At 34.8% G+C, this 72,089-nt stretch overlaps 2 protein-coding genes across 3 annotated transcripts; one reads left to right on the plus strand and one right to left on the minus strand.

Annotated features, from left to right (window-relative positions):
• Nucleotides 1-19,567: 19,567 nt before the first annotated feature.
• Nucleotides 19,568-34,535, plus strand: NUP1 (nuclear pore complex protein). Of its 2 annotated transcripts, none has more exons than XM_086445819.1 (9): nucleotides 19,568-19,900; nucleotides 23,684-23,733; nucleotides 28,939-29,057; nucleotides 29,915-30,101; nucleotides 30,200-30,511; nucleotides 30,596-30,685; nucleotides 30,796-31,518; nucleotides 31,715-32,211; nucleotides 32,588-34,535. In XM_086445819.1, the coding sequence occupies exons 1-9, from the start codon at nucleotides 19,657-19,659 to the stop codon at nucleotides 34,053-34,055; spliced, it is 3,690 nt and encodes a 1,229-aa protein (XP_086301945.1). In that variant the 5' UTR covers nucleotides 19,568-19,656; the 3' UTR covers nucleotides 34,056-34,535. The 2 variants fall into 2 exon arrangements, with proteins under 2 accessions (XP_086301945.1, XP_086301946.1); XM_086445820.1 differs by having other exon boundaries at nucleotides 30,802-31,518.
• Nucleotides 34,536-43,653: 9,118 nt separating this feature from the next.
• On the minus strand, nucleotides 43,654-59,555 carry LOC147400209 (ubiquitin carboxyl-terminal hydrolase). The gene is given in 5 exon segments (XM_086445821.1): nucleotides 43,654-44,045; nucleotides 44,048-44,132; nucleotides 45,421-45,668; nucleotides 50,922-51,193; nucleotides 59,403-59,555. Coding segments are annotated over 4 exon segments (867 nt in total). The 5' UTR covers nucleotides 51,190-51,193; nucleotides 59,403-59,555; the 3' UTR covers nucleotides 43,654-43,779.
• Nucleotides 59,556-72,089: the final 12,534 nt, after the last annotated feature.

Below are 72,089 nucleotides of genomic sequence, written 5' to 3' on the forward strand. Positions count from 1 at the left end.
TAATAGAGGGTGAATTATATTGGATATCTTCGAATGTTATTATTCAGATGTCTAACCTTCATTGAAGTATAAACCATTCTGTAGGAAGTACACAATGGTATCTATGGGAATCATTTAGGAGGAAGGTATTTAACATTTAAGGTGTTGTTTTAAAATTTTTTTACCCCACATGCAAAAAGACGTTAAGAGATATGTGCAACATTGCAAAAGTAATCAACGGTACACAAAGATAATTTATCAATTTGCCAAGCAATTGCATCTGATGATCAATCATTCACGATTTGGAGATTGGATATTATAAGGCCTTTATGTCGGGGTTCTAGAAAAAGGAAGTACATTATGATGACTATTGACTATTTTACAAAGTAGAACGAGGTAGTCCCACTTTTTAAAATGAGAGAATAAGAGGTGAATCTCAGTTTCTCAGATGAGATAATAAGATGTGATTAAGTTCTTATGAGAACAAATCATTAACTGAAGCACCCAAAAGGAAATTGGCAAGCTGAAGCCTCCAACAAGAAGATACTAGAAAATTTAAAAATAAGGCTTTTTAATACTTTAAAGTGTTTAGTTTCTCATTGTTTTATAAATAACTTAATCGTATTTTCTAATCTAAGAGCTGCGATTTCTTCATAAAATCATGTATAATAGTTAATTCATCATAAGCTATATTTTATTAGTTAAATTACATGTATTTTCATGAATTTTGAATATTTAATTATATTTCTATTTCTTATATGTAAAAAAATATGAATTAAAGAATCAAAAAATAAAAAAACTGTTAAAGTCAAAATCAAAGTACGGTCCAAGAAATTCAATGATTTCAAATAGACAGAATCAAGTTTTGAATAAATTTTCACGCACTTAAATAAATAAGACAAGATTAGAAGGTTAGAAAATCAATTCATATTAGAATAAATTCGTATTTCACGAAAGCAAAACTAATTCGGACTTCAAATTGGTTAAAATTACGTAAAAATTCAGAGACTCCAAGTCTATCACGTTTCACTATTTTGGATGTAACTTTAATTCGATTATCAAAACAGAGTAAGGTCTGTAGGGTTAAAAATGAAAATTGAGAAAAGAGAAGAGAGAAAAAAAAAAATAGAAAATGGGAAAGAGATATATATAGCTCTAGTCCGGTCTTTATTTATAGAGCTAGTTTTCTCAAGTCAAATGTTTTCGTGTAAGTTACGAAAATCCAACCCTAATACATTGCATGTGAAATTGTGATTTTAACGATAACATTAATTTAGAGATAAGATCCATTAACTTCACCATACCATCATTGTAAAACCCCGAGTTTTCGATCCGTATCTCGAGGAAAAATAAATAATATATTTTTGAGAAAATCCTGAAAATAGGATTTAAGGGTAAAACTTTATGATGTTTCTGATTATTTTTAATAAAATCTAACCTTACCATTAGATTCAAAATGTTCGAAAAATATACTTTAACTTGTAAGCATGCTCAAATGCAAGTTCGAACAAAAAAGGTATAACATCTTCAATTAGACCAAGTTAAAATAATGACTTTTTAATAAAACAAGAACTGTTAAGATTCGATCATACCATTGGGTTCGTAACAAAAAGTTATAGAAAATTGACTATTTACTTATCAATTTCGGAGTCGAATTATCATCAAAAACGAAAATGACGCCAATTTTAAGGTCCTATCGAGTCAAAAAATGTAAATTTTTGTGAGAAATTTTTTTTATAGAAATTAACCACATTATTAGATCAAGAATGAAAAATTATACAAAATAGAGTATTTACTCATTATTTTTAAAGTCAAAACGGTTAAGTTATCGTCAAACAAAACAATAGATAAAATATCAATTTCATCTCGCATTTATATAAATAATTTTTTTTTATTAAAAACACTATTTTTCATCTTTATAAATCATTAAAAACCAATCGGATTTTTTTAACGAATTTTTTTTATTTTTCTTTTTTATTTTCAAACTTCGATTCGTTGCGAACGGGCCGTCGTTGACTTCCGCCGCAGAAGGGAAAAAGGTCCGCAGCCTCGACATCTACAAAATCCACCCGATATCTCTTCGTTTCATCTTCTCTTTCACCTCGTATCATAAAAAATCAGTCATACAGATATACAGAGATTTTGTAACTTCGACCTCGAATTTCGCTTGTTTCGAGGTCAAACCGTCCTCCGTTGCAGAAGGGAGAAAGGACGACGACGTTGAGATCTTCAAAATTACCAAGTCAAATTCAAAAATCAACGTCTAATCCACCATGATTTCTACACCAATCATCTCGATTTCTGTACACGCACTTTAATCATTTCGCACAGAGATTGTAAGGAACTTTCAATTTCTATTAGTAATCATAGATTGTGAAAATTGCATTTAGGATTTTATTAAAAATTTGTGATTTATTTCAAAAAATGTAAAATTCAATTGGTTATTTTAAATTCACGCTAGAACTTATATATTTGATATATTTAATTGTATTTTATAACAAATTATACGTGGGTAAGATATTTCACTAGATTATTTTCGTTAATTGGATCTTGTGCACCGTTCAGACCCCGTTTTGATCTAAATTTTATACTTTTTCAATGTTATTGATAAAAATAAATTTCATAGTTGGAAAAATGATTTAATATTCAATGAACTCATATTGAGTTGATGAATATCAGATGGTGGATATTTTGTTTACGAAATTGAAAACTGTAAAAATCAGATAAAAGGGAAAAAGGGTATGAAACGGTAAAATGTTAGAATCACATCCGATAGGTGATGTCTGCATTTTACATTGTTGTGTTATGTGTAGGTTGGTGAACGAATATCTAGGGATAATGTTACGGGTTGCATGTTTATTTACTTTCTGTTAGCACGATGTGCTATTTACGTTTTCGTTCCATTATTTATTTTAGGCCGGGTAGTCACAATTGCATGATAGGAAATTAAATAACCATTATCAAGCTTATATTATTAATTTCTTTTTCTTTAAAGATTCTGTGAATACCTGAAGGGATAGTGCGTCATATCATCTGAAGTGGTGTACTATCCTGGGATGTACGGTAAGGACCACCAAACTCATACGTGGTATAAGACGCGTATTACAGTGGAGTCACAACAGAAATTTAGGTTTATTCATTTCTATCTTTATTAGTGAACTTATAATGTAAAGGTGGTCGTATACGAATGATTTGAATATTTAGGAATCACATGCACGCTTGATAGGCATAGACGAATATGATTAGTCAGTGACCACTAATAATCTATAGTAGTCGAATATTTTGACACATCGAAAAGAGACTCATCGCTTACGATCACGTCAAACGACCAATCTGAATAAGATAAATGGTCAACCAAGTGTCGTAAGTGCAGCGACCGACCACAAAATCAGGAATTAAAAGCCAACAAAGAATATGAAACATCATGTCCCGACTGAGAACGATCCAGTCGTGAATCCTAACTCTCTAATTCCACTATTCCACCATTGTGTATTATATATCTGTTGCCTTATTTTAATATATAAAATGAAATGCATGTTTAATGTTTCCATTTGGTTAATTAGATTTGTATAAAAAGAAAATGTTATAGTGAGTACTGCTGATGATGTAATGTGAGTTTTAAAATGTTTAATCGCTCATCCCTAACTATATGTACCAGTTAATCGTAGTTTCTTTTGTAAAACTTTGCATATGTTAAAATGATTTAGTATATTTATTCATTCATGCTAGGAGAGGTTATTGACAAAAATTGTTTGTTTCACTACTGGATAATCATTGTTACTCATCATTTTCTTCTCAAATTTTTTAGTTTCAGATCTGGAGCTTGGCGAAATAGGTGTAGAACACGAGTGGGAACTATTTGATAGGTCAGATAGACGATTAGAATCCGTTACCTGGTGAGTATTGGGGTTATACCCCTAGTGGTGTCAGTTCATCCAGGTAGTCTTATGAATTTTGTCCTGAACGTTAGGACTTTTGTTAAAGTAAGGAGTTTCGTATAATCATGTATATTAATTCCTTCTTCCGCACTCTGATCTATCATACGTTATTAGATGTATGTAGGCTTTCGCGAGTATTATATTTTGTATGCATATATGGAAGATAATGTATGTCTTTATCAGGTGCATGTTGATCATCTTGGAATGCTAACATAAACAGAGACGACCATGCCGAAATTTCGAGGTGTCACCTTATGCCTTGAGATCTGATATGGGACTTTGTGTTAGCGTTTGATGGGGCGCCATAGTCATGACCCATGTAGCCTTTATAGGCTAAAAGGCATTGAATTTTGGTTTAATTCTTTCTTCTAGGCTTTGAATGTAATGAACCTTCATGGTTTTCTCTTATCTATCCCTTTTCGTGTCATACTCTTGATCTGTCATTAAATAGATAACTTTATTAGATTCAAATCAAAATAAATACAAAAATATTGATAAAAATGAGACTATGCAATCATCATGTTAATTTAATAAAATAATCATAAATTTATCCTTAGTTTCAATGTAAATCAACCGTTATAATCAACTTTCTAGGCCTTGATCATCGGGCATGATCCATTACTATTTGAGAGAATCCAACATATTATATGCTTGTTGTGATGTAGGATCATTGGACGATACAAATTTTGAAATGAAGAAAATCTTAGTCAATTCTAAGATTTATAAAAAATGAGCTTTTACTGTTAAACTTTACGAAACAAGAATGTTTGTTGGCTTTTTTATTTGAATTATCAAAACCAAACTTGAAAATAATTTGATTTAAATTAATTATCCTTGGTAGATCCAATCTCCTCAAATATTTTCTAATTCAAAAAAATTTAGTTAATTTAATTATTTTTTATAAAATTTAATTTTTCTTCAAAATCACACATTTTTTCCTTTGATTTTCTAAAATCTGGAATATTAATCATCAATCCTCAGTAGAACAACCTTACTAGCTAATCTAAAATAGAATTTTAATTTTAATTCTATATATAGTTCTTGTCATTTGTAGAGACACCTTACACAACGAACAAAGCTCAATGAACATAAAAGGAGATGGGTATAAGAATTGCACAACGCCCTTTGAACATATCGAAAAATCTCCAAGAAGGCAACTAGATTCACACTATTTGTATTGGCATATAGGATCGAAACCGTAACTCCACCAGATGTCCAAGTTCATACCACTCGATTCATTATCGCTGAGACAGGGATTAACAAAGAGTTTGTGGTGCCCCGCCGAACACTAACACAAATCCCCATGTCAGATTTCAAGGTACGAGGTGATACCTCGAAATTTCGGCATGGTCTCCTCTGTTTATGTTAGCATTCGAAGACGATTCAACCTGCACCTGATAAACGACATACAATCCTGCATATAACAAACAAAATATAATACTAGCGGAAGCCTATATACATCTAATAATGTTCGATATATCAGAGTGCGGAAGAAGAAAAATTATATATAGGATTATACAAAATTCCTCACTCTAATAGAATTCCTAACACTCAAGACAGAATCCATAAGACTACTTGGAGAAACTGACACCACTAGGGGGTATAGTCCTAGTACTTACCAGGTGACGGACTCTAGTTGTCTATCTGACCAACTAGATGATCCTCATTCGTTTTCTACACTTGTTTCGCCCAGCTTCAGATCTGAAACTAAAAATGGAGAAGGAAAGGGTGAGTAACAATGGTTACCCAGTAGGGAAACAAACAATTTCTGCCAATAACCCCTCCTAACATGAACGAATAAGCATACTGAATCATTTTAAAATAATCAAAGTTTTACAGAAGAAATTACGATTAATTGGTACATATAGCCAGGGATGAGCAACTAAACGTTTTAAAACTCACATTACATCAATCAGTATTACTCACTATAACATTTTCTTTTTATACAAATCTAATTGATCAAATGGAACATTAAACGTGCATTTCATTTTATATATCAAAATAAGCAACAGATACATAATACACAATGGTGGAGTATTGGAATTAGAGAGTTGGGATTCACGACTGGATCACTCTGATTTTTAGTTCCTGATTTTGTGGTTGGTCGCTGCACTTACCACGTTTGGTTGACCATTTATCCGGCTCAGGCTGGCCGTTTGACGTGACCGTAAGCAATGGGTCTCTTTTCGATGTGTCAGAACGTTCGACTACTATAGATTGTTAGTGATCACTGACTAATCATCTTCGTCTATGCCTATCAGGCGTGCATGTGATTCCCAAATATACAAACCATTCGTATACGACCACCTTTACATTACAAGTTCACTAGTAAAGATAGAGAGGAATATCCCGGATTCTAGTTGTGACTCCACTCTCATACGCATCTCATACCACGTATGAGTTTGGTGATCCCTACCGTACATCCCAGGATAGTACATCACTCCGGATGATATAACGCACTATCCCTTCAGGCATTCACAAACTCTTTAACAGCTCACAAAATAGCTACATATATATATAATTTTCATTTGAATACAAAAGAGAAATTAACAATACAAGGTTGAGAATAGATATCCAGTTTCCTACAATGCAAGTGTGGCCACGCGGCCTAAAATAAATAATATGACGGAAACGTAAACAGCACCTCGCGCTAACAGAAAGGAAATAAACATGCAACCAATAATATTATCCCTAAATATCTGTTCACCAACCTACACACAACACAACAACGTAAAATGCAGACATCACCCCTCGGATGTGACTCTGACATTTTACCGTTTCATACCCTTTTTTCTCTTTTTTTTCGATTTTTACAATTTTCAATCTCTTCAATAAAACATCCATTTTCTGATATTCATCAACTCAATATGAGTTCATTGAATATTAAATCACATTTTCCAACTAAAGAATTTATTTTTATCAACAATATTGAAAAAGAATACAAATTTTATATCAAAACGTGGTGTGAGGAGTGCATAAGACCCAATTGATGGAAATAACCCGTTAAAATATCCTACCCACGTATAATTTGTTCAAAAATACAATGAAACATATCAAACATGCAATTTCTGGCGTGAATTTTGAAATAAACAAAGAATTCTATATTTTTGAAATACATCAAAATTTTTCGATAAAATCCTAAATGCAATTTTCACAATCTACGATTACTAATAGAAATTGAGAGTTCCTTACAATGTCTAGGCGAAATGATCAAAATGTGTGCACGGAAATCAAGACGATCGACACGGAAATCGAGACGAATCGAATTTCGAAGCGACTGATTTTCGAAATTGACCCGATGATTTCGAAGATCTTGATGTGCTCGTCTCTTCTCCCTTCTACGGCGAAAGACGGTTTGACCCCGAAACCGATGAAAATCGAGGTCGAAGTTATGAAATCTCCGTATAAAAATACGGCTGATTTTTGACTATACGAGGTGAAAAAGACGAGAAAACGAAAGGAATTTGGGTGAGTTATTTAGAGAATGAGACTGCGGACGTTTCTCCCTTCTGCGTCGAAAGACGGTTTGACCCCGAAACAGACGAAATCCGAGGTCAAAGTTTCAAAATTTCCGTATCCAAATAAGGCTGATTTTTTTACGATATCGGTTGAAATAGAAAGTGAAACGAAGAAAGGTTTGGTGGGTTTTGTAGATGTCGAAGCTGCGGACATTTCTCTCTTCTGCATCGGTCGTCGACGGCGAGCCGTTTGCACGAGATCTGAGATGGAAGTTTGTAGAAAAAATAATTTTTTTTTCCGTTTCGTATGTCTCGGCTGTATGACGAGTTGGGGAAGATGATATATTAAAAAAAATTTAAAATATTATTTAAATTAAATTTGAGACGAATTTGGTATTTCGCTTATTGTTTTAATCGATGATAACTTGATCATCCGAACTCCAAAACTGACAAATGAATACTCTATTTCGCCTAATTTTTCGTTCCGGGTCTAATGGTATAGTCAATTTCTACAAATTATGTATCCATCAAAAATTTACATTTTTGGCCTGAGGTGACTCCTAAACTTGATGTCGTTTTCGTTTTTGACGATAATTCGACTTCCTGGTCTCCAAAAATGACAAATAAATAGTCCATGTTTAATAATTTTTCGTTATGAACCCAATGGTATGATTGAATTTTAAAAATTATTGCTCTAACAAAAAGTCACTATTTTAGCCTAGTCTGACCCGGTAATCGAGGATTTTGCAACTTTTATATTTGGACTCGCATTTGAACGTGCTTACAGGTTAAACTATGTTTTTCGATCATATTAAATCTAATGGTGAGGTCAGATTCCATTAAAAATGATCAGAAACATTCTAAAATTTTACCCCTAAGTCCCACTTTCAAGATTTTATTAAAATTTCACTATTTATTTTTCCTCGAGATACGAATTAAAGATTTGGGGTGTTACAGAGTTGATAGCTCAAAATCTATATTGGCTTAATGAAACTCAAAAAAGTGTTTTGGAGAGATTAGGAAGATATCAACTGGAATTGACAAATTCGTATGCTCGTAAAGTCTAAAAAAATGTATTTAAACCAGGAGATTGCGTCATGAAAAAAATATTTCAAAATACCTGAGAATTAAATAACAAAAAACTCATAGCAAATTGGGAATGATCAAACCTCGTCGATCTAGTTGAGAAGGCATGAACTTAATCTTTAAAAATCATGCTTGGAAATGTAGTCGAATCTCCATGGAGTGTTTTAACCTATGAAGATACTATATAATATATGTTAAATTAAACTATTTTTATCATATTGAATAATTTTATTTTATTCGAAATGAAGTCTGACTTAATATGTGCTTGATGCATGTAGATACCTCATTTTTGCATCCGCCTAATCCAATAATATGTCACTCGGTTGTTGTGGATTCTTAATAATGAATATAAAATATGCAAAAAAATTGAGAACTTGTGAGATATCCTCCTTTGATTATCTCTTAATTTTTTTCTTATATTCCTTATTCTTTTTTTGACACGTTTAATGTAGAAATTATGCATGCTTAGGATCGTCGTATTTTACATCAGATTTAGCAAGCACGTACACTTAGGTTCACTGCGTGTTTCGACAATCTAGAAACTTTACAACGCTATAAAAATAGAACCTTGAAACTTAGAAATAATCACACCATAACACAAACAAGTCAATCATAGAAATTTATAAAAATTAATAAAATGACAAAAATACCCCTGACAATTAATCCATACTTAGAAATGTCACATCGCTAAGAAAATGCCCTTGGAATTTTGAACATATCTGGAAATCCCCACGTTTAAGAAAATGAAAAATTTAACATGAAATGATAAATTTTTGTATAAAATGATGGAATTTTTTTCCACATAAAATGAAGATTTTTGCCACGTGAAATGACACCAAGCATCACATGGGACAACCCTTATTGATCATGATGAGATGATATAATTAAAATCAGAATTTTAATTAAGGAATTAGATATTATATCTTTATTGATAAAATTTAATTTTTTTTTACTCAATAGACCCTAATGAGAAAATGGAAAGTAAAATCAAATTAAAGTAGGGTGCCAATAATATTAAAATTTAAAGGCCAACCAATTAATTTAAAAAAAAAATCGACACATCAATACAACCTGTAAATCATATTAGGAATTTTAAATCAATCAATAGATTAATTTCTAATCTCCAATTAAAATTGTTATTTACCAAAAGGAATTAAAAAACTATTAACAATTTTTTTCAAACAAATCGATAACCAAAATCTTGATAAAATTTAACAACCTACACAAAGTATGGGATCTCTCCCCTTCCATTCTCCTCACTCACGTGATGTAAGAAAACATAGAAAAAAAAAAACAAAATCTTTTTCAAATGATGATTCGGTTAATAAGGATTGAAGGCAAAGAAAATAAAGCAAAAAATGAAATGAATTAGATAACCTTCCATAGTGGATTCAACTAGTAAATAGAAAAGAAAAATAAAAAATTTGAAACAAAAAGTCTATAAAAAGTTATCTATTCCTTCAATGCATGAATCTTTTTAAACTCTCCCACCTACGTAAGAACTCCCTCTTAGATTCTCACTCGAACGCCTTCACTCCCAAACTCTTTATTTCATTTTGAACAAAAAGAAGAAAAATGAAGTCATCTGGTTAGTCTTCCCCAGCAACACCATCGGATCCCTTCACCTCTTTTGTCTACGCCCAGCTGATACTGAACACTCATTTCTTGTGTCGATACCCAACCAATAACCGAACACCTCTACCTTATTCTTTTAACGCATAATCCGACAATAACTAACCTCTTTTTTCTCACAACACCAACGAACCACCTCCACTCCCTTTCTTTTTAATGTCTGATAATAGTTGAACCTACTCCATCATTTACATTTGCAATAATCTCACTTCTGATAGTTATGTTAACGTCTTCTTTTAACCTCATAGTCTCAATTTCTCTTCGTTTTCATTTTTTTGATGTCTTCTCAAAAGTTATTAGACGATTCTAAAGGATTTCACAGCAACCACGATCATGTTCCTTAAAGTGAGTTTTATTTTTATCATTTTTTTATTTTTTGTTCTTATCGACAAGTTTATATCATTATACAATTCTTTCTCCTCTCTTTATTCATGATTTTATGTAGGCATGTCAAACTTACCTTTGTATGATCTTCATATTTTAATTTATATTTATTTTTTTCTTTTTCAAGTCTTTTCATTGGTTTTATAATATCCATATTTAGATGATTTATTCAATTTGATAATGTTCATATTTGCAATGACCTCGTTGATTTAATAATATTCGTGCTTATGTGATTTGATTGATTCGATATTATTTGTGTTTACGATGGTTTGATCAATTTAATAATATTTTTATTCAAATTTAATCAATTCGATAATATTTATGCCTATGATGATTTGTTTGATTTGATAATATTCATATTTATAACGATATTTGATTTATCTGGTAATTATGTGTACTCATTGTTAGGATTCTAACTAATTTAATGATTATTTATGCATGTGATGTCTTTTTGAATTTTGATAATTTATTTTTGAACATGGATTGTTGACTGATTTAAAAATTTTATGCATGTGATATGTTCACCAATTTGATAATTATTTATGAATATAAATTGTATACTAATTTGGAAATCATTTTATACATGTGATTTTTTACCAATTTGTAAATTATTTTATACATGTAAATTTTTAATGATTTGGAAATCATTGATACATGTGAATCCTCACAATTTTGGAAAATATTTATGCATGAGGTATTTGTACCAATTTAGAAATTCTACTCGTGTGATTTTTTTTATCAATTTGAAAATTCTTTTCATATGATGATAAGTTTATTGATTTGGAGATTGATTATGTACATCATGTGATAATGTTTTTACCGAGTTGAAATTTTTTTATGTGATAACATGTTTACTGAATTGAAAATTATTCAATACCGATTTGAGAATTATTTATTTGTATGCGATGAAATTTGTTAATTTGAAAATTTATTTATGCATGTGATATTTATTGAATTCATCATGCATATAATTTTTTATTGATTTTTTTTTTTAATTTTTTTATAAAACTTACCACTTAATAATTTAAGTTTTTTCAAAAAATTTAATCCCCTTCATGCACGAAATTTGAGGAATTATGTGATCTTTGAAAAGATCTTAGCCTTATGGTTTATTTAGCCAACTTGCATAAAATGATGATGATTTGACCTTTGACCCTATCCTTGAGATTTGACCTTTGACCCTATCTTTGAGCTTAGTCTTCTTATCTTAACCTTAGGATTCTCTTGAATCGTAATAGAGATCAATTACCTCAATTGGGCAAATTCGGTGCTTAACACTTTCCAGAATTCGTAATTTAACCCCTTGCTCATATTTCTTACCCGTGGACCATTATATATATATATATATTTGGGATTATTTTCGTTGCCTGACCTAAACTAGGTGATGACTCTCTAATATCATAAAATCCCCAATTTAGTTTACTAGATATTTTTTATTTCAAGGTGAAAAGTGTCGAAAATTTTTAATGCCTAAAAAAGAAAATCTTAGCTTATTTGAAGCTAAATCTAACCTAATATGAGGTCAATACCTTAGAAGAAAAGTCTTAACTTATTCGAAGCCAAGTCTGACGTACTACGTGGTCATTGTCAAAGAAGGAAAACCTTAGCTTATTCAAAGTTAAGTTCATTATAATACGTGGTCGATGCTTAAAAAGGAAAACCCTAACTTATTCGAAGGTAAGTCCAATCTAATATGTGGTTGGTACGTATGAAGAGAAAATCTTAGCTTATTCAAGCTAAGTTTGACCAAATACATAGTTGGAGTGAAAAAAAAATTCAATTTATTTGAAACTAAGTTTGATTTAATAACAAAAACTTAGCTTGTTCAATATTAAGACCGACATGTTAGATAAACAATACATGAGAAAAGTAGACATGATTTCATAAGGATCAAAATTTCAATATGTTACATGGTCAAAAGAAACCTCAAGAAATTGAAGAAAACAAAACTTAAAGGGATCCATATATATAGGGTAATGCTAACGTCCAAGACCTCATGGGAACGTTAGCATTGTTCAACACTTTTTTTTTCAATAATATCCCTCATTGTTTTATCTTTTAATGAAAAAGACAAGGATATGTTAGTCTTCTATACAATAATTACATTTATTATATTGGCATTGATTGCCAAAGCATTTACTACAATAAAGACTTTTAATTCAAAATACTTAAATGTTTATAACATTTATTATGTAAAAGACAAACATATCATTGTCTTTTAAAAGACAAAACGATGAGTGGTGTTATTGAAAAAAAAATGTTGGACAATGCTAATGTCCTCATAAAGTATTGGATGTTAGCATTCACTATATATATATATATATATATATATATATGTAGCAATCAGATTTTCGAAATTGAATCGATTGGCCACTTAAATTGTAGTTGTCACAATTCATTAAGTTAATTGGGTGTGAATGACAACCCAATTTAATTTTGATTTTAAAACTATTATTTTCTGGTGAGTTGACTCCATGAGAATAATCTACAAATCAAGGATCCGTGTTAGGAAGTTCAAGTATGACTCGGGGAAGGTGTTAGTGTAATGTCTTAGAAATCCATTACGTATCTCGAGGGATTTTAATTGATGGTTACGTTTGGGCACTAAAAAATAATTTCTTTTTAAAAAATGATTCTTGAAAATCCGAGAATACCATTAGGTTTGTATCGAAATTTAGATTTTCCTTCGAAGACTTATGCATATTTGTCTTATGTTTAACTATTTCTTTTTATTGTATTTTTCCCTTATATATATATATATGTGTGTGTGTGTGTGTTCGATTCACAATTTTATTCTTACAAAAGTCTCACAACATGTTTTGTCCTATGTGGCCTAAAGATTCAAATTGGACTGATTTTTTGTGAGGAATATCTCTTTGGAGAGGAGATCATCATCGCTAGAAATCAGTCGAATCTCAAACTTTTAAGCCATCAAAAGGGGTTTACAAATTTTTGGTAAACAATTAGAGGTTCACAATTCTACAACCCCTTTTGATGGATTTACAAGTTTTAGATTCAATTGATTTTTGGTGAGAATGATCTCTTTACCATAGATATCATCCTCATAAAAAATTATGCCACACAAGACAAACGTGTTGTGAGATTTTTATGAGAATAAGGTTGTGAGTCGAACATCCACTATATATATATGTTGCCAAAGTAAAACAGTTTACAAATATAAAACTCCTTAATAGACTCCCAAATTCTATAGGAGAAATACACCAAAAATAAATAGTTAAACATAAAGGCAAATACGCCTAAGCTTTCGAAGGAAAATCTAAATTTTTGACAGAAGCAGAGGGATCATCCACTTGGAGGTGATCAGGGTTCGAGACATCAAACGAAACACTAACCTTGGTAGTAGGGTTGTTAGGAGTTGAAGTAACAACATTTCGAGAAAACTTGAATCGCACGACCTTATTTTTCAGAGTATTATAAGCCCATTCCCACGCAACTAAGGTTTTTTCTATTTCAAACTTGGCTATGATGAGTTGTTCATTGAAAGCATTCTCTTTGTTTACCTCAGCACTTTCCAGTCGTTTCTCAAGTTCAACAATCTTCTTCTTTAAACATTCTGAATTTTCTTCATTTGTTTGTCTAATTACCTTGGAGGTTTTAAGCATGTTGTCCACAACTTTGAGCTAACGATCAACGTTTGTTAGAACAACATCTTTGCAAGCCAAAGATTCTCCCAAATTTTGTTGAGTATGAATAGTCTTTGCCTGGCTCCGAGCTAAATTGACCATAAAATGTTGCACCTACAAAGGGAAATAATAAGGGTATTCTAAGAAGTATGAAGAAGAAATATTGAAAAAGAAATGATTGGGGAAAGTACTTACCACGACTAGACCCCTTAAACCGTCTTCATACAATGCTTCCAAGTTAGCATTGTAAGACAAATGTAATGCCCTCTGAAAAATGATGAGCCAAATTTGTTTCTTTGTAGTACTCGATACCAATGCTCCCTGGGATGTCTTACTCTTTCCTAAATCTTTATATATAAGGCTTAGAAGGGGGATGGTATCTCATTTTGGCCATGGACTTAGGGGCAAAAGAAAGATTCTAACAGGAAACAAAGAAGAAAAATAATGTAAATGGGAAAAGGGACGAACCTGTTGAGGAAAATTTCGTCACGGGAGAAAAGTTGGGGATCAGATTAACTAAGTCTAGAGAAAAGATGAACGAACAAGAGGAACACCAACAACCACAAAATCATATAGCAAAAATTGGAGAAGAAAATAAGTGTATAAATGAATAAGAAAAATGTAGAAATACATAAACCTTTTTTTCCTTCTAAATTAATGGGAATTATTAACTGCAAAGTAAAGGTAATCATTAAAGTTGTGGCACATAAATTGGATGCAAAACACAGAGCAACTTCTGATGGTGCACCAATAATCAAACCAATGTATTGTAACCATGTGTACGGTGCCACCTCAAAATACCAAACAACGCAAAGTGAGAAGATACAAAGAACCTTGTTCTTCCCAACTGAAAGCGCCCTTGATTCGCGGGTGCGCGGATCTACTTTTTACCTTTGAGGTTTGGGAGTCGCCACCTAGTTATTACAGTCTAGGAAACGAACTTTGACTCTAAAAGGCAAATAAATTAATCTACGAAAGAAAAATACGGGTCCAGGGATTACTTTACGGGATTGGAAGGTGTTAGGCACCAACCCCGCCCGACAAACGTCGGTCTCTACTAATTCTCAAATAAAACTACATTGCTACCAAGACCTAAATAATAATAAAAAAAATAAAAATACTCACATTTTTTGAACGCAATGATTTTGTTCCCTCAGATCTGATAGAATAGCTCCTTGTATAGTATTCCTTGCTTTGTTCTATCTCCGGATCTGATATCTGAGCTCCAAGATAAGGTATCTCTTTTTTAGATCTGGATTCTTCGGATTTGTTTATGGATTTCTGAGTGTTTTTGAAGGGCTTCTAGGTATTTTTTGAGCTAAAGTTGAGGTAGGGGTGTTAGGTAAGGAGTTAGGACTTCAAAATTAGGGTTTATGAGAGGCTAGGGAAGCTTTTTAACTTACTTTTCTTAGGATTTATTTTTGGATAAGAAAATAGGTATGGAAGTTCTTATTTATAAACTTTTTTAATTGCCTTTTAGATAGAGTTAATGTTTAATTATAATTCTTTTAGATAGAGTTATTGTTTAGTTAGAATTCTATTAAATAGAGTTATTATTTAATTATAATTGTTTTAGATAGAATTATTATTTAATTAGAACTCTATTAAATAGAGTTATTATTTAATTAGAACTCTATTAGAGTTTTGACTTTTAGTCTAACTTAATTGACTTAACGATTTTGACTTTAGTCTTACTTGATTGACTTTAATTTTGATTTTAGTCTTACTTGATTGACTTTAATTTTTTGGAGAACCCCCTTTATTATATCTTTAATTCTTTGGGCCCCTAGATGGAGGGGTCCTTGAATAAATATCTTGGCAACCATCAACAATTTTGCCTGAGAGCCTGATTGATCGATTTTTTTGGTTCAAAATTTTAAATTAATTTTATTAATGTTTCACTTTACATTATTTAATATTTTATTTATTAATTTTAAAATTTTTAATTATTAAAATTGTAAAATTACCGTTTTACCCTCGGAGAGGACTTTTTGTGTTTCAAGTCGATTTTTGATGTTCTAGGATGTTTTAGAATCGATTTTTTGTAAGGAATTCAATGGAAATATTGGTTTGTGTCATTTATAAAATTTTTTTATGCGGAATGGTCGTGAACTTTATGAGGGGCATTTTTGTAATTTTATTAAATTTTGTGAAAATTGGCGAAATAATTTATTTAGTTTCGATTTGTTATTTTATGTGTTTAAATGAGTTTTCCTAAGCATAACGTAGGCTCTAGGGATATTTTAAGGTTAGGGGTATTTTGATAATTTGGTCATTTTTTAGCGATTTTTATTGTGAAGCTTCTTTTTGTCTGAAAAATGATGATTTCTAAGCTTTTATGATTATATTTTCCTAGCGTAGCGTGATTTCTATAATTTTGTCAGTTTGAGATACCTTATCCGGATTTCTGAAACATATTTAGTAACAAAATAAAGCATTGAAATAATCATTCATCATTGGGAACTGTTACAATCGGATTGACGAATTGATTAATTAGGCGAGTGCGAAAATGAGGTATCTACACAAACGTAGAACAAATAATAAGTACAGAGAGCAGTAACTAAGCCCGAACTTATAAGGACATGTAGCATGTTGTAGAAGCTCGGATAATTCACACGAACTTCTAAGAGGGGCAATTGTGGAGGATAAAATACCAAACTAATAAAAAAATAGCCACATGTCTTATTGAATAATTAAGAACAGTAAAAGTAGAAAGGTGGAAAATTAGTTAGAGAAAAAGAATTGCCAATGGATTCGGGGAGTACATTGAAATGCTTGGAATATATTCTTCCCCTAAATTAAAGGCCAGTATCAAGGGATGAATAAATGAATCTAAGAATCCTAAAAGCCTATATAAAGAGCGGATATCAACTAGAAAATGTACGCCTTTTAGGATCTAACTTTTTTTTTAGAGAAAAGATAACATTCATATTTACATCGTGTTTTTTGGGCTAACTTGATCGTAGGAGTAGTTGCTTTGCAGGTCCCCTCCCTTTTTTTTTCGAGAGCCAAAAGAAGAACTTATTCTAGGGTATTCCAACAAAGCTTTGGTATCCTCGGGTAAAGCAATTTTGTGCTTCTACAACAATGATTATGGAGACAAAGGACAAAGATGTATGGTGCACGTAAGATATATGAGAAATTAAAGTGGAAGACCATAAAAAGTTTGCATTTACTAGAGGTGAAGGTTTTGACAACACGTACGCCAATAGGATAATATATACAAGTATATAGGAGAGGACCGCTAAGAGTCTCAAGGAGGTACTGTGTTAAGGATGAGATTAAAAATACCCTACATTGAGTTGGGTGAGGGATTGAAGACCCAAAAAAAAGTAGCTCAAGGAAACAATGGATGATGACATACAACAAATGCGTTTGCACAATCAAGTGCGAGAATGTTGTCACGACGTGCAACCTAAGGTTTCTGTGCGGTCAGAATCCGATCGATGACTCTGATGGATTCCTCATGCACTAATCTCGAAGTAACTCCCGATGTCCCTTTCTTCGTGACAACCTGGTACCTGTCATAGACACTCCGACGCTCAAGTTAGAGAGACAGAGGAACAATAATTGATACTCCTAGTCCTCGATTCTTCTAGCCCTCCCTTTACAATACTGCTTACTATGCTATTTAACCCCTACTTCCCTAGGGTTTCCCCTTTTATAAGCTGCAGCATAGGCCGTAATCATGGGATTTCTACTAAGTTAGAGGGGTTGTTTATCTAATCAGGGTATCCTGGAATGATCGAATTTATCTGTTATGATTGCATTTGGGATTTGTGGAACTGACGTGCATACAACAGTATTGTAGCTCTCTCGAGGTTTGGTCTACCCTGCTTGACAGGACTAGTTCTACTTAATACTGTGTTGTCCTGCTAACCAGACTAGGGAGGCCTCTGCTCTGACCTGCCTTGTTTGCTGGGCAACACCTTGTAAACTGATCTGTGTTAGGTACCTTTTGACCGACTTGAACACGTGTACGACTAAGATTAATGTGTAATTATTTCCTTTTACAATTTTTCATCTAGAATGTCGAAGAATATTATGGAGGGATCCAAAAACCACAAACTACTATAGAGACTTGTGAAAGAACTTTAAAAGATTCAAAAGGTTTATTTGCACCAATTTGGCACTTTAGGAATGATAACTTTAAAAAAAAAATCATATCAAAGTTAAAGAGAAATTTTCTAAAATCTCCCTTGTCAATATAAACAATGGGGAATATGTATTATCTCTATTAATTGCTTGCGCAAGTGCTTAGTAGAATCCAAGACTAGCTTAAGTGCCGTACGAACCATATGTAACAAGGAGCTACTCTTACTTTGTGACACAAAATCATGCAAAGTATTTTTGCATTTTGTGTTTGAGTTGGTGGCCTTTTTGTTCATTTTAGGGGGACCTATCCTGCTCAGTATGTAGGAAAAGGTCTCATCATCAATAAGTAGCTAAACCCCACCATCCTTCCGCCACGTGAGCCCACGTTATTTTGTCTCACACGCCTTCCCCACTTTTTATTTTTTTAGTTCAAGAACTAGTTCCTGTACTCTCGGGAGCTGATTTGCAACCTCACTCTCTATCTCATTTGTCTGCCACTTTCCTCACTATTTTATTATTAATGAAGCTGTGGACATTAAGCTTACACTCCCTAGTAGATAACAAACCATGATTGGTTTTTTGACTAGGAATCGACAAATAGAAACCACCAATCATAGTAGTTTTTAGTGTAAAAAAAAAAAATGCTTCGTGGCAGGAATATAAATAAGGGGTAGGATTATAAACCGACTTCCGGAACTACAGGGTATCATAACTTTCTTTTTCCCCTCACGTTTTACGAAAGACTGAACGCCCAATATTTTTTGGCCCCAAACCCGCTAAAGTTTCAAAAAATTTCGTTACGCGCTAGTTACCGACTTAGCCACGTGTTCAAATACACTTATAAAGATCCTATACAGTAGAGAACAGGATAGTTATTCGACTTCAGGTTTTTCTAGGCAGCCACGTAGGACACCAATCCGGCTCACTGATCTCATTAATGTTCGTCCCACAATGTACTACTATTATTACACGTGGCGAAAAAACAGACTTATAGTTCAGTGGTAACAGAACTTGAAGGAGTATGAAATAAACACATGAAAAATACTAGAATGCAAATAACTAGAAATACCTATAATTTACTTACGGGGTACAAAATACGTATGTGATACCTAAAGCGTATCGTATTTTTAGAGCTCTTCTAACCTAAAACTACAATTGATGCAAAAAATGAGGCTTACGGCTTCGGCTTCAAATGAGACGTTAGTCCTAGAGATTGTCTTTGAAATGCAGACTATTCCCTAGAGATTCGAAGAATTTAAGAATTCCACCAATCTCAGCCTTATGTTTGACGTAGGGGTGTCAAACGCCGTTGAAACTATAATTTTTAATTTTAATTTTTTATTTTTAAAATAATTTTCTTCTCTCCTCTCTTTCTGGGTCGAGTGGAAACCCTAGTAGTCTTTCTCTCTCTTTCTCTCTGAGTTTCGAAGTTAAGCTTTAATGGCGACTGCGGAAGGGTCTTACGAAGGAGGAGTAGGTGGGAAGCTTCGAAGGAAGCCTGTTCGAAGAGCTGCGACACCTTACGACCGGCCTTCGAACGCTATTAGAAACCCTATCGAAGCATCGAGGAATGGATGGCTTTCGAAGCTGGTTGATCCAGCTTCAAGAATCATAACCAGAGGTGCTCATAGATTCTTCTCTTCGATGTTTCGGAAGAATCTCCCTGCTCCCCCGATAGTTTCAGGTTTGATTCGCTTAGCTTTATTTTAATCTCTAATCTGTTCTAATTTTTTTACTTTTTGTCTTAGTGGGATTAGGGTTTGATGTTTTTTGTTTATAGGGTTTTGCGTTAACGGGATTGGGTTCCAATTCGGCAGAAATTCCTCTTTTAAAATATATATATATATATATATATATATATATATATATATATATATATTTATAAGTAAATATTTTTTAGGTTATAAGGTTGGAGACTGATAACTTGAATACTATAGCAAGTGAATTGCCCGTTCTAAATTTGGAGAATTTCTTTGGAATTATAAAATAAAAATAAAAAGAAAACAAAAACCAACTTTGATTCCATGGGGAGGGTTAAGGTGAGTTAGGTCAATTTTAATTTTAGACATTTGATGATTTTTTTTTTTTTTTTTGAAGGTTTGAAAATGTGTGATTGTTCTAAATGATTAAGTGAACATTATGAACATTATGTCAGTGGTATTAAAAAAAGGACCTTGTAACTTAAATTCAATTTGGAGTAATTTTTTTTTTCTTTGGGAATAGCTTGTAATTACAGTTTTTCTCATAAACTTGGACCCTCATATCAATCAAACTGAGTTTTGCCCTATCAACTGGTTTACAAAATCGTCTTTCTAAAGAAATGAAGAGAAAAGAAGCTTCATGAGATTGTTAGTATTGCTCTGCTGTTTTGTTAAAAAAATGTGATTTTTTTATTTTCTTTTTAGAAGTTACATTGCTACCATCAGAAGTTTTAATGTTGTTATGAACCATAATAACTGCATTTTAGTTAAGACTAGAGTTTGCCCATGCCTATGGCATGCGCATCCTCTTTGGGGTTAAGGGAGTAAAAGAGGAAAAATAATGAAGTTCGATGGGTATTATTAAAAAAATCTTTGGGGTTAATGGGGTAAAAGCGGAAAAATAATAAAGTTGGAGAGGTATTATTAAATTTTTTTGGGGTTAAGGGGGTAAAAGAGGAAAAATAATAAAGTTGGATAGTTATTATAAAGAGGGGGGGGGGAGGAAAAACAATAAAGTTGGAGGGAAATATTTGAAAAGGATAGAAGAAGAAAGATAATAAAGTTAGGGGTAGTTTTGGAAAGAAGAAGAAGACAAAAGTTAAAATTTGTCCTCTAGATATGTTGTTTACCATTGTGTTTTATTATACAGATGTTGAATCTTTTGATGCTTATTAGGTGATCTTCAATGAACGCCCCTCTAAAGAACGAGAGAAATATTCGAAAAGGGTAGAATAAGAAAGAGAATAAAGTTAGGGGTATTTTTGGAAAGAAGAAGAAGACAAAAGTTAAAATTTGTCCTTTAAATACGTTGTTTACCATTGTGTTTTATTATATAAATGTTGAATCTTTTGATGCTTACTAGGAGATCTTCAATGAATGCCCCGCTAAATTCTTTATCTCAAAGTTGAAATATTTATCTCATGCAACGACTGCTCCTCATCTTAAAAAGTATGGTTAGTTATCTCCTTTTAGATGGCTCAACATAGAACAAAAGGAGTTACAATCTACAATATTCTTTTGTCATTTTCAAAAGGAGTAGGCAAGCACTCACTGATACCAAATAAAGAAAGGAAGTGTGACCAAATACCATGAGCAAGGTCACAATGGATTAGGATTTGGTTTGCAAATTCTCCATTCCTCTTGCATAAGAAACATAAATTTGGTGCCAGAAAACCTCTCTTAATGATCTGATCTAATGTAGTAATCTTCCCCAATGCTGCCAATTAGATAGAGAAAGACACCTTTCAAGCCCAAATAGCTGTTGCTGGAAAGCTTGAGGTAGCTGGATAAGCCAATGAGCGGTAAAAAGATCTAACTGAAAAAACTCTGTTTCTCGAGTCTTGAGCCCCCAAACTCCCCCTCCCCCCCCCACCCCCCCCCCCCCCCCCCCCCCCAAAAAAAAAAAAAAAAGCATTCCTATGATCAACATCAAAATGGACCTTCTTCCTATAGCAAGGAAGAATCTCAAGCACACCTTTCCACACTCCACACTCATAAGGTCTTGAAGCATCCCTACTCTCCCACACGTGATTTTGCATCCCAAATTTTCCCACAATGACCTTCCAAATACTTTCCTTCATCCCAAATCTCCAAAGCCACTTACCTAGAACAACTAAGTTCATTCTCCACACCTTAAAGGGATGAAAAATGGACTTCCAATTCATCAAATGGGATTTTCTCATACCATCCTTATTGTTTTCACAACAAATCTCTTACATCTTATCCAACCTGTGTTTCACACTCTTTGGAATGGAAGAGAAAGATAAGTAGTAAACAAACATGCTAGGTAATAAACTGTTAATTAGAATCATCCTTCATCCCTTGGATAAAAATTTCCACTTCCACGTAACCAGTCGCCTCCCCATCCTCTCAATCACTAGATCCCAAATAGTTTTGTTATTATATGAAGCCCCAAATAAGATCTGTGTAGGGAGCCAACCATGATTTTTAAACTTGTCTGAGACCAAGACGTATCGCCCGAGTTAACTCGGTATCGGAGCTGAACGAGACCAACTCACAAAGTCATTTTTTTGACCGAGTTTTACGTCTCATGTACAATTTTTCGAGTTATCTCACGAGACGTCTCAAACGTATCGGAAAACTCGTCCGAGATGACTCGGTATCGGAGTTGAACGAGACGAGACACGATACCGAGTTTAAAAACCATGGAGCCAACCTCATCCAAAAGCCTCAACAAGAGTCCAAAGCAGATGGACTACCAACCCTTAGCAATTTAGTTTTAGAATGTTGATGGACAAGCTTGACATCACTTTAAAAAGAACAAAGCGGACCTCCTAGGAATCTAATTTGATCAAGAGACTCATCCATGAAGATTAAAGTATCTCCAACGAGTTGCAAATGAGACATTGAAGTCCACATTCATTCTAAAACTTGATAGTTCCAATTGAAACCACTCTGGAGATAGACCTTCCAAAGACTTCAACCACCATAATGAACATAAAATGGGATCTTGGTGACAACTTGTAGTCACTTTAAATGATCAACTTTATTTTTAGCCCTAAACCTAAATTAAATAATAATCATTATCTATGCTATTAACAAAAACATGATTTTTCAATATAAAATAAGTTAATTATTTTTTCTCATTTCCAGTTATATTTCCTAAGTTTTATTAAATTAATCTTATAATTTAATATTAAGTATTTTTAGTCATTTCAAAGGTCGTTCTCATGCTCTAGTTGATTGAATCCCTCCCCCCCCCTCCCCCCCTGCCCATGCCTCTTGGTTTGTAAACAGGCTATGTTGGAAGTGGTCTATTGAATGGACAATTGAACCACACATGAATCCCCTATTATGAATAACTTTCCTTCTTTTCAAATGCTCCACCTTAGGGATTTTTTGAGATCCTTCATTGGAATAAAAGCCACCCTTGATGGGATATAAGAGGTGTACATATGGATGAATAGAGAACGAACTCCCGTATTAATGTGTGAGATGAACATTTGACATTTGACATTTTGTTTTATTTAATTATTTGAATGCTTTGAAGTTTTGTAATAGAGATTTGACATCTCATTAATATGAAACCAATCATGTAAGGCATTTATTTTTAAATCATAGCATTATAATGTTTTTGTTGTAGCGAGTTCTTTGTTTTATCATACTTCTTTAGCCATACCTTGGAATTGCTTTCCCAGATATGATCTAAATAATGTTTCTTGCTTGGATTACTTTATTGCTTTTGTTGTCGAAGTATGGATTGGATGATTGCTGATCATGTTTTGTACAAATTATTACGTCTGCAGAGGCAAACCGTGAATCAAGGAATCAATTTTTGGAAGTGGTTTCCCTTGTGGTAAGTCAGCAAGTTTCTAATTATTACTTTGTTTGAAGTTTCTTTTCTACTTCCAGGCATTGACGAAGAAATGTTATTTTGCTTTATTTTTAACCTTTTTTTGGTTACAATATGTTTAAGTTATTTGCATCTTATTCAAAAATGAAATTTACATGATTTAACCACATTTTTGTGTTCATATACTCATGGTTTCAGTCTTGAGGTGTGCTTTGGCCATTTAAAAATTCAATACGGCTCTACTGATTCAGTATAAGATAACTTAGACAATTACAAATCATATCAGCTGGTTCTAAGGAAACCTTGATATCTTGTTGTGGGCAACCTCGAGATAAAGACACGTTGACCAAGAGATACCAAATTACATCGTTCTTTTCTCAAGATTCATTTTATGTTTTTGAATGATTTATTAATTTTTCAAGTTCCCTATCAGAAATATGTCTTCTTTCTGAATTGAAGGTGTCAGCTTGCTACGGTTTGTGACTGAGTTCAAAGCCCATTTCACTTACTAATTACTAACCATGAACCTGCTTGACTGTAAAATAAATGTCTTGCTTCTGAATTTTTTATACATAAACGTTTATTAGAAGAAGAGGAAAAGTAGCGCTAGTAGGTTCTAATAATACTAATAAAAAAAACCATTGCCCTCCCTCATTTACAAAATACAAGAAGATCCCATTTAGACACACATACTTAAGAGAAGAGACCTGTGCATGGTTTTAGAACTTGTCCAAGACTAAGCAAAAATTTCATTGTTAATTGCCCCTTTTCAAGAATCCCCCTCTTAACTTTATTTTTTCCCTCCTATCCCCTCTTTTTCAATACCCCTCCAACTTTATTATCTTTCCTCTACTACCCCTTTTCCAATAATAGCCCTCTAACTTTATTGCCTTTCCTCTTTTACCCCCTTAACCCCAAAGAGGATCCCTATGCTGTTAGGCATGGGCAAACTCCTGTTTGTGTGTGTGCGAGCGCGCTGAGATGAGACGTGACATAGGGTTTGTAAATCATGTACCTCTGAATTATGTTAATGACTTTTCACTTGTATATAAAGGCTTGGGTATTAAGAACAATGGATTTTGGATCTTTTCCTCCTTGTTGTCGGTAGAAATTTCGGTTTAATAGAGAAAAAGAGAGGAAAAATAAGAGGAGAAGAAGAGAAAGAGTGAGGATCGAACATAATTAGGGTTCGACTCCCTTAACCCTTTTTATATTAAGTAAAATGGTCAAAAGACCATACTGCCCTTTACATAATAAATATGAAATCTAACACTTCCCCTAAAGCTGGAGCATACAAATCAAACATACCCAGCTTGTTACGAAACTTAGAAAATAACTCGCTTGACGAAGCCTTGGTGAAGACTCACCGAGAGGAAAAGATAAAGAGAAGAAAGGAGGAAGATCCCTAGATCTCTCTCTATATATATTTTTGATAAGTATAAAATTTTATAGATGAAGAAAAGATGAGAGGGAGGCTGAGATAGCCCCCAAACAGACAACAAGCGAACCAGAAAAAGAAAAGAAAAAGAAAATAAAACTACATGGCTGGAAGCTAATCACAAATGGTCTCCCAATTAAAATAGAAATCTTGTAAGCACACTTCCTCAAAAGCTTTGTTCATCTTGGACCACAGGAACATAGGCCCAGTAATCTCTAAAATCATTGTGTGGGACGAGCTCTTCTTGCTAGGAAATACCCTGTTGTTGTGCTCTTTCCAAAGACCCCAAGCAATGGCCGAAGGAAGGATAGCCCAAAGATGCCTCTTTCTAGAAGAGAAAATATTGAAACTCCACCCCTCTAAAAGATAAAAAAAAGATAAAGGAAGAACCCAATCCACCTGGAAATGGGATAAAAAGAACATCCAAATAACACGGGAGAAAGAACAATGTATAAGAATATGATTAACAGATTTCCCGTCCTTCGAACAAAGTAAACAAAAATTTGGAGTGACCCACCCCCGTTTGATCAAATTATTCAACGTGAGGCAAGCCATACAAAGAAAGACACCTTAGAAGGAATAAGAATGGACCAAATTACAAATGGAGAAAAAGAAACTTCACATGACGGAAGCAAACAATTATGGAAAGACTTGACAGTTATAGAGAAGAGGAGAGAAGAAAAATAAGAGGAGAAGAAGGGTAAGAGGGAGGATCGAACATAATTAGAGTTTGTCCCCCTTGAACCCTTTTCTATATTAAGTTAAATGGTCAAAAGACCATACTGCTCTTTTATACATAATAAATATGAAATCTAACACTGTCAAACACTGTTCTATTTCTTTCTTTTCACAAGTCCCAACTCACAACAGACCGCAAATGATATAGTCTCCAAAACTATTGTCCTCAAGAAGAAAACGACATACATACCAGCACTCATAGGTTTTAACATCATGGTTTTTAATTAAAACCAATGGCGTCATAACACCAACTGTAAGTCCATGTAATGCCACCTAATGCGAGCTGTTGGATATGAGAGCAATAACAAACGTAAAAAGGTATATGAAATTGTTACGCCTCTTATCTAATGGTTGGCATTTGGGTGGTATTATATTGACTTGCTATGGGGCAATGTAATCACTACCAAGCATTATCCTTATCCCAAGGATTTAGGGTCGGCTTAATGATTCTTGTTCCCACATTCCACTCTATCCAGAGCCATGTCATTTGTTGGCAGATTTGAAGGGGGAGCATTTTGCGGCATTTTTGAAGATTAGTAGATCATTATTTTGATTATGTGGCTTCCTTTTGCTCTTGGTGCAAGATTTTCAAGGGCTTTTCAGGTGTTTTCTTTGAGGATTTCTTGGGTATATAGGATTGGGTTTCTCGTATTTCAGTTGACTAGTGTTGAGGGTGTGTCGTGTGGGCTATCTGTTACTTGTTGTGCTTGTTGTAGTGTTGTTCATGGTTTAAAATTTCGCCCTATGTCGGTTTGTATCGTATGATACATATCGGTTTTGTCAACCACCGAGACAAAACTATGCTGGAATCGAAACACTGATTGTTTGTTCAGATCTTTCTTGTAAATCATACAGAGGAGAGTTTGCAATTTGGAGGACTTCCATAGGTTAGTTTTTCTCTCCCTCTTCTTCTCCTCCTCTCCTCATTCTTCCTCTTCTTCTCTTCTCCCCTCATCTCTGGTTTTTCTTTTTTACTCCCATATGGGTGAGAAGTGAGAACAGAGAAAAGAGACCAAGGAAACTGTGTTTTCTTATTGACTGATGCCCTTGACCTCAGTCTCCTTTCAAAGAACTAAGGCTTTAGGAATTCCCCCTCCCCCCATATTTCGATAAATATTTGAGAACCCCTGTATTTTTAAATTGATAACATGCCCCTTGACCTCAATCCTCTCTGAAAGACCAATTGAATGTCTCAAATGTTTCATATTATTTCAGTTATGTTTCGCAAATGTTTCGGTATCGTTTCGGTTTTTGATAAAACCGAAACATTGATACAAAATGAGATTTTAAACCATGATGTTGTTAATGATTTTTTTAATGTTGTTGTCAGCCTATTGTACTGGGTTGGTCACTTCAACCTCCCCTTTTATAAAAGAACTTTTATTCTGGCAATGGTTGCAAGTGATGATTACTTTGGTTGGATGAGTAATGTGGGGTTACTTTGCTTACAGTTAACCTTATTTAAATTTTTTTTATATATAGGTTTCAAGCAATGTTTTAAAAATCAGACTGGTCACTGACCCGTATGACTGAACGGGTCTGTCCAAAGCAGTCTGACCAGTAGGTCAAACCGGTTGGACCCAAATATGAAATATTCAATAAATATTTTAGGTTTTTTCCTAAAATCAGGTAACTTTTACTTCAAAAACATGATCCAGTGTCACATGATGTAGATTACAAGGTTTTAAGAATTTTTACCTAAAAAACAAAAAAGAACTTTTACAACAAAATAATAATAAATAAAAAGGAAAATTTTCCGGCAGATTTGAATTTGAAATTTAAATTTAAGAATTTATTGGATGTTCATTTTCAAAGCATGGGTCAAGCCCAAAAATAATAATTTTATTTATTTATTCATTTATTTTAAATCTGGTTTAGACATGAATTTTAGGGTTTGTCTTACTAAGCATGTGGATCCAACAATTAAAATCTTACTAAGTTTTAATCATTTTACATTATAGTTTGTAAGAGAATAGCTAATGTCAAGGGGGCATGTCATCAATTTTAAGACACATGAGGTATCTCAAATATTCTCCAAAATGTAGAGGGGTATGTGAAAAATCACCCAAAAGTTGGACCGGTCCTTTTACAAGCCCGGTCGAGTCATTGGTTGAACTGATTGAATCTGATGGGTCAATTGGTTTTTTCGAAAGTGGTTTTTTTTGTTGACTCGACCCATAGAAAGAAGCAAACGGGTCTGGTCCAACCTGGTTGGACTGGCCGATCCAGTCCAGTTTTTAAAACACTGGTTTTAAGTGTGAAGATGGGGTGCAGGTGCGAGCTAGCTTATCTGGTAAAGTCTTTGGGTGATGACTGATGATACACCTGGGTTTGATTCCTCCTAGCACTGAGTTACTGAACTCATTAACAACAGTCTTACTCATAAAAAAGTATGAAGGTGGGGTTTGGATCCCTGATATGTGGTATTACCACATTCAAACTTTACAATCTCACCAAGGTGAACTAGGCCTACTGCTAGTTGTCAATAACAATGGATCAGGGGTACACAAGCTGCTTATCTGGTTCTTTGACTGAATGTGTAATGGATTCTTTGACTGCGTTTACATCTATCTGCTATCTTCAAAAGAAGCTCTGGACCTTAAAACCCAGGTATTTGATATTGAGGGTACCTTGAAAACTCTGGACAGGGTTTTCTCCCATGAATCGTGAATTAGAAATTTAATTGCCCTTCAAAGTTCTGAATGGAAATTCTCACCCATCTTCTGTTGGATCAGTTGCTGTGGTATGAGTCTATTTTTCATGTTGTTAATTTTTATCGTTTTAGTTTTACCTGTCTCTTAATGTTTTATCACTTCTCACTCGGGTTTATATTTTGTAACAATCCATGTTTCCATATCTCATTACAAAACTATTTGTAGAGTTGCTTCTCTACCTTGTATTTCTGTGTGATATTATGAACATCCACCGATTTTTTTTTTCTAGATAGAATTGAATGGTGGAATCAAGTTCATGTTGCTGACCTCATAGTTGGTTACATATAGATGACAATGATTCTGAACTTTTACATGCAGAATCCTTCTTCTGGAGCACAAGAACAAGTTAGCAACAAAGAAGACAAACCAAATAATCATTCTGACAGTAATGGGGTTAATGAACTTGAGCAAATTCTCAAACAGAAGACCTTTACAAGGCAAGTATTTGCAGTGCAGGGATGAGATTTTTTGATGGCCTTGTGATTAAATTTGTAAACGATATTTTAGCTGGAATGATTCAAAGTTTGATATTATTTGAATTTGATTCAACTATTTAAATAATCTGCACCCATACACTTTTTAAGCTTTTATGGGATTCTTTGACGTCCTCACTTTCCCTTTTTTTTGTTTTATTTCACTTTATTAGCACCTTAGCTGTAGAATTCTGTTTTAATTATTCTTCCTGTTACAGTTTCCTGGATAGTATCTATTCTATGACATAATAGAAATTATGTGAAAGATTTCATGGTCTGGCTTTCTGCAAGTTCTATAATTTGCATACCTAAACTTTTGAAAACAAAGAGCATCGGTGGTTGTGCAATGTTCAAATCCTTTCTGGAATGGGATTGGTTTACCATCCTCTTGTAATTATTTGAGGTCTTTTCTTTCATAAGAAATGTCCGAGGCAGGATTGGACGATGGGAAAAATTGCCCACCCCTGCCTTTCTGTACACAATATATGTGCAGTGAATCAGGACATATCACTCAATCCTAACCATCTGGCTTCTAGATGGCATATGGATTGTGTTGTATATTTGTCCTTGAGTGTCCGAACTTGAACATAGTTCGATTGGTAAGATGGCCTAATGCTCTTGGTAGGATCCATGAAATGGGGATCCGCTTTACATGCCTGTTCAGTAGCTTTACTTGCAGATGTAGTGAGGACAACCTTCCATCTTGATGTCCTTTCTTAGTGTCCTTCCACTATATATGTGTTTCAAGAAAAAAAGAGAATCATTTTTCTGACATCACCTGTTTTATGATTTTGTATGTCAAACTTTCCGTTTCGGTACAGATCTGAGATTGATCGCTTGATTGCATTACTGCGTTCAAGATCTGTTAATGCACCTTCAGAGGATGAAAATAAAAGGTCTGAACCAAGTACATCACATCAGGCAGCAGCCCATGGCAGAAAGGAAGAAAATGGAATGAAGAGCCAAAGTTTATTTGGGGGCGTTTCAGCACCCTTGATCAGTTCAAATGTAGGAAAACATATTTGCATCTCCTTCTTTAGACCCATTATATTCACATATAAGTTATTTTGGTCCTTTTCACACTTTTTTGCTAATATTGTTTGCAGGTCCTTGAAGAGGATGTTGCTTCCCCGGCAGAGGTTGCAAAAACCTATATGGGCAGTAGGTCTTCACAACTAACCCCAACAGTTGGTTTGGGTAGTCAAGCATTCAGAGAAGATACATCTTTGATAACTAATGTACCATTTCCCTTAAAGTCCCCCAATATGTCCCTTGCACCAAGGTCCACTGTTCGCTTTGCTGGTGTTCACGGGGTTTCTGAAAATGGGTTTCTGACCCCAGGACCTCGAGGCAGATCTGCAATATATAATATGGCTCGTAGCCCTTATTCCAGGGTTAATCACACCGCAACCCTCCAGGTATATGTGATCAGATACATTTCTACATGTGTAGTCTTAACTTTCTGTTTTTTATGCAAAATTTTTATATTGATTTTCTTCCAGGGTGTTGGGTCTTCGATCGGTGGGAAGGCTGCCCTCTCTACACCATCTCAGTTGCCGTGGGAGAACAACACACTTTCTGGTGGTAAACAGGTAAATGTACATTTCTAGAATCAAGGATAGTGAAAAGTATAATTTATCTTGCAGTTCTAATTGAATTTCACCTTTATAGCTGATTTTACTGAATTTACTTCATTACCAAGTCACAGGTCTCAAAGCGAAGTAGTTCAGTCTTAGACAGTGATATTGGATCTGTTGGTCCTATACGTAGGATTCGTCAGAAAACTAACTTGATGCCTTCAAAAAATTTCAACGTATTGACTGCCGGAAGTTCTGGTTCTGGTGCTGCTCAAGGTTCCATGTCTTTGATAAAAAAATCGCTTCCGTTGGATGGACTCAAGCATGATACCTCAGCCCGAATGCTTACAGAAAGTGAGGATAATAACATTCCCAGTACAGATTTTGCTTCTATTCCTTCCCAGTCTAGTGCGATGGCCCAAAAAATATTGCAGCAGCTCGATAAGTTAGTTCCATCTCCCAAAAAGAAATCATCTGAGCTCAATCTAGCTTCTGCCAGGGAGAAATCACCTACTAAGTTGACACTTAGTATGATATACGGACGAGCCCTTAGAAGTGTAGAGGATGTAGATTCATCAAAGTTTCTCCATACTTTGGATGGTCATGGTGTTTCCAATGTGACTGTTGCTCGAGCTTCAACTTCTCGAGAGGAGGTCAGGGTTGATGAAAATGGCCCTATGAAGATATCTGTTTCGAGAGACAAATTGCCACTTGAAGAAAATGATGTAGTAACGACATTGTCTACTAAAGATGCCGTACGTAGTATTAAGACCACAGAGGCGATCATTTCCAACTTTGTTGCAGGTCCACCCCATGAGAAGCGTGCCTTCCAAATAAGTGTACCTGAGGTCTGTAGTACTGATTGGGCAGAACTTTTGTATGATCAAGGATTATGCAATGGTTTCGCTCGATCAAGTTGCTTTCTTGTTTGTCTTACATGGGTCTTTTACTAATTATGGATTGAGCAAGGCCTCTTTTTTTTCTTTCCTCTTAATCTGTTTAGGTTATTTTTTCATTTTGTTCGTTTTGATTCTCATTTTGAAGGATTATCTGGAGTTCGATGATGATATCTTCAGTAACAATATTGGTTTAATCCCATCAGCTTCGGAAAAAGAAAAACTGGATGCACCTGTGGTGGAGAGCAAAGCCATCGCTACTACTGAAATAGTAACTGTAGAAAAGCCGCCCATTTTTTCATCTGAAATCAGGCCTAGTGCAAGTTTCGTAGGAAAGAGAACCAATGATAGCGGAGCTTCTGAGGGTTATCTGGTTGCTGAAAAGGACATGGGTTTTACCTTCCCTGTTGCATCTTCTCCCGGCACAACCACACAACCAGCTATCCCCACCCCACAGCCACCCTTATTGTTTAATATGCCAACTCCACCAAAGGATCCCTCTGGTGCTCCTATGTTCAATTTAAGCTCTAAGAGTGTTGACAATGCTACCCCATTTGCATTCTTGTCATCATCTTCTGGTGTTGGTGAATCTTCAGGTCTGAAATTTGGTGCCCAGTCAGACTCAAAGTTCCAGACATTTAGTAGGTCAGTTCTTTATGTTCGCTAAACTTGTTTAGATTTGAGCCTCTCATTTATGTTTTGTGGTCTTGGTTTGGAAAACCAACTTGTTTAGATACCACGTTGAATCACTGGCAAGTTGCTGTAATAGAATGTTCAGTGAGGAGAGAAAAAAAGGGTAAAAGAAATGCTCAGGTGTGTCTATAGAAACTTAAGTTACCTCGAATTGTATACTTGCAAAAGGAGTGGTGTCTCCAGTTCAGTACCGATTTTAAGTACACGTACCAAATCCATGCTTTGTTGGGTCTGTATCTTCGGCGCACAATGATGAGGTTACTGATTTTAGTCTGGTTCATGTCTCTAGAAATTATTTTCTAACAGTTTTCTCCATTTCATCTTGCAGCACTGCTACTGTGCCTGCTACGACTACAGAAACTACACTCAATACCAAAGAGTCTGATGAAGGCATTGACGATAATAAAACTCAGAAGGCTGGAGATATATTTAATCAACCAGAAAAGGCCATTTCCTCATCCCAATCAACAACAGTTGCCCCAAACATTTTCTCTTTTGGGTCTTCTACCAGTAATTCAATTCTAAACAATGGGTCAGTTTCTTTGACTCCTTCCCTATTCTCAGTCCCTGCCGGTATGCCAGCGTCCACTACATCTACAAATGATATTTCTTCCGGCACTGTTACTCCCCTCACTACCACCGACATTGTGAATACAAGCACTCCATCCATCTCTGCTTCAACCTCTACATTTTCTTCAGTACCCGTTTTCGAGTTTGGGTCCAGCTTATTTGCCACAGCAGCAGCTCCATCAAGTTCTGCTTCATTACTATCAGCAACCTCTGTTGTAGACTCTAATGATTCTGAGCCGAAGACAAAGCAGACATCACCCTTTGGCAGCCTAAACAGCTCTCCTTTTGGGGCCACATCGTCCTCTGCATTTACTACAGGCACTATCGGTAGCACTTTTGCGTTCGGAGCTTCGGCTCCATCTAGTTCTACAAACCCCTCGTCATCTACCAATAACCAGTTTGGATCTATGTTTGGTACTCCCGCTACTACTGGAACGGGGGCTTCACCATTTACACAGACCATCCCGATGCAGTTTGGCTCACCTTCCTCGTCTCCAGTGTTTGGTTTCACAGGATCCTCCTCTTCCAGCTCTGGCACTTCTCTATTTGGTTCTTCTACCGTTGGTGCTAATCCGTTTGGCTCAAGTTCTGGCTTTGGTCTGAGTTCCTCAACAACCAGTGGTCTCAGTTCTTTCAGCTCGGGCAGTGGTACTACTACTGGTTTGTTCAGTTCCAGTACACAGTCTGCTACTACGTCATCCATCTTTGGTTCTGGATTTGGTTCTACATCTTCGGCACCCGGGTTTTCATTTGGAGTATCCTCGGCAGCCACAGCAGCTACCACCAGTAGTTCACCAATAACATTTGGCACTACCGGTGCTACTACCTCTTCTGCATCTCTCTCCTCATCATTCCCCGTGTTTGGAACCACCCGAAATCCAGTTGATGCGTTTGGTTCAGCTTCCCCGGGTAATGAACAAATGAACATGGAGGATAGCATGGCCGAGGACACAGTACAAGCATCTGCTACCCTGTCGGTGTTTGGTCAGCCAACTAATACACCTCCGTCTAATTTCATATTTGGTTCACCGGCTCCATCAGGAGGACTCCCTGTGTTCCAATTTGGGAACCAACAGAATACAGTGGCTCCACAAAACCCATCTCCATTTCAGGCGTCAGGTAATGTTGGGTTCTCTGCCGGTGGAAGCTTCTCATTGGGCTCTGGTGGTGGTGGTGACAAGTCTAAGCGGAAAATCGTAAAAGTTAGACGAAAAGCTAACAAGTAGGACGCCCAGGATTCCCAACCATCGATATATTGTTGATTATTGCAAGTGATGGCCTAAAATTATTTTTATTGAGAGAGTAAGTGATGTTCACTTGATATTCCTGTTATTGTCGCTTGATGAAGCCAAATTGGCCTCTATTAGATGTGATCTGCTTCCTTTGTCTCCTTCTTTTCCTAGACGTTTTTGCTTGCTTTGCGGGTCTTATATAGATGCAATTTTGGTCGTCTTTGTAATAGGCATGAAGAATATTTGCAGATAAGGCACTTGTGCTGCTGGTCATGTTTTTCTTTGCTTTGCTTTGTGTAATGTGTCATCTGTAACATAGAAAGAAATGTAGTTCTGTGCAATGTGTTCTGTAACGTCGAAAAGAAATGGATTTTTGTAGGCTGGTTTCGTTCTACGGGGGCAACATGTGTGTGTTGTAAGGCTGGTAAATTATCCTTCTGGTCTTCTATTAATGCAGGGACACTTATTTGCAGATATACTTTTCACTCTTTTTGATATATTGGTGCAGATATGCTGCAAAATAATCGCACCCATTGCGATACTCTGTTTTCAAACCAATGAAATGCTCTTGACCTGTGTTGCGAGGTTCAGTGATATAATACCGAATTGTGAACCAGTACAATTTGAGGTTCTGTAAGGAACCCCTTGTTTTGATGAATTTTAGAGAGAACCTCCATGGTTTAGTCAATGCAGAGATTACCTTCAATGGAAATCCCGAGATTTGGTCAATGTTAAAGATGCACTCCTTTGTTTTAAAACTGATGGTATGCCAACTTTGACCCGAGTCATCTTCTATGAGATTAGCATAACTAACTTATCCTCTAATAACGGCCTCTACAATCTGGGTTTGTCAAGAGTGGTGAACCACAAACTCTTAAGTCAAGCTGAGCGAACCAGCAATCTAGGATACGGGATCATCGTGCATACTAGTGTGTAGTTGCTGTTGTTTAAACCCAAAACAGGATTTCGGTTGCAACTTGCAAGGACAGGTGTGAGATAGATAGTATTTTCTTGTATGTCTCCTTCCTAAACCTGTTACCCATGTTATACGCGGAACATGTACATTACCATATACAACAGGTTCTTAACTTACATTGGTTGGCATCAAAATATTGGAAAGTAGCACCAAAATTGTAGGGTGGGGAACTTTCTAACAGTGATGGGGATATGAAGCCTGTTTTCAGCAACAGGAATGCCCGTTATACACACCAAAGATCTCAGAGGAATTCTCCTTTTAAGAGGAGGAAGCAAAGCTCAGTATCAACATCTAACCGAGGAATTGGAGCGTAAGGAACTGATTGAAAATTTTGGTAAAGGAGAATGATGAGGACAAAAGAGATTGGAGCGTAAGGAAAAAAGATTTTATGTTCGCTCCTTTTACAAGGAGGATTCTAACATTGGACAATCTATCTGGAAGGAGAAAATGCTGGAGATCACGGTGGAACGTAAGGTATTCGTATTGAAGGAAATCTAGTTGCGACGTAATAGAGGGCTTGAAATCAGGGAGAGAGGAAGAAGAATGGAATCTTCACTTTGGTTGGCAGAGGAGGAAGCATTATGGGTTTCCAAGCAACTGGACTTAGCAAGAACATCATCGAAGAGTTTCATGGCGAAATACTCGAAAAATGGCAAAATCTTTATGTTACAGGAAGAACAAAATCGATACGGCAGATTTTTGAAGCTTCATCAGTTCTCGAATATAGCGCGATCTCGGGGGATTATGTTCCCAGCAGGGGTAGGAGGAAAGGGATGGGGAGATGTTAGTGTCGCGGTCAAAACACGTTTAACTCCTATTGAGAAGAGGAAGGCTTTGGCGGACGAGAGTGGGCCGAGCAATGCGTGGGTGAAGACTCTGAATAAATCTCCCGAATCTAAGACAGAGTTACAGGCTGCGTCAAGGGAGAAGAAGAACCATGAGTATGCGGTCAAGTTAGCTCGAGATAATGGTACGATGTTTGGGAAATGGAGGTGGGCGTTTATTTGTAAGGCGAGCTCTATGGAGGCAGATTGGGAGGAATTTTTCGCTGAAATGAAACTAGGCATCTCTCAAAATGTGAAAGTGAAATTGTTAGTATGGGAGCCAAACAGCTGGATTTTAATGGTGGGTAATAGAGCAGAATTTCAAAAGATGAACTTAAGGAGAACAGTTACGGTGGGTAATCACTCCTTCATGTTAAGACCTTGGTTCGTGGATTGTAATGCCATTAAACCAGTTTGGGACGAGGAAGGGACATGGGTGCACATCAGTGGTCTGCCATTTCATTTATGGGTTAATGAAGCATTTCGAAAGATTGGAAACCAGTTAGGAGGACTTCAAGAGGTGGACCCGAAAACCCTTTGTTGTGCGAGGTTGGACAGCGCAAAACTTAAAGTGGGGGGATGTCCATGGAAGTTGCCAAGAACTTTGTCCCTATGGTTTGATGGATTCCGCTATAAGGTAGGAGTAACTTTGGTAGGAGATGAGGGGCATCGACTAGTTTCTGAAGAGGAAAGGGGCATAGGCGATGGTAATGGGATTAAGATATTAGCGGACAAAAGATTACAGGTAGTTGGGGAGGTGGTTCAACCGGAAGAAGAAGCGGCCAGTTTGGAGAAGATGATACCTGGAGATATCATTTCTGCAAGGGCAGTATCATTTCCAGGTGGAGGTTGCGTGAGGGACGATCAAAATTTCAAATATCGTCAGAGATCAGGGACACGAGTCGTGCGGGGGAGAAGGATGAAGCCACGTCGCCGAATAGCATTAAACAAGCGTACGGTTCATTTACTTAGCAGGGCAGCCCGCAACCTAGTCTACATTAAATGGCTACGTAAGAATAGGTTAGTGGAGAAAACAAAGCCCAAAGGATCTGGATCTGGTTTCAGGCTGAGGAGTGTTGGGGCCCATGGATAAGTCGTTCGGCCCATAGAAGACTCAAGTGGTTACACGGTTAATAAGGGGCTGGGCTGCGTAGGCCCAACAGGGGATAGTATACTCAAGAAGGCCTTAGACCCAGACCGATTTAGAAAGACAACATTTCATGTTAGGAGGGCTAAGGTTCGATTAGGCCCATCGACTGAGAGGAGTGACATGAAAATGAAGAAGGCCCACCAATCTTCTTGGAAGCAGGGCACCCTAAACAACACCCTCTCCCCTTTAGATTTGAGAATATGTGGCTGATTCAACCCAACTTCATAGATCTCATTAGGAATTGGTGGAATGAGTGTCCTTCTATAGGAAATCCGGGTTCTGTGTTCAAGAAGAAGCTCAAATTCCTGAAAGATAAACTGAAAATATGGAATAAAGAGGTTCTGGGGAGTATGGAAGTAAAAAAGAAGGAGATTTTGACAGATATCGAAATCCTAGACAAAAAGGAAGAAGAGAGGGAGTTGAGCTTGGATGAAAGGAGTAAGAGGATGGAGTTGAAATCGGAGTTCCAAAGAGTGACGCTTATGGAGGAGATAAGTTGGAAACAAAAGGCGATGGTCAAATGGTTGAAAGAAGGGGATAATAATACAAAAAATTTTCACAAAGTTGCCAATTTTCATAGAAGAAGTAATCAGTTGGAGAAGATCATCATTAAGGATGTCTTGAGGGTTGGAGAGAAGGAAGTTAGGGAAGGGGTGGTCAGCTTTTATAAAGATTTGTATGAGGAAAATGAATCCCTAAGGCCGAGGCCAGATAATCTTGTGTTCAAATCTTTAAGCCAGGAGGAGAAGGGGTGGTTGGAAAGGCAAATAGGGGAGGAGGAGGTTCGAGCAGTTCTGTTTTCTATGAGTGGGGATAAGGCACCTGGACCAGATGGATTTAACATGGAATTTTTTAAACATTGTTGGGATATCATTTCGAAAGATTTTATGGAGGTCATCAAGGAATTACAAGATAAGAAGTATCTGGATTATAGTCTCAATAGCACCTTTGTGGTATTGATCCCTAAGAAAACTGGGGCGGAGAAGATAGAAGATTTCAGACCCATCAGTCTTGTGAGCTTAGTGTATAAGATTATATCCAAGGTACTAGCGTCAAGGTTGAAAACAATCCTCCCTAGTCTGATTAGTGACGAGCAAGGGACTTTCATTAGGGGAAGACAAATTCTAGATGGTATTTTGATGGCCAATGAGTGTATTGATTCTAGGATTAAGAGTAAGAAAGAGGGGATGATTGGGAAAATTGATTTGCAAAAGACTTACGATCACGTGAATTGGGATTTTTTAGAGTACATGATGGGGAGGATGGGTTTTGGAGAGAAGTGGATTGGTTAGATAATGAAATGTGTTACTACGGTGTCATACTCGATTTTTGTCAATGGGAGCCCGGCGGGTTTTTTTTAGGGGTACGAGAGGTTTGAGACAAGGGGACCCCTTATCTCCGTTCTTGTTTCTTATTATAGCTGAAGCCTTGGGTAGATTGTTTAGAAGAACGGTTGATTTAGGTAAGCTATCAGGGTTTAGGGTCAAAGATGGACCATTGATTTCTCATCTTCAATTTGCGGACCACACAATTATTTTTTTAGATCATTCGAAAGATCAGGTGAGGGTGCTTCGGGTTTTATTGTGCCGCTTTGAGGCTATGTCAGGTCTGCATATTAACTTGTAGAAAAGTAAATTGTTCGGGGTAGGAGAGATTCAGGATATTCATTTGATGGCCACAACGTTGGGTTGTGGGTATGATACCTTGCCCACGTCTTATTTGGGTTTACTGTTGGAGCTCCATATAATAGTATTAGAATCTGGGATGGAGTGATCGAGAGAATGGAGAAAAGGTTGAGCATGTGGAAGGCAAATTATCTGTTGAAAGGAGGAAAAGTAACTTTGATCAAAAGCACTTTATCTAGTATCCCGGTTTATTTCCTCTCTTTGTTTACGCTCCCGAGGTCTGTTGAAGGTAGATTAGAAAGGCTTATGAGGAACTTCTTGTGGAATGATAGGGAAGGTAGGAGGAAGTATCATTTAGTCAGATGGAAAATTATTTGCATACTGTAGACACCTCAATTTGAACGGGCCACTTCTCGAAAAGGCCCAAAAATACAGATTTTCCAAATAAATGTGTCAACAGGCCTTAAGGGCCCAAGTCGTTGAAAAATAACATTTTGACCAAACCGAGGCCCCTAAGACCTCTCAATGGTTTAGGAGGCCACCAAAAGGGACTCGGCCTACCTTACGCTTTCCCAATATTCACCGCTCCGCTTCCAAAATAAAAAACGCCAAATTTTCGATAAATTTCACCAACGGGCCTAAAAAGCCCGATTCGCCAACACGTGGCATTTTTGATCAAACTAATGATTGCAAAAATCTAAAAAATTAAAAAATTAAAAATATGAAACTTGGGATGCCTACCCCTCTTCTACTACCACCGCTCCGCCTCAACCAATCCCTAAAATCCAAAATCATTTCTAAAACCCAAGTCCAACACTACAAAGCCCATAAATCATTAATCATATCCAATTCATTATCCAACCCACAACCCTAACCCATAAACCACAACCCACATCAACCAATCACTCTTTTATCATCAAAAGATGACACATGTCATCACCCCATCTCACCTCCCTCACCCAACTACCTACCCCATTAATTTGCTTTAAATCCCATCTACCCACACATCAACCCATCACATTTTCTCTCAAATCAAACACATCTACCCACACCCTTAACCTATACCTCCCCTAATCTACCCTCATCATTCCCTACAAAACCTATATCTACAACCTAAACCTACACCATCCTCTCAAGTCAAACACTCAACCTCTCCCATCAACCTATCCCAACCCTTCATTTCCACCCACTTTAACACATGGCATCATCTCCTTCATCCTCCCAAAATATCATCAACCACCTCTTTAAATCCTTCATTCTCTTAAACCAAACACCATTTAATCTCAACCACCATCTTAAACTTACCTCACCAAACACTCCACCCAAATGGGTTGGGTAGGATCCAAACCATTTGGGTCAAAACTCACCCATTTAACCCCCCTTTTACCTAAATACCCTCCAATCTCCTCTAAATTACACCCACTTCTCTTTCAAATTCATAACCATTCTACCCTTCTTCTTCACTTCACCCCATTATATCCCTAAAATAACTCCTAAACATCTATAAATACCCTCCTCCTCTTCCCAAAAATGACCCCCAACTTCTCATTAAAAAACTTCTCCCCTACACTCTCTCTACTAACAACCATCACCAATTCTCACCAAGTTTACCAACTCTCTCTCACAAATCCTCTACAAGTCTCACTAAAACAAAAGAAATCCCTACTCTCTCTAATCACCTCTTCCCATCCTCATACTCTCATATTATACTAAGGATTCAAGAAGACTCAAGCAAGAAGAAGAAAAGAAGAAACAAGATACAAGGTGGGTTTGAAACACACCCCCCTCTCTTTCTCTAACCTTCTACTATTTCCCTCTTCTAACACCCCCTTCTTCTATTTTATTTTACCCTTTTTGATGGTTGGGCCCCAAGGCTAAGGTTCATATGGGTCATTTTCATTAATGAAATGACCCTACGATCAAGCCAAAAATGAATCCCTACTTAGGGAACAAATGCACCCACGTGGCACATTTTTCACCTTCTTTTAAAAAAACAAAATGATCGAATTATTTGAGGTTACCGCCACGTGACGGGGAGGAAAGGGTGCCTAACACCTTCCCTTTTCTTCAACCGAGCCGCTTACCCAAATCTCGAGGTTTGACTACCCCTTTATCCATCGTGAGTCACTAAATGCCAAAATGTCACATTTTCTAAAAAAATGCACATCGGGTGACCATTCACACCCACTTACAAAATGAATGGTGGCGACTCCAAACCATTGTAGATGTGGTCATCGTAATGGCGAAATCCCGCGTCTACACATACCTAAGAAGAATGGGGGGCTAGGCATAAGGGGTCTTAGAATAGCTAATAGAGCTCTATTAGGAAAATGGTTGTGGAGATTCGGTGAGGAGAGGGGTAGTTTGTGGAGGAAGGTTATTAAGGCCAAATACGGGGAGAGGAGGTTAGGATGGTATAGTGGCGAGTTGAATGGTTCGTACAGTTGTAGTGTTTGGAAAGGGATCCTTAAGGTAAGCGAGGATTTTCAAAAAAGGATTAGGTTCAAAGTAGGTATGGGAGATAAAATTAGATTTTGGGAGGATATTTGGTGTGGCACCTCGCTTCTGGCTTCTCAATATCCATCTTTGTACGCTTGTTTTATTAAGAAGAACTATTCTATCCAGCAGTGTTTGATTGACAATGAGTCTGGTCCTACTTGGGATTGGGGTTCAGAAGGAACTTTAATGACGGGGAGCTAACCGAAGTGACATCTTTCCTTGATCTTCTGCATACATTTCACATCAACGAAAGCGAACAGGATAAATGGGAGTGGATAAGGGCTAAGGACTCGAGATTCTCAGTCAGATCCTTCTACATGTGGCTTACTGCTAATACAGAGCGAACACTTTTGACTTCCATTATTTGGTCAAGGTTAGTCCCCTCTAAAATATCTTTCTTTGTTTGGTTGGCGTTCCTCGGTAGGATTCTTACGTTGGATAATCTGATTGTGCGGGGATGGATCACTCCTAATTGTTGTCCCCTTTACTTGAGAGACGGGGAATCTGTTAATCATATTTTAATCCACTGTCCTTTTGTGTATATTATTTGGTCAAAGTTCCTCGAGCTTTTCCATGTTTTTTGAGCCCCCCCTCGTGAGTTCTCTTCTTTGTTAGTAGAGTGGACCAGTAATGCTTTTCATACCAAAAAGAGGATCCTATGGAATATGCTACCGACGGCTATTGCTTGGGGGGTATGGAAGGAGAGAAACAATAGAGTGTTCAACAATAAGAGTAGTAATTCTCATGCATGCTTCTTGGAGATTTTGGGCCTTTTACACATGTGGTCTAAACAGATCATTCAGTTCGTGGGGACAACTTTTGATGATTTTGTTTTTAGATGGCAATCTTTATGTGAATAGTGTAGCTTAAGTTTTCTTTCTTTCTCTTTTGGAGGCTTTCTCAGCCCCCTTGTACTTTTTTCTCTCTTTATCAATATATTATACTTTTCAAAAAAAAAAACTTACATTATGAACCCTGTAAGGGATTATAATTTCCTTCAACGGCTAGATTCAATTAGTGGAGACATAAAGAATTTCTTTTTTAATTTATTATTATTATTATTTATTTTTGATATCAAGGGTTATCCCCACCCTTTGGGTGGGATTAATCTCACGTACCACCCCCTCAGAAAGTCCTACTTGCAGCAACAGGTTGAGTCAAGGGTCAACTGGACCTTGGAGGGTGATCCCAAGAAATTCATAGCTGCGTGGGGTTTCAAACACTTGACCTACTTCCAAAGGAGTTTATTAAGGCTTGGCTTGCCACTAGGCCAACCCCCTGGGGTTAGATGCATCAAGAATATTTAAATGGCTTTCATAGCCATAAATCTTACATCTCCTGCCATCTTTTCACATTAGAAAACTTGTATAATATATAAAAAAAAAAAAAAAATACACGCCAATATAGATGAAAACAAATATCCTACAAAATACGATCACTTCAAATAAGAGTGTCAACATCCATTTGACTAGTGAATGTGACACTGCTATGATGCAACAAAATTTTAAGAAACTTGAAAGATGGGATGAAACATTTAGTAGACTCTCTAAAGCATGATTTTGATAGTAGCTTGCTTTTTCTCCTAAAAGTCCTTAGATCATTATTCTTCTCTCCTCATTCTTGAATATTTCTCATCTTTTCCTCAAGAATCTATTTCAAGTTGGTATCAGAGCTACAGTCCGACAATCTTCCCCCTAGCATTACTACTATTAAGCTCACTCTTTTTATTACTTAAAATGGGCTCGTGCAATTAAACTGTATTTCAAGGTTGGTATGAAAATGGGGCTTTTTCCTGTTCAACCCCATGACCAAAATCAAGATCTTCACATGCCGAGAAATGGGATACAGAGGTTGGATGTTTAACTCTATGGATCCCTCTATTTTGAATTTTATGTTTTATAATTCTGACTCTAAACTATGGAACAAATTGGCTAACTACATTTGCCTATTGAGGATGACATACACATTTATCAACTTACACGGGTGATCTCACCAAGTATAGGTAAGGAGATATGACTATGGGAGAGTATTTTAACTCATTGGAGAGATGTGGGAGGAACTTAAATCATTAGGATCTATTGTCCAAACCAAGCTAATTAAGAAAGAGAGGAAATAAAGACAAATTTACAAGTTTAGCTGCTGGTCATGCTTCGCTTTGTGTAATGTGTCATCTGTAGCCACTGATTATGCTTTGTTTTGTGTGATATGTTTACCTGTAACGTAAAAAAGAAATGGATATCTCCTCGGCTGGTAAATTATCCTTCTAGTCTTCTATACATGTAAGGATTCTTTGGTGAAACTGATTCCTACAAAAACTTCATTTCAACTGACATCTCAGCCATCCACTGAGATGAGAAAAATCCTGTTATCTACTTCTAGCACTAAAATATAGAAGATTAAAATGGGAATGAAAAAATCGATTGTTTGTCACAAAAGATCCCCATTGGAAAAATGGTTCAAATGCTTCCTTTCCCAAAAAGAGATTCAGGATTCAAATCTTAGATTGGAAAAAAATAAATTGCTCAATCACAAGTTCACAACAACGAAATTAGAGAGGATGAAGCATCTTATATTTCATAACCAAGTAACATCAGAAACCTAAAGGAGGAAAAAAACAAGGATAATTAACTTCTTAGCTATTTTCTTAGTAATAGCGAGCATTGTTATTGTAAACACGGCCACCAGGATATGGGCCCGGCTCAAACCCATGGTTTCTGGTGCTCTCGAGATACTGAGCTCGTTCTCTGTAGGAGTCAGATTGAACAGAAGAAGCATAGGCTCGACGTGCTTCTCCAATTCCTTCAGCAGCAGCAGCCCCACCATAGCCACGTGGATCACTTGGGCCCTTTGTGTTGTGGTGGTGACTCATTCCTGCTTGTTGGTACTGATGCTGTCGTGCTTGCAATTCCTACGGAGCAAATCATCTCTATGACTTGCATGTTGAGCTCGAAAGGATGCTAGATTCTCCTGATACTTGGCATTGATCTCTCCTAGCCTCTGAAACAATAAACATCATTAATCATCACTATAGGTTTGGCATAGATCGTGGGGTCACCTAGATAGCATCCAAAGTGGCTTAGTTCTTCCACCAGAATTTGCTGCCAAGTTACTGAAGTGGACAAGGGCAGGAGCAGCATTGCTGGATAATAAGTGAAACAACTACAGATAAAAATATTCCGACTTGAATCTTTCAAAGTTCATTAAAATGGGAACCCAACTACCAAACATCTACTACGATCTTCACATATTCAGCTATTCCACTCTATTCAAATGCTCAAAGCACAAGGCAAACATTGGTATGTATGCCTAGCAAATATTGGTTCGGTGTTACATGCCAATTAGTCGTAAGTAAAGTGATGGTACCATCATTCATCAGCATGTGATTGTGGTGTACTATTCTGAATCTTTGATGAGTTTGGAATATTATAGATTTAGAATTGGAATTTGAAACGTGAATATAACCAAATTGTTATTTTTGTATTTTCATTACTTTTCTTTTTCCATTTTCTGAATTTTAGATATTTGTATATTGTACATTAATGAAGCTCATGCCTTATGCCTTGAGGCCGGTAGGTGGGCACGCATGTCCATGATAAGATGACAGACAAAAGAATGAATATTCCATGATGCTGAAAATTCCCAAACAAATACATATACAGAGACAGCACCGACTGATAAGACACAAATATATATACAGAGACAACACCAACAGATAGACAACATTACCCTTTCTGTTACTTTTTTTTTGCTAAGTTGAAAATTTTATTAAAAAAGGGGGGTCGAGATGACCACTCAGAATACAACTTATCAAAGATGAGAAGAAAACTCCCCCTTAAACCACCACCTCTAAGTTACAAATATCCTACCACCTTGCTACAAAATCCTCAAAAAAGACCCCTTTTAAATTCTTTAAAGACCATTCCCCCCAAAAAACAGGAACCCCAGAATAGATGAGATGAGAGGCTGAAGTTGTTGTTCCGTTCCCTAAAAAATATGTCCATTCCTTTCTTTCCAAAGCTCCCAACAAATGGCAAAGAGAAGCAAACTCCACAAATATGTTTAGAAGCTTGGAAAGGAGACCCCCCATGCTAGCCAAGATTTGAAACAAGAGCCACAGGTTTGTTTTATTGTTTTTTGGTACAATGACACCAAAATTTGATCAACGGATAGCAATTCTTTTTTTGAGATTTCATGCGCTTGAGGAAAATTTGTGCTCATTAAACACCAATGAAAGGAAAAAAATGAAGATCAACCAAGAAGAAAATACTATTTCAAATAAACTCACCTCCCTATGCCTAGCATTTTCTGCGTCCTCTGCTTCATGTTGTTCCTTGGTTAGTTTCATGATCTCATCAATGAATTTCTGCTGAAGACCTTCAAATGTCTGCGATAAAGGATCATCCTCATAACCAATTTCCATATCTTCCTCCTGAGATTGGGCTCTGGGGTCTTTGTTGGATTGTTTCTCTAAACCCACTTTCGAATCCAGCCTTTGACCCTGATAGAAAGATCTCGATGCGTCACCTCCTTGACCTACTTCACCACATATTATACATCTCAACATCATCGGTCCAGCAAACTAAAAAGCTTTAGTATAATAGTAAAAGTTCAGACCATTAACAGATAAAAATAAAAAAATGATGAAAGTATTCTTCCATTTCAGAATGTCTTAATTGAGATGTCTCGCTCCATTAAGGTACTGAAACAATTAGATAGAAGAATCCATCTTCATACCAGAAAATTAACTTTGTTAAGACTGATGATCACAAGATGGGGGGTACTATTTCATGTTTAAAGTATTATCTGACGATATATTTTCAGTTTAATCAAGCATTAAAAATAGATTAATTTGACGTATTGTATATTTGTACAAAGATTTCCAAGTGAATGCTTGATCTTGGTCAAGGCATCTCATTCTGTTAGCCTACCAAGAAGTTGAATGAAACAATCTTAGGTGGAGGGTGAATTTATCTCATGATACCGAACAAACCCAATACAACAATGAATCTTTGAATTTGTTCCATTTTGTATCTTTTTCAATAAATGGAGAAGGTCAAGAATGTTAATGAACCAACTAGTCCAAAAGACCGATCTGTTGGAGAGGGAGAGAACTATGAATATAAGAGGGTGTCACGGGACTTAACTGGCGTATGACATACCTGAGAGTGGAGGAAATATGCACTCAACAGAGAAGGTCTACCTACAAATGAGAAGAACAAAACAAATGATCACAGGAAAAAGAAAACATGTAAGACCAACTGATGCAAATCCCAGTCCATCACGCCCTCATTACAAATAAGCTGATGATGCCTCAAAGAAATCCCTCAAAGAAGAAACCTTAAAATCTTCAAAAGAAGAGCTCCAATAGAAAATGAGGCCCAAAATGCTGATGATGCCTCAAAGAAATCCCTCAAAGAAGAAACCTTAAAATCTTCAAAAGAAGAGCTCCAATAGAAAATGAGGCCCAAAATGCTGATGATGCCTTCCTCAATGGAGAGCTCCTTCTCCAAGAGATGTCCCAAGAAACAACGAAGGGGATTCAAACTCCAAAAAATCCATTCTCTAGTACTAAAAGCTGATCTTATTAATACAATTGATCTACCTATTAAAAAAAATCAAGGATTTCCATCTTTGAAAATGAGAGAGAATCAGTCTAGGAAAAGCCCCAATGAACACAAAAAGAGATAAGAAATGAGACTAAATGACATTGGCAAAAGAACAATGAATTAAATACTCAGAATGGGCCATAATGAATTAATTGACAAAATTAACACCATGGGCCATAATGTTAAATACTCAGAATCCTATCAAGCATTGCCGACCAAATTGGAAAAAAAAAAAAAAAAAAAACACCATGGAAGAGACTTTTGCATCCCAAATGACTGAAGCTGGAAATTTAGTAGAGGAAACTAGAGCAAGGAAGCAATGAAATGCTTTAAAAAAGAAAATGTCATTTCAATTCCTCAACTAAATCAGGTGATCTTCATCCTATAGATATGGATATGAAAAAAAAAAAACCACTAAGCAAGCTAGCAATATACTCAAGTTCTAAACGTTGGAAGTTCCTTCTAAACTCGAAGTTCCAAGAATCTCTCCACTATCCTGGACCAGGAAATTTTAAATTGGAAGGTTCTTCTTAGAAGGAATAAATGTTTGCAAATTGCCCTTTCAGAGAAGCATTGCCACAATAATGATCCTACCAAAATCACAATCATGTTGCCTTTGCCAAATTTGAAACTTATGTTGTTTCTAAATTGTGGGAAAATTTTAAGATGCCCTTCCAAACACCAGTAACACCCAACTTTCCCCAACCTAAATTGGCAAGTTCATACCTGACCTGAATGACTCTCTTCCACAGATTATCTTAGTCAATCACAATCCTACCATACCACTTATCAACCAAAGCTGAGTTAATCAACTTAAGCTTTTTGAAACCTAACCCACCACAAATGCACAAGGTGAAATCTATATGACATCTTAATGATTCCATAAAGAATCAGGGAACAATTTGTCCAATAAATTTCCACACACCTTAGAATGAAGAATAATTAAAGGAAATATAGCAGTATGCTTGCTAGAGTGCTGTAAATTAGTCATTTTACTGCCTTTTGATAGAGTCTCGATTTCCATGATCCTAAACTACTCACATGATAAATGACAGTCTCCAATAGCTTTACTTCTATAAGGCACACCAAGAAGCATACTAAAGTAACATGCCAAAGAGGAACCTATTTCATAATCCATTGAGTCTGCCAAGACACCAAGATTGGATATAAGCCTCAACCTGAAGATCTTACTCCTAGTCATTCAATGATAAACTGGAAACGGCCTCCAATACAAACCCTTTAAAGAGCCTTATTTGAGAATTGAAGCATCCAGCAACAGCAATGTATCATCCACAAACTGAAGTGAGAAATCATTGGGCCACCAATGCTAGACAGACCGGGACAAATTGCAAATCTCCATAGCTCTCAACATAAGCGTAACCAGAGCCTAGACGACAATATTGAATGGAGATGGTTCTTTATCCATGTCTAGTACATCATATACCAATTCATACACCAGAAAATAGGAGATTGGATAAGGGTTGTACTAAAATCACATAAGATCCAAAATATATCATTAAATAGAAGAAAATTTTCAGGGTGCCATGTTATTCACGTTAGATCACACAGACAGTTGTTCAGTGATTAAGCAAATCATGGGTTGGCAAAAGATCTCACTAACCACAATGGTTCCTCAACAGCCACCTCATTGGTTTCATAAGGAATTGAACTATCCAAAGACAACAAGAGAAAAATTCTTTTACAGAAACTCCTCAAGCAGGTGAGAAAATTGCACTCTCTGAAATCCAAAACATAATCCTAACCTGAGGATAAAAATTTAGGTTCAAGGTTTTCTTGCTTTCTTCCTTTCTTACCACAACCCCCAATATTTCAGGAAACAAAATATATAACAAAAGATGGCACACTACCTCTATGACCGGACTTTGATCATACCAGTTAAACCTGACTAATTAAAAAAATTAATAAAAAAAAAATCTGAAATCCAAAGGAAGACGAGACAAAAAGAAGAGATTGCAAACTTTATGGAGCTTATTCAAGGCCTGATGATTTGTTTGTTAACTACAAGGATAAGGTACAACATGTTGTCCCAAGGATACCAATATGCAAAAATGCAGACCTTCCTTGATAAGGTCTAAGCTTCTTGACTTGTGATAGAGAAACTTCCAAATAAAAAATTGTAAAAGAAAAATAAATCCATTTCCGATGACTTAAAAAGATGGCTATGGAACAATGTCTTGTCAAACACCTCATGTCTAGTGCTTCTTGTTTGTCTTTTATAGGTAGTGCTTCTTGATTGACAAAGGTTAGCCTTTAAAGTTGATAAAAGGAACATGATTCATTTTGGGTAAAAATTCTAGTGTGGGGTTCTTTTCTTAAAATGCAATTTTCAAATGTTTGTTCTATCTTAAACAAGAAAAAATTACCAATTCGGAATTTTATGGTTCAATCTAACAACGATGTTCTTGGGACTTCGGTCTCAGAAGAAATTCAAAATTTGGGAGGTAAGTCTTTTGGAAGCCTTACAATATAGCATACATCCCTATCTCTCATTTGGATGAAACCCATAAGGTAGAGATTAGAACTTGTGATGGAATGCTCATTGCCAAATCCTTACATCAGTCCCTTGTTTATCTTCTGCATACCGATTTCTTGATTTCAGCTATTTGGGGATTTAAAGCACTGCCCAAGGTGGCCTTTTTCATTAGATTGATTTTCTTTGATAAAATTTCAACCGTGCATGACATCATTATTAGAGGTAAGCTCTTTGTACAAGGTTAGTGGCATAGGTATCAATCATCTTCTCATTCATTGCAATCTCGTCTTGTATTAAAAGGACTTCATAGATCAGCTTCTTTTGTGTTATTCAAAGTTGGCAGTCCTCGACCTTTAGGTCAAGAAAAATGATCTTACGTAGCTTGACCATTTGTGGTTTGTTGGGGTATCTAGAAGAGAGAAACAATGGAAGGATCATTAATTCCACAAATGATGTGACCATTTGATGACTTGTTTTCTTTTGTTGCAAACTTGTTAGTGATTTCAATAGCCTATTATTTGAGGGTTTTTACTTTTAGGTGAGAGCTTGTTTGTATGGCCGACATGTAGTTTTCTTTACGGTATTTTCTGACTTTATTTATTTATTTATTTTGCTTCTTTCTAGTGAACTTTAGGTAACACTCTTCGACCTCTTATTTTTCATTTTTCACTTGATTAATGAAATTATAGTTATTAAAAAAAGACTTTCAGACGCCAAATTGCTGTGTTATGTGCATGGGGTGTGTGGAGAGAGTAGACCACTTACTTTTGCATTGTGCTATTGCGCAACAAATGAGGTGGTCCCATTACCTTCGTCTTTTTGGGATGGAGGGTGTTTGCCAAGGACAGTTCAGGAGTTGTTCGAGTTGTGACTGTTTCGGGGTTCCCCTCTTAGATGCTCAAAACGAGTTCTATGGAGCCTTCTTCCCTTCGCCATCTGTTCGGGGCTTTGGAAGGAGAGGAATAAACGAATTTTTGAAGGAAAGGACTCTCCTATTCAAGAGATAATCCTATGAGTGTCGGGGCTGCTGTTTTTTGGGGAAAGGCTTCTAAAGAGTTCAAGGGGGTTATTTTTTGAGGATTTTGTTGTTTGGTGGGACTGACTTTGTAATTTGGAGGCGGTGTAGTTTGTCTTTTGGATTTTCACTTTTTTGATAAGTTTTTGTACCTTTGGGGCCATCTCCACCCCTTTTTTTCTAATAAATTTTTTTAGCTTATCAAAAAAGAAGAAGAGAGAATTGACTTTAATTTTGGGTGTCAGGTCTTGTCTTTTTATAGAGCAAGCTCTTTGATGAGTTAAGTGATTTTTCTTCGAGAACTTCTTATTTAGATGGGAAGAATGTATGTACTTCTAGGGGGAGAGATCTTCGTAGCTGGTGAGGGTGTGGTTCATGTTTCCATGTTGTTTTTTGCTTTTGCACTTTCTTTAAGTCTGTCTTCTTAACCACATTTTGTTTCTTGTGTTTTTTGCATCACTAGATTTTTTTACTTATTCAAAATAATAATAACTAAGAAAATGTACAACGCTCAATTCAAATTTTAGGTCAGATGCTTATACGAAATTTCAAAAACCAAAAAATAAGAATTATATGGAGATACAACTTAAAAGCCTCCAATATGTCATTATTATAATAGAAAACAAAGTTTCCAAGAAGTATGTTTTGAAGCATCAAAGAACAGCACTTGCCTTTGCTGAAAATATTTGACACTGGATTTGATCCTTTAGCTCCATCTCGATCCCAGTGCCACTGTCCTTCTGCTTTTGAGGATATATATGGGCGCTCCTCATCACTGAGCAAAGTGTCTGACCTTCCAGGGAAATGGTTTATTCCTGAGTTATTTAGCATTCTCTGGGCAGACATGTGCTGCATCTGAGCAACTGTATAAGGATCAACATCGGAATCAGCATATTGTCCTTGTCGTCTCATTACTTCTGCATGACAAGAAAATATCATTCAGCTGGCCAAACAAACGTAACGGCCAGTTGAGCTGAAGTGGAATCAAGTTGTAATTAAAAAAAATAAAAATACATAATAAGAAAGAAAAGAAAACTACGAATGCTCAGGGAAATATATTTTAATTAATGAAAGTAAGTAAGCTGCAAAACAAGATCAAGTTAAGATTTGGCCAAAGACAATGCAATAGTAATTTCCCATTATAGTAATGACACAAGGGTTTGCAGATGGATGAGAAAATGTTTCATGAAAGGATAAAACCGTTCCATGCACAAAATAATGTTATGAACTTATAAAAAAAAACAATGATATGAAAGTTTGTTCAATAAATTAGCTAAAGCAATTTCTGGATGATAACAAGTTCATAAGGTGCCATAGCCAATTGTGTGAGTCGCTAGAATTGATCTTTGCATCAAAATATGGCAAAGGAAAAAATAAAATTTAACCCCTATTCTTTTTTCAATCTCCATAATATATGTTCTAAATTTTCTCAAAACAAAACAACATATGATGGGGACCTCAAGCATGAAGAATTAGATCGCTTTTAGGAGTTTAATTCTGTTTTTATTAGAAAATTTAACACTTTGGGGGCTGTTGGGTGGGCTATTTTATGTTTTCTTGTTAATAAGGTGTGGGCCCCATATTAGAGTTCGTCAACCACTATTAGGCTGATTCAACCAACCACTTTTATTTGTGGTTACTTGTTTTACAAATAATTAGAGTTTTAGAAAGTCGGAAAATTAGAAGTCTAGTTTTAGAAGGTTTCTTGTATTAGGTTTCTTTTTTTTTCCCCCTATATAAACATTGTAAGAAGATCTCTTTAGAGATGAATAAGATAAATATTTTTTACAGGTTTTTTTCTCTTATGAGAGTCCTCTAATGGTGTGAGGCAATTGAAATCCTTGGTATGATGCCAAGTCCAATATATCATCATTTTCTCCATCTCATCTTCTCTTTTAGAAAACTGTTTTCTTAATTTTGCAGCCTAACCCTATTCTAGCCTCCACCTTGCTGTCCATTGAACACTTACCCACCTGAAGCAACCCATCCTTCAACCCTGCTGTCCAAATAATGCTGCCACACCTTTTTTTTTTTTTTATTTTATAGATAAAGGGAAATACAAAGAACAGAGAGGGAAGGTCGAGGTGACCAATCCAAAAAGAAAGGAAACTAAGGTGGTGTTTGATAACGCTTTTAAAAGCGCTTTTTTTAGCGTTTGTGTTTTCAATCCACTTTTTCATCGATGATTGTTGTTTGATAAAAAAAATTGCGTTTTAAAAAGCAAATATGACGGCCACTTTTATTATTTGCATTTGCGGGAGAAGCAAACACCGAAAAAATGGTTTGTGCGAAATGACTGAAATGCCCCCGATCTAATTTTTACTCTCTTCTCTTCCTCTCTGTTGACAAAACCTCACACAATATTGCAACTTTTTTTCTCTTTCTCGATAGAACCCCACACAGCATGCTCTTCCTCTTGACAGAACCTCACACAGCCCTACTATTTTTCTCGATAGAACCTTGCACAGCGATACTCTTCTTCTCGACAAAACCTCACACAGCCCTCTAGATCTTCTTCTCGACAGAACCCCACACAGCCCTAACACTCAGATCCAATTTTTACTCTCTTGTTCTTGATAGAACGTCACACAACCCTAACCCTTAGACAACCCACCTTCAACAGTAACCAATCTTGACACCATCTTCTCCTGTGAAGATCGTTCAGGTATCCTCTCTCTCTCTCTCTCTCTCTCTCTATTCAACCTGAGCCAAAGAAACCCTTGATTCGAAAAAACAATTGGTTTTTCATCTTCAAAATCAAGGGTTTTGGTTGAGGTTTTAATAAATTTTTTATACACCTTGAACAAGGAAGATGAGTTCAAGTTTGTAAAGAACTCAAAATCGAATATTATTGAGTGTTCGATAATCTAATCGAATTTGAATTTTGATGTAGTTTGCAACATGTGTTGCATTTCAAATTCGAATCGGAAAAAAAATCGAAATCCTAATATAGCTTGAATTGAATCAAATATTATCGGGTATTCGATAATCTAATCGAATTCGAATTTTGATGTAGTTTGTAACATCTGTTGGATTTCAAATTCGAATTAGAAAAAAAAAATTGAAATCCTAATGTAGCTTGAATCCAATCAAATATTATTGGGTATTCAATAATCTAATCGAATTCGAATTTTGATGTAGTGTGTAACATCCGTTGGATTTCAAATTCAAATTGGAAAAAAAAATTGAAATCCTAATGTAGCTTGAATCCAATCGAATATTAGCGAGTATTTGATAATCTAATTGAATTTGAATTTTGATGTACTTTGTAAGATCCGTTGTGTTTCAAATTCGAATTGAAAAAAAAAATCGAAATCCTAATGTAGCTTTGTTTATTATGATTTATCTATCATTAATTTTGATGTAGCTTGTAACATCCGTTGAATTTCAAATTCAAATTGGAAAAAAAAAATCAAAATCTAATGTAGTTTTGTTTAATTTTTTTTGTCTCTCATTAATTTTGATGTAGTTTGTAATAATCTAGTGTTGAAGACTGAAAACTAGAGATGCTTTTGTGTACTTTTGGAGATTATTTATTTGGTTTTGTCACCAACAAGAAAATGTGTAGAATAGTCAATGTCTATCTTTATAAACCCAAGTTATTCCAATCTTTGCTTTGTATGGCTGGTTTACAAGGCTACAAATTAAGATCTTAGTGAACATGTTTCTTTGTCAATCTAAATTTGATAGTCTTACTTCAAAAAGTGACACCAGTTAGATTATTTGAGCTTCCCTCCTAGTGGCATTTGGTCCAGATTCTAGATTTCGGTGTTACATTTAGTTTGGATTATGAAAGGGATTCCTCCATAATCAAAATTAGAAACAAGCTAGGAACCATTTCTTGACTTTTGTGCTAAATATTTCAGTGGTGCATATACCCATCAACCGAATGATGTAATTTTTTTGACAATTGTCAGTTGGAGGAAGAAATTTTCATAGGTTTTATATTTTTATAACTCTTGATGTCTGAAATTTTCATAGGTTTTTTGGTCAATGTATATTTATTTCAGTTTGTAAACACAAATGGAAGTGGTTCATTTTTTTACCATTGTCAGATGGAGGATAATAACTCAAAAGGTGCAAAAACAGATTGGACACCCAAACAAAATGAAGTTTTGGTCAAGATATGTCATGAATTAATTAAGAAGGGGAGGAGATCACATAAAGTGCTTGACAAGATTGCATATGAAATCTTAATGAGGGAATTTAAAAAAAAAAATTAAGGTTTATTATGATAAAGGGCAATGAAGAACTAGTGGGATAGACAAAAAGGTATTTGGGGACGTTGGAGATTTGCACAAATATTGGTCACTTATGATGTTGAAACTAGCATATTAGATGCACGTGACGAGTGGTGGGATTGGTGGTTAGAAGTATATTTTTTGCTAATTTTTTCTTATATTTATTTTAGGAATTTTGTCTTTTTATGTAATTTAGAGTTTTTAGTCTTTATATCATCATCTAATAAATGTAATATTCCAAATGAAACCTTTGAAGTTTGCGAAACAATTTGATTTCACCTTTGGAGGCACATATGCTACTAGTGGGTGGATGTGGTCACCTGCATCTGGTACAATGCCACCTACATTAGAAGCACAGAAAGAGAACCTTGATGCGAATGATTTAGATGATGTCATGGAGACCTAGCCTCCGACGTCTTAGACACCTCTAGACCTGACTTTTGATGATGCTGACAAATTTGAGGATGATGTTATACCTACTGTACCCCCACCTTTAAACCCCGTTCGACACAAAGGTGGGTATATTCTATAATCTCAAGGTTGTAGACAGAAGATGACTACTACTATGCGAATTGGCCAGACACTGGATAAGGTTGTAGATGTAGTTCACACTCAGACATCTACTTCTAACAACCCCATTCTTGTTAAAAAAGTCAATATTCAAGAGTACATCCACGTCTTAGACCAGCTAATAAATGTAACCCCCAACAGTGATCTTTATCGTTTTGCGTTGAAGATGTTTATGAAAAGCAAGCAATTCAAGAGGTTTTTGTGGGTTACAATCAGTAGCTATTCGTCTTAGGTGGTTGGAGGGCGAGATGACTGATTTTCTAGCTAAAAGGGATTTTTAGGCATTTTTTTCATGTTACAATTATATTTATATTGGTTTTATGACGTACCTATAGGGTGCAATATACATTGGTTACTTTGGTTACTTTTTGCACTAATATGGTGCAATATACTCTGTTGGAGGGATATTTTATTTTATGTTGGATGGATATTGTGATTAATACCATGGATGATGATTTCTGTTGTATGTGGTAGTTATCATTTAATTGTATTTTCTATATTGTGTATTGTAAGTTGGTTTGTATTTAATTTATATTGAATTCAAATATAGGTCATATGGATTCAGATGGTGATACCACAAATACTATAGATTCAGATGATGATATGATTGATACCATCAATTCAATTGGTGATACCACTAATACTATCGAGCCAAGTGTTTTAAATATAATTACGATAGGAGTTGTCCTAGGTTCCTTATTTTATTACGAAAATTCCTTAAGTAGGGAACCACATAGTAATAGTCAGTACACGGGGATTGACTTTGTGTGGGATACACTAAATGATAATGCTATAACGTGACACGCACTATTGAGAATGGAAATACACGTCTTTCTGAATATGTGTACTATTTTGGAAGAACGAGATTTACTAAAGATGAAACGATACGTTACTATTTAAGAACAAATAACGATATTCTTATTGATAATAAGACACAATCAAGGGCAAATAATAATTGCAAATAGTTTCGTTCACTTAATTCAAACGGTTAGCAAATATTTCAACATGGTTCTTTTAACTACTGTGAACTTGTCAATGTCCTTAATTGTACTTCCCAACCTCAATAAAATTTCTCCGCAAATCCGTAACAAACCACATTTTTTATCTTATTTTAAGGTAATTTCTTATATTTATACTTTAAAAATATTTGTTTTATTACTATATTGAAATATATGTAAGGTTGTATTGGAACGATAAATGGGGCACATGTTAGTGCACTTGTACCGATAGAAAAACAAGTGTGATATCGAGAACATAAGGGCCTCATGCAAAATATAATGGCAACATGGTCATTTGACATATTGTTCACTCATGTGATGGTTCGTTGGGAAGGGTCGACTAATGATTCACGTGTTTTTCTTGACACATTGAATAGTCTCAGTTTAAATTTTCCATATCCTCCACTATATATATGTTTATTTATAATATAAAGATTAATTTTTATTTTGAATAATCGGTAAATATTATCTATTAGATGTTGGGTACCCATTTATGGATGATTATCTCGCACCTTATCAAGGTGTTCGATACCATCTACAAGAATATAGGAGATCACGGACAAATGGTCAAAAAGAACTATTTAACCATTTATACTCTTCACTTCGGAATATGATCAAGCGGACCTTTGGGGTTTGAAAGCAAAATGACCAATATTAAAGTTGATGCGTTCATATAATTTGGACAAACAATGAAATATTGTTGTTATCTGTATGGCGTTGCACAATTTTATCAAAAAAACATGTCATTGTTGATGAGGAATTTGCTCGATTGAAGGAAGAAAGATCAATGGAAAAAGAAAAAGAGGGCATCACTGATCAAGAATATCCAGTTCCTCTATCAGTAGGTCGTCAAAGCCAACAAACAATGAAAATACAGAGGGATTCAATAGCCAATGCCATTTATACTGACAATCATTAATACATTTTCATATTATTTTTATTACTTTGTATTGTAAGTGTAAATACTATTATTTGATGTTAGGATAAAGATTATACTATTTTTATATATATTTTTAAGATTTCATGCTTATTTATTTATGTTTTTGTGTATGATGAATATCATTGATGACAAACTATACGTATCCACCATTTTGTTCGTGTGGTCGAGTGATGACATTAGCTATAGCTAAAACAAGAGAAAATTATGGGAGGATATTTTATAGGTGTCCATCTTGGTAGATAATATCTCATTGATATTAATGTTGGGTGCCTACTTATATAATTAGATTGATATTAATTCATGTGTTATTTTACTTTATAGAGACATATGGGTGTGGACAGATGAAGTTAACATTATCGATGATAATGTTATTCGAGATAAAGTAATGGAGGCAAATAAGAAGAATGAAAAATATATCTTGCATGCATTTGTTGGATGCATATTTGTCATGTTTGTATTTATTTCAGTTCTACTTATTATATTAGCTATCGTTATTAAGTTTAAATGATGTCAAAATATAAATGAAATGTTATATGGATGTGTTATATATATAAGATGTTATGTGGATGTTGGATTGTGTATTATGCAGGTATTTTCTACATCAGAAAAATTTCATATGTCCATTTTTTAAGGAGATGCTATAAAATAATTATTTTTATAATTTTTTAATATAAATTATTATATTTAAAAATATCGTTAGTGAATTATATATTTATTAGGGTATTTTGACCATTTTTTTGCATTTTTGGTTTATTATCAACATTAAAGGTATTCTGGTCATTTTCCTAGAAAATTATAAAATCCAACAGTTGTATCAAACAATAATTGTCAAATTCTGATAAACAACACAACACTTTTACAAGACTATCAAACAAGTTTTTTAATGTTCAGCTTTTTACAGCTGCTTCTTATAGCAAATTTTGGCAGCGTTATCAAATGGGGCCTAACTAGCTACAAGATTACAAACGGAAGCTACCACACTTCCTTACCCTATAAAACCATAGATCTCTATCCCTAAACCTTAGAACCCCATCAACAAAACTACGTTAGGCCATTAAATCCTAAAAACCTAACCCTAAACCATTGCCTCCATTAAACCTATTAATCCCTATTGCAAAACTTTGCATTTTCCCTCCCATCGTGCATCAACATATCTATTAAATGTTCTTTCTTCCAAGACCCTATATATATTTTTTTAATATTAAGTGTAGAATTTATTAGAATTTAGAATAAAATGTGTATAATAGTTTAGGTGGTCAATCAGATCACATTGAAGACCATCATGCAAGAGCCCAACAAATTAATTGTCCATTAATCATATCTCTTAAATGTTCTTTCTTCCAACATCCTAATTTTTTTTTTCAGTAAGTGTAGAGTTTATTAGAATAAAATGTGTATAATAGTTCAGGTGGTCAATCAGACCTAATTTAAGATAATCATGCAAGATCCCAACAAATTAATTTTTCACTAAACTTCCATTCCAATAATGTTCTATCTAAATACAAATTCCTCATAAGAAATAAAAAATAAAAAATAAAAAAAATGCCCCACCGCAATTCTCAAATAACCTAAATCAGATGAATTAATACTAATGATAATATCCTGTTTCTCTCCAATGCTCTCTCATTACATTCTTACAAGAAGCCCGAAAAAGTATGAAATTTTAAAAGGTTCAACACTAAATGGCAAGTTCCAATGAACTTAAAATTGTTAAGAAAGGGCGAAAGAACAACAAATGATCGACTGATTAACTTGAAGATTTGCACATGAAACAAAAATCCAATACTTGTTACATACTATAAAACTTCAAGCAATGATCCATCAATCAATCATCTTAGGCTTGAGTTCACGACAATGTTCACTAAATTAATTACCAAACCAGAAAACTCGGTTTATTGATAATGTGAAAAACACCCAAATCACAAACAGTAAATTATACAACTGGTGGTGCAACTGCAAATAACCTAATTTTCTTAAGAAAGCATGAACGAGATTAAATTCCAATAAAATCCGAAATTAACATAAGCTAAATTCCACCAAGATGGTAGTGAATTCAAGGGGCTTGAATTCTTAGATGTTCTAATAAACATCTTTTCAAACATCAGGCATGCCAAATTCAAAATCAAATTCATAAACACAACTTAACCCTCACAATTTCGAAACCCTAAATGTTTGCATTCTTATAGAAACCTCCATTGAAACACACGGGATTCCCTAACAATACCTCCAAAATCTTGCAAGAAATGTAGAAATAAAAAACCCTAATTAAACTATTAAACCCACCGTTAAATCGAGAGCGAGAGAGGACTTTATTACAAGAATGATTGAAGAAGAGGAAACTTAGGGATTTGAACAGATTCGAAATCAAAAGCAAGTAAAAAAAAAATTGATTGTTTGGCAAACCTAATCAGATTTCTTCTCCCTCCCTTCGTGGTTTTGTGCGGTTTTGACCCCTTTGATGATCCTTCGACTCCTTCACAGTCTAAAGTGAACGATATTTCACTGGTGTTCCGAAGAGAGATACGGGTATGCCTACATGTCACTATGCCAATGGTTCGTTGGATTCTTTTTCTCCAACGACGTTGGATACAACAACTTCTTTAACTGAGGCTTATCTCTCCACGTGGACTGCCACGTTGTCAAAATAACACCTCAATCCTTGAGTTCATGACCAAATCTCAGTCTTTCGAAAATGATCCGTAAATTCGATTATGTTATTTATTTTTTTCTTAAAATTTTGAGTTTTTTTTTTAATATACGTATCTCACTTGTCTTTTGAGATGTTGAGAATAGGGCATGACTTGGGTTCGATTCTATTCGAAATTGGAGTGATTCGAATATAAATTTAACATGTTCGGATTCTTGGAGTAGACTTGAATAAACAAAAAATGAGTCAACTATGAGTTGATGTCGCTCGACCCAAGTCAAATCGAGGTCTAATACAAATCCACCCTTATACCGCCTAGATCTAAATGATATATTATTGGAAAATTTAGTCTTGCCTCCTATAAAATTGGTAAAATTAGTGATATTCCTTCCCTTGAAATGCATGATGAGGTCTGTCGCCCCTTGACTTTTGTTGACTTTTCAAATCCTTAACAAAAATAGTTCTTTGTTAACTAAAGTGTGAAAAGACTAGAGATCAAATCCCTCATTCGATGAAGAACAAATTAATGGAAACTGAATCCCAACCCTTGGTTGAATGGAGACTGATAGTTGGATCTCTTCAATGGAAAACTCTCTCTCTCTCTCTCTCCCCTTCTTCTTCATTTGAGATGGTTTGGTGTGTATCTCCTATTATTAGTTAATTGGAGATTGAGTAGTTGGATGTCTTCAGATCAAGGTTTTATGATGATGCCATCATTAAATAGCCGTGTAAGTTGGAGAGATATCTAATTAGATACGAAATTCAAATTGAGGAAGAGTCCGACTAGCCTAACTAAGTTAGTAAGGATTAAAGTCCTTGGGTTCAACTTGTGGAATCCAAAAACATGATCCAGTGCTTCTGTTGTAGAGGATAAAATTCTATGAACTTTGAAAAAAAAATATCAAAAATAATTATTTTTTGCCGGTAAATTTCAATTTTAAGTTTGGATGTTAGGTAGCCATCCGTTTTCAAAACCTTGGATCAAGCTAAAAAAAATTGTTTTTTTTTTTTTTAATCTAAGTTTTCTACAAATTAGAGGGTTGTGGTGTTGGATGGCTGAGGTGGGCAAGACGATCTGGGGTAGGGTGGGGAAAAGTCACGATCTTGAACGGTGTCCTGTTCCTGTATCAACAACAGCGTCTACATGTCATGTTTGATTTTGATTTTAAAACCCATAGGACTGTGTGCACGACTTGTTGAGGAGCCCAATGTGTTTTAAACACTAACAAAATCTTACCATGTAGACTTTGTTTTGGAAATTGACTCTAGGGGAAAAATTGAAATTGAGATTACATGTAGACTTTGAACTTATTAAATGAGGGTGTATTACTGTTATTTCACACTTTCAGTTAATAGAGAATTGTTTTTGTTAACAATTTGACCAAGTCAACGAAAGTCGATGGATTGACCTTGTCTTGCATTTCGTTGGGGGTATCACTAATTTTACCAATTTTATAGGGGGTAGGACTAAATTTCCCTATATTATTTTGAAAATTATATTTTTATATTTTTTAAAATATCTTTTTTTTTTTCTACTACTTATAATATAATACAAATTCTTATAAAATAAAATAATAAAATAGAATAGTATAATAATTAGAAGATAAATATAGTAAAAAAATGTTGAACAGTCTAAACTTATTCGACCCAAGCTACCCAAATGAAGTAATTCGGTCGGGTCAGATCCGGTCCGATTTTAGTGAAAACAAAATGGTTTAGATATGATTTTAACTAATAGCATCCAAGTCGGATATAGACCTGGATCCAAATAAGTATATATCCAGACCGAACCCAGCCCATATCAAGCCCTAATTGACAATACATCCTTGTGGTGTTTATAGGAGTCACAATAATGTGAGATCAAGAACTTTCATGATTAAGGAGTTGTTTGTTACATAAAAAATAATAAGTGCCGAAGATTTAAAGCACTAAAAACTTCAAATGCTAGATGCATAAATGTTTAAAGTTTTGTTTAATTACTTATCAAAATAATGTTGAATACATTTACATTGAGCATTAAATTCATGAAAAAAATGTTTAAGCTTAGCGAAACTCAATCATGATAATGATGATGAGCTTACTTTCAAGTTTGTCAACAGATCTGCATGCTAAAATGAAAAAGAGAGTTAAAGGGAGGGAATATGAAAGAAGTAAGGAAGCTCTGAATTTGTTGGTGGATATTTGGGGTTTTAAGTGTGCTTATAAGGACAAAGTTGTTAAGAAGAACAAAAAAAAAAAAAAACATAAAAGTGCTTAGTGCATTATACACTTAAGATTACCATGAGACATTGCCATGTGGTGAGAAATTCTTTGTGGTCCATACACAAGAAGTGGATTCTCTATAGTGTGAATTTCAAGTAGTGTCGTTTGAACGGTTGAAAGAGCTCCACATCAACACAATAATAAAACACCATCGTTTAAAAATTGGGAGTTCATTGACCGTCCATTTTTAAACTCTTAGGTCAGGCCTCTCCTTTTTTTCTTTTTTAAATTAATTCTAAACAAGGAAGACTAGAGGGTTGAGATATTATTTTTATTTTATTTTTTTCAACATGGTTATCTCTCATATATGAAGAGAGTGCTACAACGAGCTACATGAAATTCACTTTACAGAGGATTCGTTCCCCTGTACTCAGCTTACTTGTAGTAGTATGATTTTAAAACTCATATGAGATAGATGTGGGGTTCATTTCTGTCACACCTTGAGGTAAGGACACGTGACTTGCCTGGGCCCACAACTCTAAGCTTGAACTCAGGCACTTTGACTTGGGGAAATGTGCAAATGGTTTGGGAGTCAAAGTTCTAGGGGTCAACACAATGAATCAGCCCCGAATAGTCAAAAAAATTAAGCAGAACAAAGAGAGATAAGGCAAGATAAAAGTCGAGAACAAATGGTATTAAAAGACAACCATTGATGAGACATGGGAGCGGAACCCAAGAGAGTACCCAACTATGCTAGTTAGCTCATGACCTACTCAACTTATATACTTGGGCAAGTCATGTGGTGACACTTGTCTGGATTTGGGGCCGTAAGACCCCCACTCAAAGTAAGGCAAAGGGTTCAGATTTTATACACTAAGACAAACTTAGCACAAATCATCCCTATGAAATCCATTATTCATCATCTTCTCCAACTATCTACATTCAAAATTTCTACCTTACCATTATTTCAATCTCTAACTTGATCCTCGAAGAATAATTGACAGGCACCACACCGAGGCCTCATCTTTCTCCACTCATGTCACCAGAAGCTCGTATTTGACTTCACCATTTAGAATTGAGGCGTAACATTAAAGAAGCATCAACCGTAATAGAAGATTCAATGAATTAAGATCTTCCATACTTGATGAAGAACAATACACATCTCGAGGAGTAGGGCCTAAAAATTCCTCCACAATAGAGATGACTTAGCAAAATTCATCTCAATTAGACGAGAAGGTCAATGCAAATCATCCATCACGTTAACTTGTTTGATATTTTAAATTAATTAAATTATCTAATATTATCATAATCTATGAAAACTTATCAAAATCAGTTGGGTTTGATTTCTTAAATAAAATAATTAAGTATTTAATGATTTAAATGTGTGTGATCTATATATATTTTATAAAAAATGAGATTTTGTGTCTAACCATCTGATTAATTACTTTTTAATAACTCTTTATGACATATTTGTTATTTCCAACAGGTTTAAGGGCATTTTGATCCTATTGCAATGTAATGAAAAACAAAATAAAAAGATTGTAACACTTTGGAAATAATAAGTAATTGTTATTATTTGAAAAAAAAAAAAAAATCCTACCAATTTTCTAGAAATCTATTTTATTCTTGTGATTCCTTAGGAGAATATCTCCTATCTCATGATTTGAGCTTTTTTTTCCTAACTATTATTATTTTAAAAGCTCCACTATCAAGTTAATATGTCAGCTTCTAATTTATGCCTAGCACATCTGCAAATTAGTAACTGTTGAGTAGACATCAATACTCTTTATTCTTTACTGTTATATTTGAGAGAAGGCCAAGCAGAAGTAGTTGGACACTAAATGCCTCCACTTTTATATTTATTTTGGTTATAAAAAAAAATTGCACTTCCACAACCCCAGTTGATTAATTTTCAAACTTACAAAAATATCATTTTTTTCTATATACAGTTAAAAACCCCTTCAATTAATATATATAAAATTACAAACAAGCCCTTCTGATTCATGTGAGTTTACACATGTCTTCTTCTAGTTTTATAAAATAAAAGTGATTTAGATTTTAGACGTGCCCCTCCTTGTTATGGTAAATATTTGCGATACCCCATCTTCTCGAATTGATAATATGCCCATTGACCTTTATATTCTTTGATAGACCGATGAAAATGACCTAAAATGTCCTCATCTTAAACTTCTGGAAAAAAATCCATAATTTTCTTCCCATGACTAGTCATTTTTAACCTCTTAGATAAATATTCTTTGCTCACTTTTTTGATTTTAGGATTCCATTTCATTTAACTTTCAAATCTCAAGAACAATATGAGATTCTCGAGATATAAAAAATGATGAAGTTCTAAGTAGAAAAATCAAGATTAAGACAAGGTTGAAAATGATGGATTGAAGATGAGGTTGAATAAGAATAATTTGTTATAGATGAAAAAGTGATTGAAGGTGGTGAAGTGTAGTTGAAGATGAGGGGATTTAATTCATTTTTAGTTAGTTTTCCAAATTGGACCGAGTTCAAGAGAAGCAAGTCATCAATCTGAAAATATAGGGTATCTCAAATATTCACCAAAATGCGGAGGGGAATGTCTAAATCATAATTTTAAAACTTGAAATGCGAGTGGAGTCAAGTCAAAGACTTACAAGTACTTAAATGAGCCAAATAAATATGGGAAATGCTAAGTCTAAGACCTCACGGGGATGTTAGCATTCTCTAATACTTTTGTATTCCAATAATACCTCTATCTATTTTGTCTTTTAGTAAAAATAATAAGGATATATTGGTCTTTTACATAATAAATACTTATTTGCATTGATTGCAAATAAGATATTTTATACTAAAGATTAAATGTTTTTAACATTTATTACGTGAGAGACAAGTATTTACTATGTAATAAGTATTTATTATATAAAGATAATAATATATCATTTTTTTTTCACTAAAAGACAAAATGAGTAGGGGTATTATTGAAAAAATAAAAGTGTTGAAGAATGTTAAATTCTCCAAGAGATCTTGGGCATTAGCATTCCCCAATAAATATATATTAAATCTATAAATAATTAAAATTATTTTTTATTATCATAAAATAAATAAAAGCATTTATTTATTTTTTTATCCTCCACACAAGTATTAAATATAAATATGACTCTAAAACTCTTGTTAAATTTTTATCTATTTTAGTGCATTTTTAAGTCAACTCGGACATGTTTTAGAGTTGACTCAATGATTTCTTCAATTGACTTGATGGGTTTGATTCTATCAAGTTTCAAGGATGTGTCACCTCAAAACCTCATTGAGTCAAGTTGAATCAACCGAGTTTTGCATCAACTCAGTCAGTTTTAAAAGTAGAGTAGTGATAATATGAAGCCCCCTTTGACACACACCCCCTATGCTCTTATCACAGAGTTGTAGATTATTTTCCTCGGGATACATAAGAAAAAGATATATGATTATGTGTATCTCAAGACAAATGATCTACAATTCTGTGATGGGGGTGTATGGAGGCGTGTGTTAGAGGGGGTGTTGAAATATCGTTATACTTAAAACTATGATCTAAGCCACCTAGAGATAAAGAGAATGTGCTTTTTTTTTTCTTAGAAGATAATAAATAAAGGTTGGTTTGATCAAATACCCAACCCCCAACCCCCAACCCCCAAAAATGAATATTTAAGTTACCTATGTGTTTCCAAAGTCATGACTCATGAGATGCCTCCTTTGACCTTGGGCTTTGATGAGTAATGACAAATGACATAAATACCTTCAGTAATCACAACTCTTGATTTTTCTTTTAAAATTTCATCATTTTTTATTTCAAAAATCTTTTACTAACCAGGATTTCAAGGTTGAAGTAGACATAATTTTTGTTAAAGAAGACAGATTTTGTGGGGAAAAAAAAATCAAGAGTTATTGATTACAGTTTGAAGTAGAGGTCGTCATTTTCATTAGTCAATAAGAAAAGACTGAAGTCAAGGGTGACATTTCATTAATTTGAAAACGCTTTAGGGGTATCTAAATATTCACCAAAACGTAGAGGGCCACAAAAATAATATTAAAAAAATTTGATGATTGTGGGATGCGTAGATGAGGAAGCTCGTGCCGTCGCAAGCAATGTCACTTTGTGAAATCGCTTTTCGATGTGTGCGGTTGCCAGCAAGTCAGGCTTTATAGTTTTAGGTTGGTTCTCTCGCCGTTGTTTTTGGATTTTTATGTCGTGAATTTGCTGGCTTCGTACTTGTCTCAACGTTGCACTTGACTTATTAGGGTTAGGGCTTTGTATTTTGTACTTTTATTTTTATTTTTATGGGTTAGTTTCAAAGCTCTTTGCTTTTATAAAGGTTGAAAGTTCCAAACCTTGGTTGTTCAAAGATACATTTAAAAATTATGAAAACGACTTGCTCACTTTATTTATTTTTATAACTTTTCCTCTGTTTCATTTGCATGGATATGACTTTGTTGGATGATCTAAGTGTGTTAATGAATTTTGAATATTTTAAACATCTTGCATATTAAAAGAAGAATTTTCAGTCCTAAACTCCTAAGAAAGATTAAATTCAACAATCCAAATTGCAAGTTTGGTCTTCTAAGTAAAAGAGATAATTGCATTCCCTCGATGGATGGATTGTGGACTATAATTAAATTATGGATATCTCATTTCTTATCATGTGTAGGGAGAATGGAATTTGTTAAATCAATTCTCAACAGTGTGCACATGTATATACTAGAGTTTATCTGTGCATACGACACAAACATCTTCTGATAGAAACATAGAACAAATCAACAAATAAAATGAATTAACTCACTCTATAAGGGAGTTGGTATCCTTAGAAATTGATTTATTTCATTAAATTGCTTAAACTTCCTAGTGCTAATTACATCTTTATATAATAATAAAGAAACAGTCCTAATTGAAAACAAATATCTTAAGATTGTGTATGTTTACCGAGATATATTATCCTACCCTAGGGTTGGATTGGTTGAATATAAGTTTTAGTATTTGTCTCACAATCTAATTTAAATTGTGGGTCCAACATAAGGTTAATGTAATACCAAAAATTGAGAAAATGGAATCCCACTAAAGGCATGGGATTTCACTTTCCCATCGTAACTTCTTTCTCTCCATACTAATTCACCTCAATTGAAAAACACTTTCGTTACTAACATAGTAAGATTTTAAATCTTACTAAGGGTCCTTGGGCCAACATGGATTACCCTTTTGGCAATGCAACACTACACTCTTCTAGCTTTCATGAGAAAACCCAGATTAAAAAATAAAATAAAAAATTAAAATTTGGTTTGAATCCAAGGTGTTGAAAATAGATGGCTATCGAACCCCCAACTTTAAAATTAAAATACAACGGTGAAAACTAACATATATATTTTCAACATTCTTAAAATTATGTCTCTACATCCCTGTGGTATCAGATCATGTTTTTGGAGGTCACAATGTTAGTTCATCCAAAAATATGATTGGATGTGCAAGAAAGGTAGATATTAAAATTTTAAGACTCTAAAAAAGAAGACAAATAAAAATAAATATGTTTTTCACCTTGAATCAAGCATTTTTCCCCCCTAATATGTGGGTTTAATTAATGAAAGATTGAAAATATAAAAAATCGTTTACTTATAAACAAACCATAATTCAAAGAACAATTGCAAGCACTCAATGAAATGATTTTCAAAAATAATGAAAATAAAATATTTTTTTATATTTATAATAGATATTTAATTTTTTGTCTTAAAATTTTATTTTCAATACTTATTTTGGACTAAGTTTTATATAAAATTTAGATATAAATTATTTATTATATCATAATAAACTTGCATTAGCGTCATGCAAACATCATACAAACTAAACCTATGTCAGGATCAATGTTAGATAAACAACATGAAAGCTAATCTATCTTAGGGTTTACCACTAAAGGTCAAGGAAATTTCAATTTAGCGTACTTAAAATAATTTTTATTGTGGCCAAACAAACCGTAAAGGAAATAAATTCTTAATAGACAATAATCTAAATAATATTAATTACCTAAAGATAGGATTCTTAATGGGAAAGAAGCATTATTAATAAAACCTACCTCAAAGAGTAAAATAATTAGGAAAGTGTCCTAACATCCGCTTTAGGATTAGAGAGTGAAAGAGGAAAATAATAAAATTGCATGGGTATTATCAAAAAGTCTTTGAGGTTAAAAGGGTAAAGAGTAAAAATAAATCTTTGGGGTAAAAAGGAAAAAATAATAAGGTTGAAAGGATATTATTAAGGAAGGGGGGAGAAGAAAAGGAAAAAGATTAAAGTTGAAGGGGTAATATTGGAGTAGAAAAGAAGAAAGAGAATAAAGTTAGGGGTATTTTGTAAAAGAGTAGAAGAGAAAATGTAAACCTTGTCTCTGGGATACTTGCTTATAGGGTATAATTTTTTAGACAAAGGGAGTGGGATCCACCGTTGTTTTTTATTATATATGTAGATATGGTGAAATTTTAAGACATAAAACCTTATATACTTGGGTTTAGGAGTCGCCACCATTCAAAAGGTTTAAGGTGTAAATGGACACTATGAAAATATTTTTTAGAAATATGATTTTTTAATAAATAATGACTCAAAATTTAGTTTTCACCTAAAGATAAAGGGTAAAAAGATTCGATTGTGAGACAAAGAAGGTGTTAGGCACCTTATCTCACCCACCATGTTAGTAGTAACCAAAGATTTGTCTAAAATAAAATTAAAATAAATCTTTTATTCTTTTTAGAGTTTAGAAATGTAGTAGAGTATTCACAAATCAAATGGATTATAGTTCGGTCTCTTAATTTAGCAAATGGGGCTCAATAAGCAATTCATATAAAAAAAAAGTACATGCTTGCTAAAATTTTTGTGAGCTTGAGGTTTTAGCGTGAATATAGCTAGATTTCTCCTTAGGAATGAATTGCGTAAATATATATTCCATTGGAAATATGTTTTTTGTTGGTTAAGCTCTAGGGATACATCAAAGGGTTGGATGGATCCATTTAAGCGCCTTTATCTTATGCATGGAAATGTGTCCTCTAGGGATTATTTTCAGTGGACTTAAAGTTTTGAGAGTAAATCTAGAGAGACTCACTCTTTTGACTCTTAGTCACTTTAAAACTGAAAAGAGAAGTGTATACAAGTGTGTATGCATGCTATTGTTTAAAAATGAACTTATTCATAGACTTAGAAAATGGAGATTATTTCACATGGTAAAGGTTTACTCTCTCTTCTTTATGCCATTAAAGCAAATAAACTAAACTTAGAACTTAAAGGAAATGCTTGGAACTTAAAAAAACTAAAAACAACTTGTTATTGATACTAAAACACTCTCTAAGAGCTTATTATGGATTTAAAAAAGAAATATAGTTTCATACGATGAAGACTTATTCTCCTCAATCTAATACCTTTGAAAAAAAGAACTATATTACATTGTAGGAAAATTAAATGTGTATAAAACAAAGAAGAGAGGAAGGTCGAAGGGAGATTGGGGGTACAATAAGCACAAAACCAAAAAATAGGGTGTTCACCCCATGTTGATCTTCTTTCCTCATTTTTTCTTTTCTTCTTTCTTGTTATAGACTCTGAAGTTGGTTGGAAAAATAAATGGACAAAAATTTAGTGCTTTGGGAAACTTCTAAGAAGTAATTTTGACATAATTTTGGTATTCCAAAACCTTTGTCTCTCATTTGCTTTGAATAAGTTTTTCTATTTATAGATTGTTTGGGAAACCCTTAAGGACAAAAGAGTCAAATTCTCCTCAAGTACACAATATTCCTAAGAATACCTCCATAAACAACCCTTGATCCCTTTCATATCTTTGTCCTTGACGATCATTCTCATGTTTTTAAGTCTTAGTAACCAAGACCATCAAAGGGTAAATGAATAAAAGTACATGAAATTATAAAGAATTCTTTTTTTTTCGGGGGGAGGGGGGATAAAAGGGTTATGGTTCCTTGATTTTGATCAATTTACTTTGAACTTGAGAAAAAAAACTTTGAAATGTGAGAAGGGTGAGGGGCTTGTTGATTATTAGCCATAAAGCAAGTCTCAACAAAATATGGGCATGATCGTAATTATATATATATATTTTTAATGAGAACCAATGGTGACCAAAATCAAAATTGAGAGAATGAGCATAATTACTTTAAGACCATGGCGTGTGGTGTCGAATGAGGATAAAACAAGGCCAATGAGGTAAAAAAGCTTGTAGTCCCAAAAATAAGAGGAATTAATGGGGTGTGGGGTAGAATGGACAAGGGTAAAAATTGAGAGGTTTGACAAATTACCTTGGACCCAAGGATAAAGTGCATAAGTGAGGTTAAAATAGGGTTAAAGTCATAAAATGGCTTATGGTCTCAAGAGAAATAAGGCTTAATGGGGTAAAAAAGTGAAATAGTTCCCCCAAAGGTTTTGTATTGTCTGTAGGTAATGTGAGGTGATGAGAGAAATTATGTTTTCTATAAGTGAGATGTAGACAGGCTGTAAAACCCCGAGTTTTTAGTTTGTATCTCGAGAAAATAAAAAATAGAAATTTGATAAAATCTTGAAAGTGGGACTTAGGGGTAAAACTTTAGGATGTTTCTGATCATTTTTATTGGAATCTGACCTCACCATTGGATTCAAAATGATTGAAAAACATACTTTAGCTTGTAAACACGCTCAAATGTGAGTTTGAACATAAAAGTTGCAAGATCCTCGATACCGATTCGGACCGGGATAAAATAGTGACTTGTTGCTAGAGTAAGAATTGTTAAGATTCGATCATACCATTGGGTTCGTAACAAAAAATTATTGGAATGTAGAATATTTATTTGTCATTTTTGGAGATCAGAAAGTCGAATTATCGTCAAAAATGAAAATGACGTCAATTTTAGGGGTCACCTCAGGCCAAAAATGTAAATTTTTGTTAGAGATAGAATTTGTAGAAATTGACTACACCATTGGATCCAGAACGAAAAATTAGGTGAAATAGAGTATTCATCTGTCAGTTTTGGAGTCTGGATGGTCAAATTATTGTCGATCAAAATAATTGAAAAATACCGATTTTGTCCCAAATTTTTATATAAATAAAATTTTAATTTTTTTCTTTTCACTTTGTCTTCTCTAACCCGTCCAACAGCAACCCATTTAAAAAAAAAATTATTTTTTCTTCGATTTTTCACCTCAGATTCCTCGCAAACGGCTCGCCGTCAACCACAGACGCAAAAGGGAGAAACGTCCGCAGCCTCGACATCTACAAGACCCATTCAAATTCCTTTCGTTTTCTCGTCTTTTTCACCCCGTATCGTCAAAAATCAGCTGTACATATATAACGGGAATTTTGAAACTTCGACCTCGGTTTCATCCATTTCGGGGTCAAACTGTCCTCCGTCGTAGAAGGGAGAAAGGACGACGACATCGAGATCTTTGAAACCACCGGACCAGTTTTGAAAATCAATCGTATCGAAGTACGAGTTACCTCGATTTTCGTATCGTTCATCTTGATTTTCGTGCAAGTGTTTCAATTCTTTCGCATAGAGATTGTAATGAACTTTCAATTTTTATTAGTAATCATAGATTGTGAAATTTGCATTTAGGATTTTATCAAAATTTTTTTGATGTATTTCTAAAATATAGAATTCTTTTGTTATTTAAAACTTTACGTTAGAAATTGCATGTTTGATATATTTAATTGTATTTTTTAACAGATTATACGTGGGTAGGGTATTTTAATGGATTATTTCCATCAATTGGGTCTTGTGCATTGCTTGGATCCCGTTTTGATATAAAATTTGTATTATTTTTCAATATTATTGATAAAAATAAATTCTATAGTTGGAAAATGTGATTTAATATTCAATGAACTCATATTGAGTTGATGAATATCAAAAAATGGATATTTTATTGAAGATTGAAAACTGTAAAAATCTGAAAAATTGAAATGGTAAAATGTCAGAGTCACACCCGAGGGGTGATGTCTGCAATTTACGTTGTGTTGTGTGTAGGTTAGTGAACATATATCGAGGAATAATGTTACTGGTTGCATGTTTATTTACTTTCTGTTAGCGCGATGCGCTGTTTATACTTCTGTTCTGTTATTTATTTTAGGCCGTTTGACCACACTTGCATGGTAGGAAACTGGATATTCATTCTCAATCTTGTATTGTTAATTTCTCTTTTATTTTCAAATGAAAGTAATATATATATGTAACTATTTTGTGAGTTATTAAAGAGTTTGTGAATGCCTGAAAGGATAGTT

Source organism: Akebia trifoliata, chromosome 6 (genome assembly GCF_017979445.1).
Source record: "Akebia trifoliata isolate Shusen 1 chromosome 6, ASM1797944v1, whole genome shotgun sequence".
Taxonomy (NCBI): Eukaryota; Viridiplantae; Streptophyta; class Magnoliopsida; order Ranunculales; family Lardizabalaceae; genus Akebia; species Akebia trifoliata.

Bases quoted from the DNA above. Each gene is read 5' to 3' on its own strand.
- NUP1 (XM_086445819.1), top strand. From the start codon at position 19,657: ATGGCGACTGCGGAAGGGTCTTACGAAGGAGGAGTAGGTGGGAAGCTT. The intron at 30,686-30,795 runs GTAAATGTACAT...TTCATTACCAAG, and splicing joins CACTTTCTGGTGGTAAACAG to TCACAGGTCTCAAAGCGAAG. The intron at 31,519-31,714 runs GTCTGTAGTACT...CTCATTTTGAAG, and splicing joins TCCAAATAAGTGTACCTGAG to GATTATCTGGAGTTCGATGA.